At 48.7% G+C, this 71,195-nt stretch overlaps 1 protein-coding gene across 4 annotated transcripts; it reads left to right on the forward strand.

The window, feature by feature from the left end:
- Positions 1-24,712: 24,712 nt before the first annotated feature.
- Positions 24,713-37,106, forward strand: CCNE1 (cyclin E1). Of its 4 annotated transcripts, none has more exons than XM_063657375.1 (12): positions 24,713-24,946; positions 25,326-25,372; positions 25,483-25,570; positions 25,772-25,831; positions 29,930-30,075; positions 30,199-30,334; positions 33,496-33,642; positions 34,528-34,623; positions 34,800-34,934; positions 35,043-35,154; positions 35,249-35,406; positions 36,454-37,106. In XM_063657375.1, the coding sequence occupies exons 2-12, from the start codon at positions 25,350-25,352 to the stop codon at positions 36,574-36,576; spliced, it is 1,224 nt and encodes a 407-aa protein (XP_063513445.1). In that variant the 5' UTR covers positions 24,713-24,946; positions 25,326-25,349; the 3' UTR covers positions 36,577-37,106. The 4 variants fall into 4 exon arrangements, with proteins under 4 accessions (XP_063513445.1, XP_054322015.1, XP_054322017.1 ...); XM_054466040.2 differs by having other exon boundaries at positions 24,714-24,946; positions 25,763-25,831; XM_054466042.2 differs by lacking the exon at positions 34,800-34,934 and having other exon boundaries at positions 24,714-24,946; positions 25,763-25,831.
- The last annotated feature ends 34,089 nt before the right edge of the window (positions 37,107-71,195 follow it).

Genomic DNA, 71,195 nt, shown 5'->3' on the forward strand with positions numbered 1-71,195 from the left:
CCTGCAGCCCCTCTGCTTTGGAGAACTGCACTCCAGCCTGGTTGATAGAGTGAGACCCTGTTTCAAAAAAGAAAAAAGCAAGCAAAGACCTGACAACAACCTGATCAGCTGCACATTACAAAGGGCAGATACAAAGATAAGAAACGAGGGCCAACTTGTCCTACGGTGGCATTTGCATCCTCCTCCATGGTGTGGGGCCAGGGGAGGCACAGACCTGTGGGGGTGAAGCTGCAGAGGGGAGGACCAGCTGGACTCAGGGGTAAGACTCCATTAGGGGAAACTGAAAAGAACTGCAACAGGCCAGGTGCAGTGGCTCACACCTGTAATCCCAGCACTTTGGGAGGCTGAGGCGGGTGGATTACCTGAGGTCAGGAGTTCAAGACCAGCCTGGCCAACGTGGCGAAACCCTGTCTCCACTAAAAATACAAAAATTAGCCAGGCATTGTGGCACATGCCTGTAATCCCAGCTACTCGGGAGGCTAAGGCAAAAGAATCATTTGCACCCGAGGTGGAGGTTGCGGTGAGCCGAGATCACGCCATTGCACTCCAGCCTGGGCAACAAGAGCGAAATCCCGTCTCAAAAAAAAAAGAAGTACCCTGTGACCCAGCAAATCCACTCCTAGGTGTAGACCCAAGACATAAGTCCACACGATCACTTGTACCTAAACATTGACAGCAGCATTCATAAACATTCATAGAAGCCAAAACATGGAAACACCCAAGTGTCCATCAGTGGACAATGGATGAACAAAATGTGGTATATCCAAACCACGGAGCATTACTCAATCATGAAAAGGAATGCAGTACTGGGGCATGCTGCAACACGGATGAACCCTGAAAACATTACACTAAGTGAAAGAAGCCAGTCACAGAAGCCCACATATGACATGATTTCATTCATGTCAAAGTCCAGAATAGGAAAATCTAAAGAGACAGAAAGTAGACTGGTGGTTGCCTAGGGCAGAGGAGGTGGGTATAGATGATACCTAAAGGGTTTCCTCTTGAGGTGGTGAAAATGTTCTGAAATTGATTGTAGCGATGGTTGCACATATCTGTAAATATACTGAAAACTGTTCATATATATAATTGAGATATATATATATACACACACACACACTAATATATCAATAGTAAAAACATTTTAAATGGGTACACTGTATGGTATGTGAATTATAGCTCATAAAGCTGTTTTAAAAGAAAGCCTGCAAACCACTGGATGAATCCAGAATGGGCAATGTCCTACGAGACAACTGGCCTGAAATTGTCAAAAAGCCTCATGTGGGGTGAGTGCGGTGGTCACGCCTGTAATCCCAGCACTTTGGGAGGCTAAGGCGGGCGGATCACTTGAGGTCAGGAGTTCGAGACCAGCCTGGGAAACACAGTGAAATCCCTTCTCTGCTAAATATACAAAAATTAGCCAAGTGTGGTGGTGGATGCCTATAATCCCAGCTACTCGGAAGGCTGAGGCACGAGAATCTCTTGAACCCGGGAGGCGGAGGTTGCAGTGAGCTGAGATCTCGCCACTATACTGCAGCCTGGGTGACACAGCAAGATTCCATTTCAAGAAAAAAAAAAGCCTCATGGGCCTCACAGGAAGGAAAGGAGAGGGGTTGGGTGTGTTCTATATGAAAATAAACTAAAGAATAAACACAGCAACCAAGAGCAATGCAAGGACTATTGGATCCTGGTTTAAAAAAAATTCTGAGGACAATTGGGGAAATTTGGCATGGATTAGATATTAAATGATACTATTGGATAATTGTTAACATTCTTAGGTGCAGAAATGCTACTGTGTTTACTGAGGAGGACATCCTTGTTCTTAGGGGATAACTGTAGAGGTAATTATTTAGACATGAAGCATCATGATGTCAGCAATTGCACAGCAAAAGTGTGTGTGTATAGAGAATGAATGAGAAAAAGCGAGTTTAGCAAAATATTACCAACCAGTGATTCTGGGTAGATGTTAACAGGTACTCATTATACTGTTTTTTGTTTGTTTTTCTTGAAACAGAGTCTCACTCTGTCGCCCAGGCTGGAGTGCAGTAGCACAATCTCGGCTCACTGCAACCTCTGTCTCCTGGGCTCAAGTGATTCTCCTGCCTCAGCCTCCCAAGTAGATGGGATTACAGGCACATGTCACCAAACCTGGCTAATTTTTGTATTTTTAGTAGAGACAAGGTTTCTCCATGTGGGCCAGACTAGTCTCGAACTACTGGACTCAAGCAATCCACCAGTCTCGGCCTCCCAAAGTGCTGGAATTACAGGCATGAGCCACCACGCCTGGCCTCATTATACTGTTCTTTTGATGTTTTGATATATGTAATATATAAAAGTCAGAGAAGAGATGTCATTTTTGCCTTTGTCTTATGTCTCAGGACCTTGAATGTCGCGGATTTGCCAAGTTGATTTCATTCCAAACTGCACTGAATCTAGCCACTTTGCACCATGCCCTGCCACATCCCAGCCCTGGCACCATCCTCCCCCTGATGATTGTGGACGCCTCCATCACTGGGTTCCCCCAAAAGTCTGTTCTTCAATTGGCAGCTCAAGGAGTCTTTCCAAGACACACATAGAATTGTCTCCCTGTGGCCCTGATAATGAAGGAAGAGGCCGGGCACAGTGGCTCACGCCTGTAATCCCAGCACTTTGGGAGGCCGAGATGACAGGATCACTTGAGGCCAGGAGTTGGAGACCAGCCTGGGCAACATAGCCAGACCCCATCTCTACAAAAAATTTAAAAATTAGCCGGGCATGGTGGGGTGCACCTGTGGTCCCAGCTACTCAGGAGGCTGAGGTGGGAAAATCACTTGAGCCCAGGAAGTCGAGGTTGCAATGAGCTATGATTTCACCACTGCACTCCAACCTGAGTGACAGAGTGAGACTCTCTTCTTAAGAGAGAGAGAGAGAGTGAGAGAGAGAGAGCAAAGGAAGTCCTCACAGTGGCCCCCTCGGCCACCTCCTGGCTCCTCCAGTGAGTTTTGGTTATCCACCCTAGGGCCTTGTTCATGCTCTTCCTTCCTTTAACCCCCTGTATTCCCTGTCAACGCCTTCTCATCTCTTATGTCTCAACTCAAGCCTCACTGCTCAGAGGAGCCTCCTCGACCCCCTCTTCCTCCCTCACAGTCCATCAGGTTCTAAAGACCTCTGTTCCTTCTTCCAACCGCGTCCTGGCTGGTGGCCTTGAGGACTGCTGGGGCCTCGCTGCGGCTGTGTCTGGAGCTGAAGCGAGATGGCCTGACATCAGTTTCCGTTGTTGAGGACGGTGTGTGAATTACATCTCGCACTAGAGAATGGTGCGTCTAAGGCTCAGCACACAGCGATAGCTCGGGAAATGTTTGCTGTTATGGGACTCAATACCTGGCCTTTGGCGTGGTCGTTTGTCTGGCATCTCCCTGCCCCACCAGCCTGTGGACTCCACGAGGGCAGGGCAGCCTGGGGTTCCTGCTCATCCTGGCCCTGAGCACGCTGGAGAGACAGGCAGTGCACATTTTTAAGGAAAATGAAAGACATCGAGTTAGATGAACACAGGGCTGTCTCTGAGTTCAGGGGGCTGGCGTGACGGTGGAGGAGCAGTGGTCTTTGTCCCTTTAGCTGTTGCCATGTAAATGGGGTTCCTATGGAGTCTCAGACCTGCTTGGCTATGGCCTGCAACCTTTGGCTGTTCTTGCTTAAGGAACAGGAAGATGTGACTTTAGCATGACCCAAACTGCAGGTTTACACGTTGGTCATGTCTCAGTTAGTGAAGGATGGTAGACACAGATGTGCCCCCCAGGGCCCACCTGCAGGAAGCCCACTGCCGTAGCCTCCAGCTGTAGCCCTTCTGGGCCTGCCTCCACTGCAGAGAGCTGCCCCACCACAGTCACACCCTGCAAGGTGGCCCCATGCTGTGACTGATGGAGGCGGAGGTCTAAAGGCCATACCACTTTGGCCCAACACGGGACAGCGGTGGTGGCTACTCCAGCCCTAGAATGCCCTCCTGCTTCTCACCCCTGCTGATCCCAGGTGTTGAGCCCTAGGACACTCTACCACTCATCCTGCACACTGAACTCTGCTTCTTGGAGACCCCAAACTGCAGCATGGGGTGTGCCTCCATTCCAGGAGGAGGCAAAGAAGCTCTCGCTCCTAAAGCAGAAAGTTCCACAGCTTCTAGGTATGCGTGAATGCATGTCCTTGATGGTGAGGATAGGGCCCAGCCTTCATATGCCACTTACAATATAGAATGGCCAGCTGAGCCCTGGGAAGGATGGCTAGCACCCCAAGTTTTTTTCCTGTCTATGGAAAAGTGTTCCCCCCATGGTGCCCCTTGTCACTGGTGGCCCTAGGTGGTGACTTCCCCTCCCTAGACTTCCACCTGGCAGAATGGTGCCGACATACTCAAGACCGCAGAGGTGGGCTGGGTGCAATGGCTCACTCCTGTAATCCCAGCACTTTGGGAGGCTGAGGCGGGCGTATCACAAGGTCAGGAGTTCGAGACCAGCCTGGCCAGCATGTTGAAACCCTGTCTCTACTAAAAATACAAAAATTGGTTGGGCATGGTGGTGGGCGCCTATAATCCCAGCTACTTGGGAGGCTGAGGCAGGAGAATTGCTTGAACCCGGGAGGCGTAGGTTGCAGTGAGCCGAGATCACACTACTCCACTACAGCCTGTGTGACAGAGCGACAGAGCGAGACTCCATCGCAAAAAAAAAAAAAAAAGACGGCGGAGGTGAGGGAACAGGAAAGAAAACTAGGTCTTCAGTGAGGAGTGACGTAGACAGCGTACTCCATCTGCAGAGGTGGAGTCCTGAGAAGCAGGAAGCTGTATTTTCATGTCACGCTTTGCCCAGCTGTCCCTGCCCAAGTCCTTGTCAGCCTCTACTGGTCCCAAGACCATGGGCCTGCATGCTCATTAGGCCATGGGCAGCCTGCCTTCTTTCTGCTTGCAAACCTATCTGACCCCTGTGTCCATCTATCCCACCTTGCCCCGGCGTTGGCCAAGCCACCATCTTGCCTGGTTTGAACCACTGGTCTCTATGCTTCTGATTTCTGCTGCCTGTGGTCTCCCGCAGCCACAGAGTGATCTTTCAACAAGTAAATCAGATGAGTCACTCTCCCACTTAAAACTCTCCAAGAGCTTCTAGTAACATTAGACTAAGATCCAAACTCCTATGACAGCCCACAGTCCCCCTGCCTGCTCAGCTCTTCCCTCTCACCTCACCCACTCTCCCTCCATCACTGTGCTCCAGCCTTCCTGCGTTCTGTGATCCCACAAAACCTATTCCCACCTTTGTGCCTGTGTTCATGCCGGGGATACTTTCCCCATAGCTCTCCTTGCTGGATTTTTCTCATGCATCAGGTCTTAGCTCAAATGTCTCCTCTTAGATTCCTTAAAGAACTAAAAGTAGAACTGCCATTTGATCCAGCAACCCCACTACTGGGTATCTACCCAGAGGAAAAGAAGTCACTATATGAAAAATATACTTGCACATGCATGTTTATAGCAACACAATTCACAATTGGAAAAATGTGGAACCAGCCCAAATGCCCATCAATCAGCAAGCGGATAAAGAAATTGTGTGTGTATATATATATATGATATATATATATAGTGTGTGTGTATATATATGATATATATCGATATATATCATATATATCATATATTATATATATGATATATATCGATATATATCATATATATCATATATGATATATATGATATATATGTATATATGATATATATCGATATATATCGATATATATCATATATGGTATATATGATATATATATCTATATATCATATATGGTATATATGATATATATATCTATATATCATATATGGTATATATGATATATATCATATATACCATATATATCATATATATCGTATATACCATATATATCTTATATATCATATATCTCATATATATCGTATATATCATATATATCTCATATATATCATATATATCGTATATATCATATATATCAATCATATATATCATATATATCATATATCATATATCATATATATCATATATATCATATATCATATATATCATATATATCATATATCATATATATCATATATATCATATATCATATATATCATATATATCATATATCATATATCATATATATCATATATATCACATATATATCACATATATCATATATATCATATATATCACATATATATCATATATATCATATATATCTCATATATCATATATATCATATATATCTCATATATCACATATATCATATGTATCATATGTATCATCTATATCATCTATATCATATATATCATATATCTCATATATCTCATATATCTCATATATCTCATATATCTCATATATATCTATATATCATATATATCATATATATCATATATATCATATATATCATATATATCACGTATATCATATATCATATATCACGTATATCATATATCATATATCAAATATATCATATATCAATCATATATATGATATATATGATATATATCATATATATCAATCATATATGATATACATATCATATATATCAATCATATACATGATATACATGATATATGTCATATACATGATATACATGATATATGTCATATACATGATATACATGATATATGTCATATACATCATATACATGATATATGTCATATACATCATATACATGATATATGTCATATACATCATATACATGATATATGTCATATATATCATATATATCTGATACATATGATATATATCTGATATATATCTATATGATGGAATATTACTCAGCCACGAAAAGGAATGAGTTAATGGCATTTGCAGCAACCTGGATAAGACTGGAGAGTATTATTCTAAGTGAAGTAATTCAGGAATGGAAAACCTAAGTTGTATGTTCTCACTCATAAGTGGGAGCTAAGCTATGAGGATGCAAAGGCCTAAGAATGACACAGTGGACTTTGGGGACTCAGGGGGACAGGGTGAGAGGAGGGTGAGGATAAAAGACTACAAACTGGTTCAGTGTATATTGATCCAAAATCTCATAAATCACCACTGAAGAACTTACTCATGCAACCAAATACCACCTGTTCCCCAAAAACCTAAGGAAATAAAAAAAAATCAAATGTCTCCTTTTGAGAGAGGCCTTCCTCCAGGCGTGGTGGCTCACACCTGTAATCCTATCACTTTGAGGTGGGCGGGTTGCCTGAGCTCAGGAGACCAGCCTGGCCAACATGGTGAAATCCCATCTCTACTAAAATTAAAAAAAAAAAAAAAATCTGCCGGGCATGGTGGCAGGCACCTGTAATCCTAGCTACTCAGGAGGCTGAGGTATGAGAATTACTTGAACCTAGGAGGCAGAGGTTGCAGTGAGCTGAGATTGTGCCACTGCACTCCAGCCTGGGTGACAAAGTGAAAGTCTGTCTCAAAGAAAAAAAAGAAAAAAACAAAACAAAAAACAGAGAGAGAGAGAGAAAGGCCTTCCTGAACCACCTTATCTGAAGCGACTCACCCAAGATCCACTGTCTATTATATCACTCACTTACTCTCTCAGAAGTTCTCGCTGGGTGCCGTGGCTCACGCCAGTAATCCCAGCACTTTGGGAGGCCGAGGCAGGCAGATCACGAGGTCAGGAGGTGGAGACCGTCCTGGCTAACATGGTGAAACCCCATCTCTACTAAAAACACAAAAAAATTAGCGGGGCGTGGTGGCAGGTGCCTGTAGTCCCAGCTACTCAGGAGGCTGAGGCAGGAGAACGGCGTGAACCCGGGAGGCGGAGCTTGCAGTGAGCCAAGATGGTACCACTGCACTCAAGCCTGGGCAACAGAGCAAAACTCCGTCTCAAAAAAAAAAAAAAAAAGAAGTTCTCATAACTGGCCGGGTGAGGCGGCTCATGCCCTCATGCCTGTAATCCCAGCACTTTGGGAGGCTGAGGAGGGAGGATTGTTGAGCCCAGGAGTTTGAGACCAGCCTGGGCAACATAGTGAGACCTCATCTCTACAAAACATTTAAAAGATTTTTTTAAAAGAGTTCGTATAACTGGGCTGGGCGCAGTGGCTCATGCCTGTTATCCCAGCACTTTGGGAGGCCAAGGCGTGAGGATCACGAGGTCAGGAGTTCGAGATCAGCCTGGCCAACATAGTGAAACCCCGTATCTACTAAGAATACAAAAAATTAGCCAGGCTTGGTGGCAGGCGCCTGTAATCCTAGCTACTTGGGAGGCTGAGGAAGGAAAATTGCGTGAATTTGGGAGGCGGAGGTTGCAGTGAGCCGAGATCATACCACTGCACACCAGTCCAGGCAATAGTGCGAGACTCTATCTCAAGAAAAAAAAAAAAAGAGTTCTTATAACTAAGGGAAACATTTTACCTTTTGAATATATTGTTTTACTTCCTTATGCCCTGACCGTTCTCCCACCTGACGACAGGTCTCTCCTGCCTTGGTTCCCTGTGTCGCTGGTGGGAGAACAGCCCTCGGCATGGGACAGGAGTTAAGTGAATGTTTGATGGATGAATGAATGGATGAAGCTGTCCAGCCTCTGCAAGGATGGGCAGGGCAGGAGGAGCCCGTGGTCTACGCTTTTGAGGGAGTTCTGCAGACGAAGGCGGATGAGGGGCTTCTGTTGTCTTCTGTTTCGCATTCATACCATATGGCTTGTTGCACACTGGGCTGAATTGCAGATGCTCTAACTTGGAGCTTTCTTGCTTTTGTGTGTTAATGACATAAAGATAGAACATAGCTCACCACACATTTTGTGTTTGCTAACTATCTATATGTATATAAAACAGACTTCAGTGTTACTAGCCAACCCACTTGTGAAGTGGAAGGAAAACAGAGCAATTAGAGAGAGAGAGAGAGACAGAGTGAGAGCAAGGCGAATGTGAGCTTACAATGGGGCCAGATCCCGGGGCCTGTGCTGTGCGTGCTTCCTGGGGAGCAGCTCTACTCAGGAGGTCATAGGGCAGGGTAGATGGTGGAAGAGATGGGCCTCTGTGCTTCCCCCAACCTCAGGCTCTGCTCAAACGCACCTGACAGCACCCGCTTCCTCCGGGTCTTCCCCAGGAAAGGTGCTCCCCTGTCACCCCACCTCCGACACTGCCTGCTCCCCCTTCTTCTGCACACATCTTTCACTCAAACTCGTGAAATATGGAGCACCTCCCACGGGCCTCTGTGCGGCTTCCTTCTGCCAGGAAAAGGGCCCCCGACAAGTAAACAATCATCCAATTACAAAATGTCTCAGGTGCTGTGGAGAATAAAAATATGGAGCTTAATTAAAAGGAGGAAGCATTTATTCCAGCATGTGAGCTGTATTTCAAGGCAACCAAATAGCCCTGATTGATACGGAAAATTTCTTTCCGGAGGACTCTAGTGAATCAACAGGGGTATACCAAGGTGGGGAGGGGAAAGTAGGGGCACTTTGTCCCCATATTTCTTTGCTGGCATAGTTTAGAGTCTCAAGGCCATGGTAATGATAAAAAGCAAAGGACTTGGCTGGGTGCAGTGGTTCACGCCTACAACCCCAGCACTTTGAGAGGCCAAGGTGGGAGGACTGCTTGAGCCCCAGAGTTCAAGACCAGCCTGGGGTAGCCAGGCACGGTGGCTCATGCCTGTAATCCCAGCACTTTGGGAGGCTGAGGTGGGTGGATCACCTGAGGTCAGGAGTTTGAGGCCAGCCTGGCCAACATGGTGAAACCTCATTTCTACTAAAATACAAATAATTAGCTGGGGGTGGTGGCGCATGCCTGTAATCCCAGGTACTCAGGAGGCTGAGGCAGGAGAATCACCTGAACCCCAGAGGTGGAGGTTGCAGTGAGCTGGGATCACATCATTGCACTGCAGCCTGGGTGACAGAGTGAGACTCCGTTTAAAAAAAAAAAAAAAAGACCAGGGCCAGGTGCGGTGGCTCACACCTGTAATCCCAGCACTTTGGGAGGCCCAGGCAGGCAGATCACGAGGTCAGGAGATCAAGACCATCCTGGCTAACATGGTAAAACCCTGTCTCTACTAAAAATACAAAAAAAATTAGCCGGGCACGGTGGTGGGCGCCTGTAGTCCCAGCTACTCGGGAGGCTGAGGCAAGAGAATGGGATAAACCTGGAAGGTGGAGCTTGCAGTGAGCCGAGATCATGCCACTGTACTCCAGCCTGGGCAACAGAGCGACACTCTGTCTAAAAAAAAAAAAAGACCAGCCTCCTGGGTAACATGGCAAGACCCTGTTTCTTTTTTCTTTTTAGAAAAAGAGCAAATAACTTTTAGTCCACTTTATGATTGCTGGTTTTTTTGTTTTAGTTTTAGTTTTTTCTTTTGAGATGAGTCTCGCTCTGTTGTCCAGACTGGAGTGCAGTGGCATCATCTCAGCTCACTGCAACCTCCACCTCCCGGGTTCAAGCGATTCTCCTGCCTGAGCCTCCTGAGTAGTTGAGATTACAGGCTCCTGCCACCATGCCCGGCTAATTTTTTTTATTTTTAGTAGAGATGGTGTTTCACCATGCCGGCCAGGCTGGTCTTGAACCTCTGACCTCAAGTGATCTGCCCGACTCAGTCTCCCAAAGTGTTGGGATTACAGATATGAGCCACCACACCCAGCCATGATTGTTTTTAAGTTCTCTACAGACTATGAATTCCTACTCCCATTGCTGCGTCAGGGTAGACTGCTTCCAAACCCTGTCCCTCCCCAGGTATGCCTCTAGTTTGGAAGAAATGAAGGAAATAGAAAAGGCACCCATTTTGCAAACCCTAATCAAATGACTGATTCAGGAAACATTATCGATGCATGAAACTATTGGGTCAGGGGCTGATGAGGAACTTGACCATGGAACAATAAGGCTGTCGTCCACCACCTGACCCCACTGGCCAATCTCAGCATCATGACAGTGGGACAGCCAGACACCACGGGTCCTGGAGCTAAGGACAGGTGAACACGCAGCATCACCTCTAGACACGAATCTAATTGGGCTTCTAGAGCTTGCTTCCATCTCCAAAGAATATGGGGAGAGAGGAACGAGTTAAACAACTCCACGAAAAAGCCAACAGACAAATCCAGGATGTGCAATGATCCCACAGGAGACTGACTCAGTTTCTGCAGCAAACATGGAAAAGAGGGGGCTGTGTTAGGGTAAAAAAGACAGAAAGATACAATAAGCAGATGTGATGCGTGGATCCAGTTGGGATTGTGACTCAGGCCAACAATTAAAAGACATATTTGGGACAACCGGGAAAATTGTTTCATATTCCAGCTAATTTTTAGTAATGACAGGGTTTCACCATGTTGGCCAGGCTGGTCTCGAACCCCTGACCTCAAGTGATCCACCTGCTTCAGCCTCCCAAAGTGCTGCAATTACAGGTGTGAGCCTGTATGAATAGATGTGAATATAAAATGATAACAAGAATTAGTGTTCATTTTGGTAGGTGTGTTACTGGTGTGGTTATATAAGAAAACACTCAGCCGGGCACAGTGGCTCACACCTGTAATCCCAGCACTTTGGGAGGCCGAGGCAGGTGGATGATGAAGTCATGAGATCGAGACCATCCTGGCCAACATGGTGAAATCTGTCTCTACTAAAAATACAAAAATTAGCTGGACATGGTGGCATGTGCCTATAGTCCCAGCTACTGAGAAGGTTGAGGCAGGAGAATCACTTGAACCTGGGAGGCAGAGACAGCAGTGAGCCGAGACTGCCCCACTGCACCCCAGCCTGGTGACAGAGTGAGATTCTGTTTCAAAAAAAAAAAAAAAAGAAACCACTCACCCTTTTTCAAAATGCATACTCAAGTGTGTAACAGTAAAATGACATCATGTTTGGAATCCGTCTTATGATTCTTCAGCCAAGAGAAAAAGCCCTGGCTCAAGGAAGCAGATCTGATGGCATTTTAATTATTCAATCTGTAGGATAAGTCAATGAGGGCTCATTATACTATCATCTCTCTACTTGCGTGTATGTTTGAAAATTTTTACAATGAAAACAACAGAAGCAAAAGAAGATGATGAGAGGAAATTGGTGAGAGGTGAAACATAAAATAACAGCACTGAGCTGGAGACAATGGAGTTTAGAGATCATGGCCAGGAAAGGCCTCCGCCAGGAGGGGACGTTGATGCTAAAGGAGGCTTCGCTAAGAAAGCTGGGGAAATATTGGCAGGGAGTGGGAAGCGTAGGAACAGGTGCAAACGCACCAAAGAAGCAAAAGGCATGGAGTGTCAGAGAAAACGGGAGTGAGCCAACAAGCCAGGAACAGAGGGGCCACAGGTAAGGAGGCCCAGGAGGAGACGGCACTAGCACCAGCCCAGCCAGATGGGGCCTCGTGCTCCCTACAGGAGACATGATGTGATGCCGCAATCAGTGGGTTGCTGTCAGAGGGTTTTAAGAAGGGGCAGATTTGATGGGATGTACTTTTTTTTTTTTTTTTTTTTTTTTCCGAGATGGAATTTCACTCTTGTTGCCCAGGCTGGAGTGCAATGGTGCAATCTCGGCTCACTGCAACCTCCGCCTCCTGGGTTCAAGCGATTCTCCTGCCTTAGCCTCTCGAGTAGCTGGGATTACAGATGTGCCTGGCCCATGCCCAGCTAATTTTGTATTTTTAGTAGAAGCAGGGTTTCACAGTGTTGACCAGGCTGGTCTCGAACTCCTGATCTCAGGTGATCCGCCAGCTTTGGCCTCCCAAAGTGCTGGGATTACAGGCGTGAGCCACTGCGCCTGGCTGACCTCTAAGAGATGATTCTAGCTATTCAGTGACAAAGGCATTTTGGTGGGGAAGAGGCATCGAAGATGAAGAGCCAGTTCAGCAGACAGTGCAGCTTTCCAGCCTGCAGACCGTGGCTTGGTCTAGGATGGTGGCAGAGAAGGAAAGAAGTAAACAGATTGGAAATATCTGGGGATCAGAAAGCCACTGGGGCTGGCTGGTGCATGCCATGTAGAGAGGGTTGGAAAGGGAAATTCAAGGCTAAGTGCCAGGCTTGGGGTTTGAGCAGCCAAGTAAATGGTGGTGCCATTTTTCTGGTATGTGGGAGATGCACATTGGGACAGGGTGGGGAAATTCAGAGCTCACCTTTGGATAGCCTACATCAATTAGCAATGCTTGGGAGACAGGCAAGTGAGCAGAGTTGCCAAGTGGGCAGGGCAGAGGCGTGGGTGGGAGAGAGCAAGGCCTCCTGGGGAGGGAGCCTATGGAGCTTACTGCTCCCAAGTTCCCAGGGATGTTCTGAAGAATCCCATCATTTACACAGAGGAGGAGGAGCCAAGGCACGAAGGGGAGCAGCCAGGGAAGAGGGAAGGGAACCAGGAGACCGTGTCATCCCTTAAACCCAGAGGAGAGATGTTCTCAAAAAAAAGGGAGTGGCTGGGTGTGGTAGCACCCGCCCATAACTCTAACACTTTGGGAGACTAAGGTGGGAGGATCGCTTGAGGCCAGGAGTTTGAGACCAGCCTGGGCAACATAGTGAGACCCTGTCTCTACAAAAAAAAAAAAAAATCCAAAATTGGCCAGGCGCAGTGGCTCATGCCTGTAATCCCAGTACTTTGGGAGGCCGAAGCAGGCGGATCACAAGGTCAGGAGTTCAAGACCAGCCTGGCCAACATGGTGAAACCCTGTCTCTACTAAAAAAATACAAGAATTAGCCAGGGATGATGGCATGTGTCTGTAATCCCAGCTACTCAGGAGGCTGAGGCAGGAGAACTGCTTGAACCCAGGAGGCGGAGGCTGCAGTGAGCTGAGATCGTGCCATTGCACTTCAGCCTAGGTGACAGAGCAAGACTCCATCACAAAAATAATAATAATAATAATAATTAGCCAGGCATGGAGGTGCACAACTGTAGTAGCAGCTACTTGGGAAGCTGAGGTGGGAGAATCACTTGAGCTCAGAAGTTTGAGGCTGCGGTGAGCCATGATCACACCACTGCACTCCAGCTTGGGTGACAGAGTAAGACCCCTGTCTCAAAAAAGAGAAAAAGAAGGGAATAATTTGCTAGGCCCAACACTCCTGAGAGGGCCGTGACATCAAGCCTGGTGTGTGCCCTTCAAAGTTGGAGAAATGGGGGGCACTGTTGAGTACCTTTGTCCATTTGGGCTGCTGTAAAAAAAATCCCATAGACTGGGTGGCTTATAGACAGCAGAAATGTATTTCTCACCGTACTGGAGGCTGAGAAGTTCAAGGTCAAAACACCAGCAGATTCAATGTCTGGTGAAGGCCCGCTTCCTGGCTCATAGAAAGTAGCCTTGTCACTGTACCCTTACAGGCTCACATGGCGGAAAAAAACAAGGGAGTTCTCTTGGGCTTCTTTTTTTTTGAGACGGAGTCTCTCTCTGTAGCCTGGGCTGGAGCGCAATGGCGCAATCTCTGCTCACTGCAACCTCTGCCTCCCTGGTTCAAGCGATTCTCCTGCCTCAGCCTCCCGAGTAGCTGGGATTACAGGCACCCACCACCACGCCCGGCTAATATATATATATATATATATATATTTTGTATTTTTAGTAGAGACAGGGTTTCACTATGTTGGCCAGGCTGGTCTCAAACTCCTGACCTCAAGTGATCCACCTACTTCGGCCTCCCAAAGTGCGGGTATTACAGGCGTGAGCCACTGCGCCCAGCTGGCCTCTTTTACAAAGGCACTAATTCCCTCCCACAGGCCTCCTAACACCATCTCTTTGGGGGTTAGGATTTTAAATGTACAGATGTGGTGGAAGACACAAACGTTGAGACCACAGCGGTGACCTTGACAGAGACAGTTTCAGTGACTTTGCTCTCTGCTTCTCTCCTCTCCCTGAGCTGCTTAGGGACCCCGGCTGCTGGGCGCTTTTTTCCCTGCATTTCTTATGCTGTTCTGTGATGAGCAGGGGCCTCTTTTTCTCCTCCACTGGGATAAGCATCTTGAGGGCAGGTTGCCTGGTTCAGACTTCAAGCCCCAGAACAGAATTCATCCCTGCAGCCATTCCCGCAGGCTAAAAGAGTACCAGCTGTGCGCACAGCACCTCGTGGGCCCAGTATGATGGCACCATAACTGATTTCCCTGTTATCCACCAGCATGAAGGGCATGAACACAGGGAACTTCATTAGCTGTCCCCAAACACAGGACATTAGTTCATTGAGGCCAGGTGCGGTGGCTCACACCTGTAATCCCAGCACTTTGGGAGGCCGAGGCGGGTAGATTATGAGGTCAGAAATTCGAGACCAGCCTGACCAACATGGTGAAATCCCGTCTTTACTAAAAATACAAAAATTAGCCAGGCATGGTGGTGCACACCTATAATCCCAGCTACTCAGGAGGCTGAGGCAGGAGAATCGCCTGAACCCAGGAGGCAGAGGTTGCAGTGAGCCAAGACTGTGCCATTGTACTCCAGCCTAGATGACAGGGTAAGACTCTGACCCCCCCCAAAAAAAAAAAAAAAAAAAAGATAGGAAACTTCATTAGTTGTCCCCAAACACAGGAAATTAGCTCATCAATCACGCACCACCCCACCAAAAATTAATCAGGGTAAACTTAAGAAGGGACTCCTTGTGGGAGCCAAGGAACAGACCCTGAAAATATAGAAAATATAGCTATCTTCTCCCTAAACGCCAGGCATACGGAACCCACCACGGCCCTCACATTAGCCTCCCATTCATCCTCTTCATTATCCTCCTGGCCAGAGGAGAAGTGACTTCCCCAAGGTCACATGAAGAAACACTGGAGTTGGGTTCCATGTACCCCAGGGCACTTCTCTTCAGCAGAGGGGATGGCACCGTGGGCACCTGCCAGCCGCTGCAGCCACTCCAGGGCCTCCTCCTGCAGGATGCTCTCCTGAATGAGCCTCATATCAGGGGCTGCCCATCCTTTGTCCTCCCAATACCCCTGCCCATAATTTGTCTTTCCCTTACACTGACACAATATTTTTATATTTTAATATTTTTTTAGAGACAGGGTCTCACCCTGTGGCCCAAGCTGGAGTGCAGTGGTGCAGTTACAGCTCACCACAGCCTCGAACTCCTGAGCTCAGGCGGCTCTCCTGCCTCAGCCTCTCAAGTAACTGGGATTGTAGGCACTCACCACCATGTCTGGCATTTTTTTTTTTTTTTTTTTTTTTTTTACAGAGGGGGTCTTGCTATGTTGCCCAGGCTGGTCTCGAACTCCTGGGCTCAAGTGATCCTCCCACCTTGGCCTCCCAAAGTGCTGAGCCACTGTGCCCGGCCTGGACACAGTTTTATATATTAATTTTAGATAATATCACACACTGACAATAATGAATACTGGCAAGAATATAGAGAAAAGAGAACCCTCATATACTATTGGCGGGAAAGTAAATTAATACAACCACTATGGAGAACAGTATGGAGGTTGCTCAAAAAAACTAAAAATAGAACTAGCATATAATTCAGCAACCCCAATGCCATGCATTTATAAATAATCTGGTTAGTTATAAATTGTATTTTTATAAATTGTATGTTATAGGTATATTTCTAAAGGAAATCGGTATATCAAAGAGCTAGCTGTACACCCATGTTTATTGCAGCACTATTCACAATTGCTAAGATTTGGAATCAACCTAAGTGTCTATCAATGGATTAATGGATTAAAAATGTATTACATATTAAAAAAAACACACACACACTGAGTTGTTTCTTTTTTTTTTTTGAGACGGAGTCTTGCTCTTTCACCCAGGCTGGAGCTCAGTGGCGCGATCTTGGCTCACTGCAACCTCCGCCTCCTGGGTTCACGCCATTCTCCTGCCTCAGCCTCCTGAGTAGCTGGGACTACAGGCGCCCGCCACCACGCCCGGCTAATTTTTTGTATTTTTAGTAGAGACCGGGTTTCACCGTGTTAGTCAGGATGGTCTTGATCTCCTGACCTTGTGATCCGCCCGCCTCGGCCTCCCAAAGTCCTGGGATTACAGGCGTGAGCCACCACGCCCGGCCGAGTTGTTTCTTTTTTAATTCTCTTTCAAATGATCCATTTAATCAAAGAGAAAGTCTCAGTTTGAAGCTGAGAAGCTTTAACACCTCGCTAATGTTTGCATTTCTCCCTTTTAAAAACACTGTGGGGCGGGACGCAGTGGCTCACGCCTATAATCCCAGCACCTTGGGAGGCCAAGGTGGGTGGATCGCTTGATCTCAGCAGTTTGAGACCAGCCTGGGAAACACAGTGAGACCCCGTCTCTCCCAAAAATACAAAAATTAGCCATGCATGGTGGCGAGTCTGTGGTCCCAACCACTTGATGAGTGGATTGCTGGAGGTGGGAGGGTGGCTAGAGCCCGGGAAGATAAGGCTGCAGTAAGCCGTGATCACGCTGCTGCACTCCAGCCTGGGTGACAGAGCAAGACCCTGTCTCAACAAAAAATAAAATAAAATAAATTGTGGTAAAATATACATAACATAAAATTGACCATTTTAACCATTTTTAGGTGTACAATGCAGTGACATTAAGTACATTCATAGCTTGCAGCCCTCCCCATCATCCATCCACAGAACCCTTTTCATCTTGTAAAACTGAAACTGTACCATTAAACGAAAACTCCTCATGTCCCTCCCCCAGCCCCCAGCAACCACCATTCAACTTTCCGTCTCTGTGAATTTGAATGCTCTAGGGACCTCCCATAAACGGAATCACAGAGTCACCTCCTTCTCTACACGGACGGAGATCAGGGCCTCAGGCTCATGTCTTGAGCAGGCAGCAGCCTCTGCCTCCTGTTGCTGTCCTGAGTTATAAACATTTTCTTACTTCCCTTCTCTTTGTAGCTAGCAAGGCTGCTCTTCCATTTGTGATAATGGATTGAAATCTACTTTTCAAACAAGTGGATCTAAGTGGGAAATAGAATTCATAGTGAAAGGCTGAAGGTGGAGAGGCTCTCACAGCAGAGAAGAAAAGAGGGGAAGAAGTTGGGAGGTGGAGAAACCCTGGCCTTGGGAGTGAAGCCTCCTTTGTGTCCAGAATACCAGGGAAGGAATGCGCCCCTGACTCCGTGCACCCGGCCTCCTTGGCTTCCTATCGCCTTTCGTAGCTTTCACCTTTGCCCCCATCCATTCATCCATGCACTTATTTATTCAGCAAACCTGGCTGTCCAGAGCCTATGGTTGGCCCTGGGGAATACTCCGGCCCCCCGGCCTGGGACGCTCCCAATATAACTCCTCTGCAAAGCCTTCTTCCGTCTCTTGTTCTGTTTGTTTAATCCTAATCCTAACCTCATCTAGGATCCTATTATGCAGACTCTGAGTCAGCTCTTAATTCCCACGTGAGGTCCCAAGGTCAGACAACGACCTTGGCCAGGTTGATATTTAAGGGAGTAAAGACATAGGGTGAGGTGGCTCCACCCAAAGAGGGCAGCCTCCTGCTGTTGCTCTGCACACGTGTGGGCTCAACTGTGCCAAATCATCCTATTGTCCCCTGAGCCAGAGGCCCTCCCGTATCCAGGAATTCACAGCTTTGCTAGCATGCTGGGCTGGCCAGTGGTATTCCAGACGAGTCCTGCTTGGTTAGACCCCAGCTTTCCCACAGAGTGTGTGAGGTGTTCCTGGGAGCTCCTGGAGGGCAGGGCCATGCCGGTCCACTCCAGCCCACTAGAGCTTGCCCTGGGCTGGCACACAGGGGCTTCAGGCCACCAGGCTGAGTCATCAGTGGATTCCCATATGACTGATGTAAGCGTGTGGCCGAGGGATGATGCCAGGAGAAGTCAGGATTCCTGGGGAATTGAGACAATGAGTCTAATGTCCACTCCCATGTGCAGGCCTGGCATCTACACAATCAGGGCCAGTGGATTTCCAGACCTTCCACGTGAGGGGCCAACATGGGTCTGCAGGACTACTAGGAGGCTCACTGGTGGCACAAATGGGCCTGCCCAGGACTAGACAAACTTTGAGGGTTCCTTGTCCTTTGACATCCATGACTGTCTTGGTTGCAAGTTATGAGAAGTCCAAACCCAACTGGCTACATAAAAACATGAAAATAGCGAATTGGCTCCTGTATCCAGGAAGCTTCTAGTAATCCAGTCTTGGGCTTGATTGGATCCAGAACCTCAAGGGATCAGAACTCTGCCTCCCAGAACCTCTGGCTCTGCTTTCCAGGAAGGAATTCCCTCTACGAAAGGTCAATTTATGTGGCAAGATGGCCTCATGGCTGCAGGCCCACTTCTAGTCGGCTTAGCAACTCCTGAGGCTCGTCATTGGCCCAGCCTGGGTCATTGTGCTTATGCCTGAGCCAATCGCACGGCCAGGAATGCGGGATTCTGATTGGCCAAGGCCCCTCCCCCATTAAAGTGCAGAGAGGGTGTTGCTTGGAGGAAAATGCTGGACCCTGACAGGAAGGGAGAGGCCAGGGCCTTTGCTATCCCAGCCCATGCTCTGTCTTGCAGCTGTGCCTGTCTTCAGAAATCCCAAAATGAGATTTAAATGAAAGCTGAGGGTATGGCAGTCAGACACAGAACAGAGCACTCTTGTGTTTTAACTGGTGCTGAGAGGGTAGCTTCCTGCTGCATATCTGCCCAGCTACCCCCACCTCCCCAGCTTCATCACACACTCCCACTCTTTCAAGCATCTTCAAATTAGTCTCTGCTCTTTTTTTTTTTTTTCTTTCAGAGACAGGGGCTTGCTGTGTCACCTGGACTGGAGTGCAGTGGTGAGATCACAGCTCACTGCAGCCTCGACCTGCAGCGATCCTCCTGCCTTCGCCTCCAGAGTAGCTGGGACTACAGGCGTGCACCACCATGCCTGGCTTAGTTTTCTATTTTTTTGCAGAGATGGGGGTCTTGCTTTGTAGCCCAGGCTGGTGTCAAACTCCTGGGCTCAAAAGATACTCCCACTTCGGCCTCCCAAAGTGCTAGGATTACAGGTGTGAGCCACTGTGCCCACTGCCCACCCTGTCTCTACTCCTTGCAACCCTGAACTTAACACAGAATCCAAAAATGTCAGCTGCCATCATTATCCTATCATACACTAAGTTAAAAGGCCAATTTAAATTTTCCCCGGAATTTTTCACTGGTCACAGCCTCCATCCGAAGAAGCGATGGCTGGGCTTGCTCCCCAGTGTTAAGAGGAGGTTAGGCCGGGCCAGAAGCACCCATTCACTGGTTTTCATCCTTCCCACCTTAGTGGCTTTACACAGCAGTGTGCGCTGGTTCTGAGCAGGAACCAAGCCTTGGGGAGCATGGGTTGGGCCCTTGCCTGGCTGGCTGGGGGGCCTGTGCAGGCAGATTGCCCCGCCCAGGAAGGACAGGAGCCAAGCCTCCAGGGCTTTCCCACGCTCACGTTCCCTGGCGCTGGGCCGCAGACACTCTGTGGTTGACAGCCTGGTCCTGTTCATCTTGCCCGGCTCCCACTTCACAGCTCACACTGGTATAGTGTGGCCCCCTCCTCTTCTAGTATTTCCATGTGTAGCCTCACAAGATAACTGGCTCATCCAGGTGGCCACAGATGTCCAGCTTGGCCCCACAGCAAGGCCTTAGCCAGCTCCACTGCCAGCCACAGCCCACACCTTCCCTGATCAACCTTCGCTAGCAGCAGGGCTCTTTAATTGTCCGCTAAGACGCCTTTGAGGACCTGGTAGACGTTAGGGTCCAGCTGCCTGGGGAAATGCACATGGGCCCATCAGTAGGCAGGCTCCTGGGTCTCCAAAGGCTGCCCAGGGATCCCATGTTAAGGAATCCTATCTGGGAAGGACTTTCCCCTTGCGATCCCTTGGTCTTCCTTCTCCTTAACCTTTATGTCCTGGTGCCCGTCCTCCATCATCACAGCCTGAACCATATAGGAAGCTAAGCAAATAACCCCCGAATCTCTTTATGAGTAATAACAACACAAATTGAGCAGTTACCTTGTGCCAGATACTGTTGAAAACACATGAGGGGTATTAATACATTTACCCCTCACAGCAACCCCATGACGTTGGGATAGTTAGAATTATACCCATTTTATAGATGAGAAGATTAAAGCACAGAGAGTTTGGAGAACCTTCCCAAAGTCTCATAGCAAAGAGGAGGTGTTGCCCTCCCTACACAGCAGCTGGTTCACCACCTCTGATGCAATCTACAGTCTCCCTCAAGGCTGGGCCAATGCTCGGGAGCTCTGGACTTGAGGCAAGCACAGAATGGAATGACCCCAAACACCCAAAGGTGAGCTGCCCTAGAAAGGCGGACATTGGGCCGGGCGCGGTGGCTCATGCCTATAATCCCAGTACTTTGGGAGGCCCAGGTGGGCGGATCACCTGAGGTCAGGAGTTTGAGACCAGCCTGGCCAACATGGTGAAACTCCATCTTTACTAAAAATACAAAATTAGCCAAGCATGATGGCACATGCCTGTAATCCCAGCTACTTGGTAGGCTGAGGCAGGAGAATCGCTTGAACCCAGGAGGCGGAAGTTGCAGTGAGCTGAGATTGTGCCATTGCACTCCAGCCTGAGCAACAAGAGCAAAATTCCGTCTCAAAAAAAAATAAAAATAAAAACAAAAGACATCAGTGGTTTCTGAAGACTCCAAGCTGCTGTATAGGCTGTGTCTGCCATCTTGGACACAACTTTTCTATTGTTCCTATTAAATGTGTTCGTCCTTCTGGCTTATTTGCCATTTCCTTCATGCAAACTTCTTGCCATCCAAGGATGGGTTGGATACCCCCTTCTCCACATGAAGTCATAGCCCCAAGACTCTTCCCTTCCCAGCCCTATCATGCTACACTGCAAATGCATGACGGCCTCCCTTCCACACCGGAAGCTCCCAAGACGGCAGGGATTGTGTCTTGCTTTGCTATGTCTTGAATTAAAAAATAATAATTATTATTATTGGCTGGGCGCAGAGGTTCACGCCTGTAAATCCCAGCACTTTGGGAGGCCAAGGAGGGAGAATCACTTGAGGCCAGGAGTTTGAGACCAGCCTGGCCAACATGGTGAAACACTGTCTCTATTAAAAATACAAAAATTAGCCGGGCATGGTGGCGGGCGCCTATAATCTCAGCTACTTGGGAGGCTCAGGCAGCGGAATTGATTGAACCTGGGAGGGGGAGGTTGCAGTGCGCTGAGATAGCGTCATCACACTCCAGCCTGGGGAACAAGAGCTAAACTTCATCTCAAATAATAATAATAATAACAACAATAATAATAAGGCCAGGCACCATGGCTCACGCCTGAAATCCCAGCACTTTGGGAGGCCGAGGTGGGCGGATCACAAGGTCAAGAGATGGAGACCATCCTGGCCAACATGGTGAAACCCCGTCTCTACTAAAAATGCAAAAATTAGCTGGGTGTGGTGGTGCGTACCTATAATCCCAGCCACTCGGGAGGCTGAGGTAGGAGAATCACTTGAACCTGGGAGGCAGAGGTTGCAGTGAGCTGAGATCGCGTCATTGCACTCTAGTCTGGGCGACACTCCGTCTAAAAAATAAATAATAATAATAATAATTCTTTCATTTTTATTGAGTAAAAGAGACATTCAATAAAGTGCACAAATCCTAGGTGTGAACATTGTATGTATCAATCAATGAGCTTTTATGTATGTATACAGCCATGAAACCACCACTCAGATCAAAGCATACATGTCTAGCCCCTGGAAGCTTCCGCTGGTGTCCTCCCAGTCATTACTCCTCACCGTAGGGGTAAATACTGTTACGGTGACTGCTGTCTTTTCTTAAACTTCAAATAAATGGAAACTTCAAATAAGTGTGTCTGGCTTCTTGGGCTCAACATGTTGTCTCTGAAATTCTCATGTTGCTGCATGATTCCGTAGTTTGCCCTTTTTATTGCTGTGTAGTATTCCATTGAATTAATATAACAACATTTATGTATCCATTCTATTCTTGATGAACATGTCAGCTAGGATGTGGAGGATATGGGCTCTATCTTTGCTAGTGGGTGTATACATTGCTGTAATGACTAAGGAAAACTGTCTTGTCTACCATCATTATAATAACTCATTTACTGAGCATTTACTGTGTGCCAGGTACTGTACAGGAGTCAGCTACATTATCTCAATCTTCACAATGATCCTTGGGAGTAGATAGTTGCCATCTGTGAAACAGGATAATTGTGGCATCAACATAAATAGGATTATTGTGACGTTTAATTGAGATGATACTTTGAAGGACTTAGCCCAGTGCTGCCATTTTGGAAACACTGTTTATGATACCTGTTACTGGTGATTCCTAACGGGCACAGGATGGGGGGTTCAGGTGCCTGGTGGGTCCCTGCTGAGCAAGTAGCCCAGCAGCCTTGTCCTCAGAGCACCTGGGGGAATCATGAATTTGTGAGCCTCTTTGATAAGACCCTGGCTCTAACTTCAAGAAAACGGTCACTAGGGGAGGGTGAGGGACAGGACTGAGACTTTAGCTTAAGAAGGGCCCTGGGAGCATTCCACAGCCTTCTTTTACGCACATCTTCCTGAAGCTGAGTACAGAGGGTACTCTGAGGTGATGACTGTTCCCTACCTGTCTCTCTCATTAGCCGGTAGCTTGGCCAGTGCCTGTCTTTCAAATGTTCATTCAGAAACACAATTGAAGTGTCTCCCTTGGTCCAGGCACTATGCCAAGAACTGACAGATACAGCAGTGAGCAACATAGGCAAGGTGAGGAGAGAGACAAGAAACTGAGAGGCACCGAGACTGTGTAGGGGCTGGGCTCCCAGCACTTTGGGAGGCCAAGGCGAGAGGATTGCTTGAGCTCGTGGGTTTGAGACCAGCCTGAGCAACATAGCAAGACCCTATCCCTACCTGCCACCCCCCACCCCCTGCCACAATAAAAAATACAAGTCTTGAGGGAGAAAAGACAGAGGAGCTGTGGAGGGGAGGCCTGAGGTCTGAGGGTGGGGGGTCAGGGTCAGGTCCTGTGGAGCCTGTAGCCTAGGACAGGGAGTGTGGATTTGATCCTTATGGGAAACAACTGGAAGGCTTTTTGTTTCTTTTTCTGTAGAAATGGGGTCTCACTGTTACCCAGGCTGGTCTCGAACACCCCAAGGGATCAGCCATCTTGGCCTCCCACAATGCTGGGATTAAAGGCGTGAGCCACCGCGCCAGGCCTCAACTGGAAGGCTTTAAGTGAGAGATGGGGTGCAAGGGAATCCCAGGGTCAGAAAGGTCTTCAGAGCGCCAGGAAGGGCTTGCGGGGGAGGGGCGCGTATGGAAGGGGCGCATGGAAGGAACTCACAGATTCCTTGAATGAATGAATGAACGACCCAATGCACTGATGGATGAATGGAATAGCAGCCAGGAATAGCGGCCAGGAATAGCAGCCGGCCCCCAGGGAGCCCCAGACCCCGCGGCCTGAAGCCTTGCTTCTAGGCCAAGGCACAGGCGCGGTGACCTTGGGGATGTCCCCGCCCAGGACTCATGGCCCGGAACCCGGCGTCCCGGGGGCGGGGAGGGCGTGCCTGGCGGGACAGCGCGCGCGGTGAAACGGCGGGCGGCGCACCTCGCGTAGGCCCCCCACACATTCCCCCCGGCTCAGCCCTGCCGGGACCCGAACCCGCGCCGCCCGCCGTGTTTACATTCCACCCGCGCCAGCCACGCGGCTTTTTGCCGCTCCAGCGCCGCTCGGTCCCGCCCCCGGCGCCCGCGGCCCGCCCCTCGCCGCCGCGCGCCAGACTTCTCCCGCGTCCCGCCCGCCGCCCCGCCCCGCGTCCCGCGCCCCGCGCCCCGCGCCCGGCCCTCGGCGCGCAGGCCCTGTCACTTGGCCCCGCCCCGCCCGCCGGCCCCGCCCCTGATTCCCCGTCCCTGCGCCTCGCTGGCCGGCGCCGTGGAGGGGCGGGCCCGGGGGCGGGGAGAGGGACGGGGCGGGACGGGCTCTGGGTCCCGCGCGGCCGCTGAGGGGCTGGGAGCCGCGGCGGGGCGGCGCGAGGGCGGGCCGGGGCCGGTTCCGCGCGCAGGGATTTTAAATGTCCCGCTCTGAGCCGGGCGCAGGAGCAGCCGGCGCGGCCGCCAGCGCGGTGTAGGGGGCAGGCGCGGATCCCGCCACCGCCGCGCGCTCGGCCCGCCGACTCCCGCCGCCGCCGCCGCCGCCGCCGCCGCCTGCCGGGACTGGAGCGCACCGCCCGCCGCGGACAAGACCCTGGTGAGGCTACTGCCGCGGGCTGCGGACAGGGACTCCTGGGGCCCAGACCGCGCCGGGGAGCTGGGTGGGGGCGGGGTGCGGCCGGGTCGCGGGTCCCCGGGCGGCGGCGCGGGGCGCCCCGGGAGGGTGCTGGGAGCGCGGCGGAGTGGGGCGGTGGGGACACTGAGGCAGCCCGGGCCCCGGGAGGCGACGGGCCGGTGAGGGCGGCGGGGGCGGCGGGACCCTGGGTCGGGGGTCGGCGGGGGCGCGGGTCGCGGGTGACAGGCCACCCCGCCATCGGCCATCTTCCTGGCCCGCCCGGCTGCCCGCGCGCGAGGGGGGAGGGGTGCTGGGCCCACGGCCTGACCCCGCCGCCGCTTCACCCCGCGCCGCCCCGCAGGCCTCAGGCCGGAGCAGCCCCATCATGCCGAGGGAGCGCAGGGAGCGGTGAGTGCCCGCGCCGCGGGGCCGGACGGGACAGGACGGGACGGGACGGGTGGCGTGGGGGAGGGGCGGCCGCGGGTGCTCACCCGGCCCGGTGCCACCCGGGTCCACAGGGATGCGAAGGAGCGGGACACCATGAAGGAGGACGGCGGCGCGGAGTTCTCGGCTCGCTCCAGGAAGAGGAAGGCAAACGTGGCCGTTGTGAGTACAAAAGAGACAGGTTGGGGAGCATCCCCCCCATCTCACCTGGGTACCCGACTTGGCTCTGCCTACGGGGGCGGGGGTCCCTTGGGCAGGAACGGAGCTCATAACCTGATCAGCTTTCTGTTCTTCTCTCTGTTTTTGTCTTGTTTGGTGTGTTTCCTTGGGGTCATGGGGGTGGCTTCATGTTAGTTTTTGCAGGATCCAGATGAAGAAATGGCCAAAATCGACAGGACGGCGAGGGACCAGTGTGGGAGCCAGGTAGGTCCGCCCGGGATTGGGCCTCTGTGGAGGTCCTTCTCCCTGTGGGTCACATGGGGTTTCATGCTGTCTTGTCTCTCGCTGGAGACACTCCGGTGAGAGTGAACTTCTCTAATGCAGCCACAGCCCATATGGCCCAGCACTGTACCTGTCAGTGGGCACTGGCCTCTGCCAGTCCTGGGATTCCAGGAAGCTTGGTGTTCTGAGATTACAGATATGTGCCTAGCCTAGAAGAACCAGAATGGACATCACATTATTCTAGAAGTCCTCCCCTTCTACCCAGGAGGAAACTGAGACTCAGTTAGAGGAAGAAAGTAACCCAGAGTCCTGTGCCATCCAGGGGCAAAGTTGGGCCCTCGGCCTTGTCTGTAAAAGCTGGTGAACTGGGGGAGGGTTCCTGGGTGTTTATAAGCAACAACTTTCCCCCTATCTACACCTATTTTTCTTGTCATGGTGTTTAAGGACCTCCTCCGTCTTCTGTAGGTCAGGTTTCAAATTCTTCTCCTCTTTCTGGCCCTGGAAATTCTTCTAGCCCCTCCAGCAATTACCTGCATTGATCCCCAGCTCAGCCTGACCTCAGCAAGAGTATCAGTGGAACATTCAGTGTAATGATAGGTAGTGTCTCAATATGTTTTTTTTTTTGACTGCTTTTCTTTTCTCTCCTTAAGGAGTTCCTGCCAAATTTCCTGCATGCAGTGTGATAATCATTATAATATCAGAAGTTTCTTGCAGGAAAAGCTTGTACTATCTCTTTACTTTCAGAAATGGCTGGAGACTGTAGTTATGTCTCCAGTGGGGGAAGCAGCCTATCTCTAAACTAGCTGGTCAGGCCTTCTGACTCTATCACAGATAAATGCTGAACAGAAACAGTGTTCGACCTGAGTGCAGGGATCCCAGTTAGGTTAGCAGAGGAGCCCCTCACTTTGCAGAGCAGCAGCCAGGGTAGTTCGTCTGGAATCGTGAAGGGTTTCAACGCAGTGGGCCGTGTTCTAAATAGCAGTTGTCACTGCATGTAAGGTCCCCCAAAATAAGCATTTCTGAGGAGGGTCCACTGACTATTGAAGAAAGGGTTGCTGATTTCCTTTTTCATTCAAAGAAATCATTTCAGAGAAGGAAATGAGATGGCATATCCCAAGTTTTTTTTTTCTTCCCTTAAAGTACATTCAAATCAAGCAAGTTGATTTTTTAGGTATTATAAAATGAATTCTGACTTTGTGAAATTCAGGATTGTTTATTTTCCCAGCTGTGTTTTGAATAGAAAAGAAACTTCCAGCTGAAGATGAAGCAGGGCCGTCCCTGTTGCATTCTTGGAGTTTTAGAAGCATGTCTGTTCTCAAGGATAGCCTGAGCAGTGAGGAGGGTGGCTCCTGGGACGGATTGTGGCTCTGTCCCCTGGCCACAGCGTGTGGATAGCTGTGCTGCCGGAATAGCCGTACCATTTCCCACTAGAAGGCATTTTCGTGGTTATCCAGAGATTAATGGCAACAGATTTCTATACATTTTGTAGAGTAGATAGCTTAAACATTAGCTGTCTATGTATGGAGCAGTATCTTTGTTATTTCTTTGTGGGGATTCATGAAACTAGAACTTGGGGGTACAACAGAACCTTTTTCCCTGTTCACATACAGAACTTTTCTCTGGAGTTATCATAGTTCCCCCCAGTACAACAGTCTTGAGCTACTTGGAGCCATTGTGCTAAACTCTTGTGTGACTGCTTCATCGAGACCACGTGGAAGCTTTTTAATTTTCATCTTAGGCTGTTCTTAATGAAAAGAATACCCTTTTTTCTAAGATCTACTTAACACGTCCATTTTGTTGTTTAATTTTTTTGCACGAGACTCAGTCTTTCTATTGAAGTGGAATCCTGGACTGTTACTTTTCAGAAAATAATCCTACGTAAGGAAAAAAGTGGTATGAGGAGCTGGAGTGGTTAGGAATCCCATTGGTCTCTTATTGTTATCTCATTCCTTCCTAAATAAAGTCAGACGGATCTTGCTTTGAAACTTGGTGTACACTCAAGTTAAGGACATAGACTTAATTATTCTACCTCATCCACTGGTCCCTAAAAAGGCCAACTTTGGAAACCATTTGTCTGCTAATGGTTCACCTAGTTTGGGAACTGCTGCTGGACTCATCTATGTCCAAAGGCCTGCTCTCAGATGTGCCAGCCATCTGGCTGTAGAGGGTGGCACCCAGCATTATCCCTTCAAGACTAGAATTCATTCTTCCTGAATGAAGAACAACTTACAGCGGTTGTAATGTGACCCTTTTTGAGTTAAGGAAATGCCACCCGCACATGGTACTAGAACTGAAAGGAAGCAGCCTTGCTCGCACAGCTGTTGGCAGGAGCTGTCATGGATAATTTGCATGCCCAATTCTTTGTACATTGGGTGGGGAAGAGCTTTATCTGGCTTTGCTCTTCTAACTGAAAGTGCTTGGGCTTCCTCTGAAGGCGGCCAATGTGCTGTGGTCGCCACTATGTGCTGTGTCTTCGAGGTAGCACTTAGAGCCCGAGTTTCCACGTTCATTTATAGTGACCCCAGTTGTCTATTTTGTTCTTGAGTCAATGTTAATGGTCTCTGCTTTTTTTTTTTTTTTTTTTTTTTGAGGTGGGGACAGAGTCTCGCTCTGTCACCCAGGCTGGAGTGCAATGGCGCGATCTCGGCTCCCTGCAACCTCCGCCTCCCGGGTTCAAGTGATTCTCCTGCTTCAGCCTCCTGAGTAGTTGGGATTACAGGTGCCTACTAACCACACCCGGCTAATTTTTGTATTTTTAGTAGAGACGGGGTTTCACCAGGTTGGCCAGGCTGGTGGTCTCTGCTTTAAAAAAAAAAAATGCCAGGTGCGGTGGCTCAGGCTTGTAATCCCAGCACTTTCGGAAGACAAGGCAGAAGGATGGCTTGAGTCCAGGAGTTCGAGACCAGCCTGGACAACATGGCAAAACCCCATCTCTACAAAAAAATACAAAAATTAGCTGGGCGTGCTCGTGCATGCCTATAGTCCTAGCTGCTCAGGAGGCTGAGGCAGGAGGATCGCTTGACCCCAGGAGGCAGAGGTTGCAGTGAGCTGAGATCGCACCACGGCACTCCAGCCTGGGCAACAGAGGGAGACCTGTCTCAAAAAAAAAAAAAAGCCAAGTCTCAGACTTTCATATGGCTTCCATGCTAGTAGGATTGTTACCTGCCTAATATCTTCAGCAAAGTTACTATTTTATAACTTTAAAAATCAAACAGACTTCTTAGAGTAGGAATAGCTTTAAAAATGAAAATATTCTAAATGGACTTTAGTGTTTTTCAGATATTGAAAATTGAATACATATCTGAAACCTTTAAAAGAAAAGCATAGTGCTTTGGTTTATAATAGTTCCTTACTTTATCAGGTATTTGAATTACCCTGCAAGACTCAGGAGATTCAGAGGTCTAGTGTCTAGGCTAGCTTCCTGTAGACTTCATAGTATGACCTGTGACCTGTGACCATCACTTGATTTGGTTTTAACTAGGTGGATGTTCATTCTGTTTGTTTCGAGTTAAGGAAAAGAAAAAGTCCTTTATTATTTAACATATTTGGCTAGTCCTGCAACAAAAAGAAAATGTCACATTTGATGAGTTTTTGTTTTAAACTGAGGGGACTTTAATACATATGGCAGCCAATTTACATTTTTGATCTTTTTTTGTTTATTATACTTTAAGTTTTAGGGTACATGTGCACAACGTGCAGGTTAGTTACATATGTATATATGTGCCATGTTGGTGTGCTGCACCCATTAACTCATCATTTAACCTTAGGTATATCTCCTAATGCTGTCCCTCCCCCCTCCCCCCCATTTTTGATCTTTTATACTAATGAATGTGAAGTGCTTATGTAAATATTTTTATTGACAATTCTGTTTTACTTTTAAGAAATTGTAGTAGATGCATTGTACTCATTAAAAAAATCTTTGAGTTGTGACAAAAAATATCATAATGTATCTTTTTGGAAGCACTTTCAGAAGTCATGCCTAGTATCTTACTGAGTGGCAAGTGAGTTTGTAATGTTTTTGGGTAACGTAAGAGCTGTTTGCATCTTATCTCACCTCTCCTGTGTATTTTTCATTTACAGCCTTGGGACAATAATGCAGTCTGTGCAGACCCCTGCTCCCTGATCCCCACACCTGACAAAGAAGATGATGAGCGGGTTTACCCAAACTCAACGTGCAAGTCTCGGATTATTGCACCATCCAGAGGCTCCCCACTGCCTGTACTGAGGTCAGTGCCGACTCTGCCACGTGGCTTCCAGGTCTCTTACTCCATGCTCCCCTTTATCCCTCATAGCATGGACGCATTCTTACCCCTTTGTGGGCCTCATTTTTGTTGTGTGTTTTGTTGTAGCTGGGCAAATAGAGAGGAAGTCTGGAAAATCATGTTAAACAAGGAAAAGACATACTTAAGGGATCAGCACTTTCTTGAGCAACACCCTCTTCTGCAGCCAAAAATGCGAGCAATTCTTCTGGATTGGTTAATGGAGGTGAGCTTGAGTCTTCCTGTTCGCTTCATGAAAGCACTGAGCATTTCCAGCATTTTTGTGTATTAGGACCTCTGTGTGGTTTATTCCCATGACACGTTCTCCATCTCTGAAGCTATATGGTATATTTACTGCGGTGGTCTTTCTGTTTTGCTTGTATTCTTAGCAAGAATTTCTGAAATCTTTTTATCCTTCAGATGTTTTAAAATTGGCATCTAATTTTTTCCATCCAAGTTTAAATAATTGTTAAGGTTGTATTTTCCAGTAAATTGTAACTGTTAACATTTGAGCTTTGTTCATTATGTTCATTAAATTGCTTTTTATTTATTTATTTTTTTTTGAGATGGGAGTCTTGCTTTGTCACCCAGGCTGGAGTGCAGTGGCACAATCTCGGCTTACTGCAAGCTCTGCCTCACGGGTTCAAGTGACTCTCCTGGCCTCAGCCTCCTGAGTAGCTGGGATTACAGGCGCACGCCATCACGCCCAGTATTGTTTTTTCTTTTTTAGACGGAGTCTTGCTCTGTCACCCAGGCTAGAGTGCAGTGGCGCGATCTCGGCTTACTGCAAGCTCCTCCTCCTGGGTTCATGCCATTCTCCTGCCTCAGCCTCCCGAGTAGCTGGGACTACAGGTGCCCGCCACCACGTCTGGCTAATTTTTTGTATTTTTAGTAGAGATGGGATTTCACTGTGTTAGCCAGGATGGTCTCGATCTCCTGACCTTGTGGTTTGCCCGCCTCGGCCTCCCAAAGTGCTGGGATTACAGGCATGAGCCACCGCACCTAGCCTAATTTTTGTATTTTTAGAAGAAACGGGGTTTCACCATGTTGGCCAGGCTGGTCTTGAACTCCTGACCTCGTGATCCACCCACCTCGGCCTCCCAGAGTGCTGGGATTACAGGTGTGAGCCACCATGCCCAGCTAAATTGCTTTTAAATGTATCCGCTGGGATGCATATATCACCTCTTTGATAGCTACTGTCATAAATTGTAAACATATATGGATAAGCTTATCTTAAACAGGTCTGACATTGCTCCTTTTTAACTTCTTAGAATCTATTCCCTTTTCCACCATTCCCATTTATTCTAATAAAATATATTGTTCAAATCCTGGCTGGGCACAGTGGCTCATGTCTGTAATCCCACACTTTGGAAGGCCAAGGCAGAAGAATCCCTTGAGCCCAGGAGTTAGAGACTAGCCTGGGCAACACAGTGAGACCCCATGTCTTTTTTTTTTTTTGAGATGGAGTTTCGCTCTTGTTGCCCAGGCTGGCGTGCAATGGTGTGATCTTGGCTCACCACAACCTCTGCCTCCCGGGTTCAAGCGATTTTCTTGCCTCAGGCTCCCGAGTAGCTGGGATTACAGGCATACGCCACCACGCGTGGCTAATTTTGTATTTTTAGTAGAGACGGGGTTTCTCCATGTTGGTCAGGCTGGTCTTGAACTCCCGACCTCAGGTGATCTGCCCGCCTTGGCCTCCCAAAGTGCTGGGATTACAGGCGTGAGCCACTGCGCTTGGCCCTTGAGACCCCATTTCAACAAAAAATAAAAAATTGTCAGGGTATAGTGGCTCAGGCTTGTAGTCACAACTACTGAGGAGGCTGAAGTGGGAGGATTGCTTGAGCCTGGGAGTTGGAGCTTGCAGTGAGCTGCGATATCACCACTGCACTCCAGCCTAGGTGACCATGAGACTCTGTCTCAATTTTTTTTTTAAGCATATTTTTAAAGCTATTTGGACCATTGGAGTGGCTTCTGTGTTTTGAGACAGAGTTGCTCTGTCACCCAAGCTGGAGTGTAGTGGTGCAGTCACGGCTCACTGCAGGCTCCAATTCCTGGGCTCAAGCAGTCCTCCCACCTCAGCCTCCCCAGTCGTTGGGACTACAGGCATGAGCCACTATGCCCTGCCAATTTTTTATTTTTTGTTGAGATGGGGTCTTGCTACGTTGCCCCGGCTGGTCTCCAACTCCTGGGATCAAGAGATCCCCGTGCCTTGGCCTCCCAAAGTGCTGGGATTGCAGGTGTGAGCTACAGCATCCAACTCAAATCTTTTCTTGGTCCACACTATTTTATTTCTCTTTAACAGTTAATCAAAAGAACAAGTATAACAACATTTGATAGATAATGGTTAAACATAAAAGATGAGATTTTATTGGTAGTATATCTCTTACTGGGATGAACTGCGGTAGCTTATAGTTTCTTGATTAAGGGAAGCTTCCTAGACAACCTTGTAAGACTTGAATGGATGAGAAGTGGCTTTTCTTCTGAAGTGGAAGAACATCTCAGGCAGACCTGCTTCATGAAAACATGTAGAAGTTGAGTGTGTAACTACAGAAGTACCCTTCATCCTCGGGGGTACATCCCAAGACCCGCAGGAGATGCCTGAAGCCACAGATAGTACTGAGCTCTAGATATGCCATGCTTTTAATCCTCTACTTTCATGTTTTCACTTAAAGAAAGCACTTCACGGCTTCTCTTTGGCATTTCCAAATAGCCAGCATCACTACTCTTGCCCTGTGGGGCCATTATTCAGTAAAATAAGGGCTGCTTGCTTGAACACCAGCACTGCTGTGCTGTGACAGTCCATCTGATAACCTGTGTGCTAGTGAGTGACTAACAGGCAGGTGGCCTACTCCACGGGGTTGTGCGGGCAAGGGGATGATTCACATCCTAGGCAGGTGAGGGTGGGACAGGCCAGAAGGGCCCCTCATTTAAAACCTATCAGTTGTTAGGCTGGGCACAGTGGCTCATCCCTATAATCCCAGCACTTTGGGAGGCCAAAGCAGGCAGATCACTTGAGGCCAGGAGTTCAAGACCAGCCTGGCCAACGTGGTGAAACACCATTTCTACTAAAAATACAAAAATTAGCTGGGCATGGTGGCGGGTGCTGGTAATTCCAGCTACTCGGGAGGCTGAAGCAAGAGAATCGCTTGAGCCTGGGAGGTGGAGGTTGCAGTGAACCAAGATCACAACACTACATTCCAGCCTGGGTGACAGAATAAGACACCTCAAAAAAAAAAAAAAAGAAAAAAAGAAAACAAAATCTATCAATTGTTGAGTTCAGGAACTTTGCATTTTATATTGTCCTTCACCAAAGTCATTACAAGTTTTTTTTTTCCCCTCCCTCAAGTAAAACTTACTTGTTCTAAAACTTACTAAATATGTTTTCAGGTGTGTGAGGTCTATAAACTTCACAGGGAGACCTTTTACTTGGCACAAGATTTCTTTGACCGGTATATGGCGACACAAGAAAATGTTGTAAAAACTCTTCTACAGCTTATTGGTATTTCATCTTTATTTATTGCAGCCAAACTTGAGGTAAATAATTTTCAAATATTTGTTCTATAATGTGTGTTATTTCTCGAGCTCCACTGGGATTGGGGGAAGAGGTTGGCGCTTTGCCTATAGCACTCATCCTAAATTTTTCTAATTTGCTACCCTGTAAAGTTAAGACACATGCCAAACAGAAAAAAAGGCTGGAAAGTGACCAGGAAGAGAAAAGTAGTGAGGGTATGGAAGACCTAGGTTCATGTAGTTACACTGAGCAAAAAAAAAAAAATGAACTTTGAACTAAGATAATAATTTTGGGCCCGGGGTGGTGGCTCAAGCCTTTAATCCCAGCACTTTGGGAGGCCAAGGCAGCTGGGTCACTTGAGGCCAGTAGTTTGAGACATGGTGAAACACCATTTGTACTAAAAATACAAAGATTAGCCAGGCATGGTGGCGTGTGCCTGTAATCCCAGCTATTCGGGAGGCTGAGGCAAGAGAATTGCTGGAGCCCAGGAGGCAAAGATTGCAGTGAGTCGAGATCCCACCGCTGTACTCCACCCTGGGCAACAGAGGGAAATTCTGTCTAAAAAAAAAAAGAAAAAAGAAAAGATTAAAAATTTGTGTATGATTATCAAAGGGTGTATGGGCCCAACTTTCAAATGTGTTAAAGGTACTGAAAAGGGGATATTTCAAGAGTACCCACAATGAGTCAAAGTTCCATCCATTTATTTAAGGGTGGGTGGGAGTTGTGTGTGTGTGTTTTTTTTTTTTTTTTTTTTTTTTACAACCATTGGAGTGGCTTCTGTGTTAATCCCATCAGTGTGCCCTCTCTCTTTCCATGCCAGGGTGCTGAGAAGTCATTTTGGATGCATTATAAATTGAGACTGTTAGAGATTGGCTTTGGTGCTAGTGCCATCTTTTATTTCCTTTCAGGAAATCTATCCTCCAAAGTTGCACCAGTTTGCGTATGTGACAGATGGAGCTTGTTCAGGAGATGAAATTCTCACCATGGAATTAATGATTATGAAGGTGGGTTCCAGTGAATTTTCCAGCCATTTTTTAAATGCGTACGGCAGATCTTTTCCACCTGAAGTGTGAGGTGCTTCTGGGAGGTGTTCTCCAGCTGGACACATTGTGGCATGGAATATGGCTGCATTTTGAACTTTTCTCAATCATCGGTCTCTTTTCTCTCTGTTTTCCTTTAGGCCCTTAAGTGGCGTTTAAGTCCCCTGACTATTGTGTCCTGGCTGAATGTATACATGCAGGTTGCATATCTAAATGACTTACATGAAGTGCTACTGCCGCAGTATCCCCAGCAAATCTTTATACAGATTGCAGAGGTAAGTGGCTCCATCACGTCCGTGGGGCCACCTTCCCTGCAGCTGGAGTGAGGAACTCTAGAAGAGGCGTTGGTGGCATCCATCTCAGCGTTCTTTTCTTCTCCATAGCTGTTGGATCTCTGTGTCCTGGATGTTGACTGCCTTGAATTTCCTTATGGTATACTTGCTGCTTCGGCTTTGTATCATTTCTCGTCATCTGAATTGATGCAAAAGGTTTCAGGTAAGTTGGCTTTCCAGTGCATGCACAAACAAGGTGTACTAAACTTACATCCAGTTGTCAGCCTCAGATTAAGCCCACGACGTCTTCACCGCAGGGTATCAGTGGTGCGACATAGAGAACTGTGTCAAGTGGATGGTTCCATTTGCCATGGTTATAAGGGAGATGGGGAGCTCAAAACTGAAGCACTTCAGGGGCGTCGCTGATGAAGATGCACACAACATACAGACCCACAGAGACAGCTTGGATTTGCTGGTCAGTGCTGCTCCTTCTTTCAGTCCTTCTTGGCCAAATTCTTAAAACTGCCTAAATAGGCCAGCCCCAGTGGTTCAGGCCTGTAAACCCAGCACTTTGGGAGACCGAGGTGGGCCGATCACTTGAGGCCAGGAGTTCAAGACCAGCCTGGCCAACATGGTGAAACCTTGTCTCTACTAAAAATAAAAAAATGAGCTGGGTATGGTGGTGGGTGCCTGTAGTCCCAGCTACTCGAGAGGCTGAGGCAGGAGAATCGTTTGAACCTGGGAGGCGGAGGTTGCAGTGCATTGAGATCACGCCACTGCACTCCAGCCTGGGCGACAGAGTGAAACTATGTCTCAAAAAAAAAAAAACTGCCTAAATAACCTGTTCACTTTTCTTCAGGCAGGCCCCAGATATCCTTGAAAAACTCCATTTTAATTAATTGAACAAGAAAAATCCTGGCAAATTGATGCTGTATCTCACTATCATATAGACTACAGAGTTTTAAAGTGCTCTTTGATATTTTTTTTTCTTTCACTCATCTCCATAGAAAAAGACATAGTGGCCAGACACAGTGGCTTTTGGAGGCCAAGGCAGAAGGACTGCTTGAGCCCAAAAGTTTGAGACTAGCCTGGGCAACACAGGGAGACCCCGTCCCTAAAAAATTTAAAAACTAGCCAGGCCGGGTGGCACATGTCTGTAGTCCCAGCACTTTGGGAGGCCGAGGCGGGCAGATCGCCTGAGGTCAGGAGTTCAAGACCAGCCAGGCCAAAATGGCGAAACCCTGTCTCTATGAAAAATACAAAAATTAGCTAGGCATGGTGGCGGGTGCCTATAATCTCAGCTATTCTACTCGGGAGGCTGAGGCAGGAGAATCGGTTGAACCCTGGGAGTGGAAGTTGCAATAAGCCGAGATCCCACCACTGTACTACAGTCTAGATGACAAAGCAAGACTCCATCTTGAGAAAAAAAAATTTTTTAATTAAAAAAGAAAAATCCTATGGCAATTGAAGCCCAAGGATATGTTCTACTCTAACGTGTTGTCCCTTTTATTCTTACCAACAGGACAAAGCCCGAGCAAAGAAAGTCATGTTGTCTGAACAAAATAGGGCTTCTCCTCTCCCCAGTGGGCTCCTCACCCCGCCACAGAGCGGTAAGAAGCAGAGCAGCGGGCCGGAAATGGCGTGACCACCCCATCTTTCTCCACCAAAGACAGTTGCGCGCCTGCTCCACGTTCTCTTCTGTCTGTTGCAGCGGAGGCGTGCGTTTGCTTTTACAGATATCTGAATGGAAGAGTGTTTCTTCCACAACAGAAGTATTTCTGTGGATGGCATCAAACAGGGCAAAGTGTTTTTTATTGAATGCTTATAGGTTTTTTTAAATAAGTGGGTCAAGTACACCAGCCACCTCCAGACACCAGTGTGTGCTCCCGATGCTGCTATGGAAGGTGCTACTTGACCTGAGGGACTCACACAACAACAAAAGCTTGAAGCTGTGGAGGGCCACGGTGGCGTGGCTCTCCCCACAGGTGTTCCGGGCTGCGTTGTACCAAGTGGAGCAGGTGGTTGCGGGCAAGCAATGCGCAGAGCCCACAGCCAGCTGGGCAGGGGGCTGCCCTCTCCACATTATCAGTTGACAGTGTACAATGCCTTTGATGAACTGTTTTGTAAGTGCTGCTATATCTATCCGTTTTTTAATAAAGATAATACTGTCTTTGAGACAGCTGGTTTTATGAGCTGTGTCTGGTAACTTAAGGTAGCAGTCAGCCTTAATTGTGGCTATATCAAGTTCTGTTTTTTGACTTCATACTTCTCATACTTCTTGACGCTCAAGTCTTTCTTTTTTTTTTTTTTGAGACAGGGACAGGGTCTCGCTCTGTCACCAAGGCTGGAGTGCAGGGGCACAATCTTGGCTCACTGCAGCCTCTGCCTCCCGGGTTTAAGCGGTTCTCCTGCCTCAGCCTCCTAAGTAGCTGGGACTACAGGTGTGTGCCACCACACCCAGCTAATTTTTGTATTTTTAGTGGAGATGGGGTTTCGCCATGTTGGCCAGGCTGGTCTCAAACTCCTGACCTCAGGTGATCCGCCCATCTCAGCCTTCCAAAGCTGGGATTACAGGTGTGAGCCACCGCACCCAGCCTTGAGGCTTAACTCTTTTGGTCAAATAAGTTTTTCAATGTATTTGATGGAAAGAAAACTTTAGAAGTGGGCTTCAGGTGCAGCCTGTCTGCCTCCTGGTGCCCCCTGAGCTGGAAGTGAGGAGTCCACCTGGTATTTGTCTCACCATGCCCTGCACTGGTGGCTGCTCACACCAGGTTTATTGGCCAACAGTGGCAGTAGTGGTGAGGTAATGTCCACACCGAAGAGAATTCCTAGGTGTAACTTCCTTCCTAGAGCTGGTTAAAGGCCATAAGGAATCTGTAATTAGCATGATTTAATGCTTTTTTTTTTTTTGCCCTTACCGAAATCTTAGCCTAAAGAATAAGTGAATTTTTATTTGGAGAACTTTTAACATAGTAGCCTAAAACTGCTTTTAAGAAGAAAATGCGGCCGGGCGCGGTGGCTCACACCTGTAATCCTAGCACTTTGGGAGGTCAAGGCGGGCAGATCACAAGGTCAGGAGGTCGAAACCATCCTGGCTAACACGGTGAAACTCCGTCTCTACTAAAAATAGAAAAATTAGCCAGGCATGGTGGCGGGTGCCTGTAGTCCCGGCTACTCAGGAGGCTGAGGCAGGAGAATGGTGTGAACCTGGGAGGCGGAGCTTGCAGTGAGCCGAGATCGCATCACCACTCCAGCCTGGGCAACAGAGTGAGACTCCGTCTCAAAAAAAAGGAAAGGAAGAAAATGCGGCTGGGCGTGTGGCTCACGCCTGTAATCCTAGCACTTTGGGAGGCTGAGTTGGGCAGATCACTTGAGGTCAGGAGTTGGAGACCAGCCTGCCCAACATGGTGAAACCCCATCTGTAGTAAAAATACAAAAATTAAGGCTGAGCATGGTGGTTCACGCCTGTAATCCCAGCACTTTGGGAGGCCGAGGTGGGCGGATCACCTGAGGTTGGGAGTACAAAACAAGCCTGACCAACATGGAGAAACCCCATTTCTACTAAAAATACAAAAAAAATTAGCCAGGTGTGGTGGCACATGCCTATAATCCTAGCTACTCGTGAGGCTGAGGCAGGAGAATCGCTTGAATCCAGGAGGCAGAGGTTGCAGTGAGCTGAGATCGCATCATTGCACTCCAGTCTGGGCAACAAGAGCAAAACTCCATCTCAAAAAAAAAAAAAATGCGAAGTAGAGTTATATGTCAGCTGCGTGCATGATGCAGCCTGTTGGCTGAGCACTGATGGAGTCACCAAGTGCCTTGCTAATCATTGCTGCCCACTTACAGGCCTCGTGTACAGCTCACGTGACTTTTTTTTTTTTTTGTACTTTTAGTAGAGATGGCGGTTCACCATGTTGGCTAGACTGGTCTTGAACTCCTGACCTTGTGATCCGCCCACCTCAGCCTCCCAAAGTGTTGGGATTACAGGCGTGATCCACCACGTCTGGCCGCTCACGTGACTTTTTTTTTTTTTTTTTTTTTTTGAGAGGGAGTCTTGCTCTGTCACCCAGGCTGGAGTGCAGTGGTACAATCTTGGCTCACTGCAACCTCCACCTCCCCCCCGTTCAAAATTCTCCCACCTCAGTCTCCCAAGTAGCTGAGATTACAGGTGCCCGCCACCACACCCGGCTGATTTTTGTATTTTTAGTAGAGATGGGGTTTCATCATGTTGGCCAGCCTGGTCTTGAACTCCCGAACTCAGGTGATCTGCCTGCCTCGGCCTCCCAAAATGCTGGGATTGCAGGCATGAGCCACCACATCCGGCCACTCACATGACTTTTTACTGAATATTCTTCAAGTGGTGGTCTTTCGGAGTCTTGTCTAACAGTGCTTCATCATGTGTGCCAGTACATACAAGGAAGGGTGAATGAACAAATAAATACTGCTTATTTTCAACTTGGTATTTTATCTCATTTGGCAAAAATCTAAAGAAAAAAGCAGCCATTTGAAATTCGTAACCATATGCAGTGAGCCAAGATGGCACCATGGCAGTACAGTCTGGGCGACGGAGCAAGATTCCGTCTTAAAAAGAATAAAATAAAATCTGTAACCATATTTGTGTGAAGTTGGAGAGACCTTACTTTTGACATTGATGTAGTTCTGGCAAATTTTTTTTTTTTTTTTTTTTGAGACGGAGTCTCCTCTGTTGCCAGGCTGGAGTGCAGTGGCACAATCTCGGCTCACTGCGACCTCCATCTCCCAGGTTCAAGGCATTCTCCAGCCTCAGCCTCCCGAGTAGCTGGGACTACAGGCACGCGCCACCACACCCAGCTAATTTTGTATTTTTAGTAGAGACGGGGTTTCTCCATGTTGGCCAGGCTGGTCTCAAACTCCTGACCTCAGGTGATCCACCCTCCTCGGCCTCCCAAAGTGATGGGATTACAGGCATTAGCCATTGTGCCGGCTTTTCTGGCAAGTTTTATTTATTTAATTTAATTTAATTTAATTTAATTTAATTTTTTTGAGATGGAGTCTCACTTTGTCACCCAGGTTGGAGGGCAATGGCGTGATCTCGACTCACTGTAACTTCTGCCTTCTGGGTTCAAGCGATTCTCCTGCCTCAGCCTCCTCAGTAGCTGGGACTACAGGCGCGTACCACCACACCTGGCTAATTTTTGTATTTTTAGTAAAGATGCGGTTTCACCATGTTGGCCAGGCTGGTCTCAAACTCCTGACCTCGTGATCCGCCTGCCTCAGCCTCCCAAAGTGCTGGGATTACAGGCATGAGCCACCGCACCCGGCCCTCTGGCAAGTTTTAATACTACAGTTATCCTAATAAATGCATTGTAAATCTACATGTAAGGTAATGGTATTTAGTCAAATGATAGGACTAGCAAGTTATTTCTTCACTTAGGCAGAGATGTTCTAGTCTTAAAAAGCAGTGAGTTTTTGGCTGGGCATGGTGGCTCACACCTGTAATCCCCGCACTTTGGGAGGCTGAGTTGGGCAGATCACTTAAAGCCAGGAGCTTGAGACAAGCCTTATCTGCAACCTTTGCCTCCCAGGTTCAAATGATTATCCTGCCTCAGCCTCCTGAGAAGCTGGGATTACAGACACCTGCCCATGCCCGGCTAATTTTTTTTGTATTTTTAGTAGAGACGGGGTTTCGCCATGTTAGCCAGGCTGGTCTCGAACTCCAGACCTCGGGTAATCCACCTGCCTCAGCCTCCCACAGTGCTGGGATTACAGGCGTAAGCCACCTTGCCCGGCCTACATTTGGCATTTTCTTTTTTTCTTTCTTTTTTTTTTTTTTGGAGATGGAGTCTCACTCTGTCACCCAGGCTGGAGTGCAGTGGCATGATCTCGGCTCACTGCAACCTCCGCCTCCCAGGTTCAAGCGATTCTCCTGCCTTAGCCTCCCGAGTAGCTGAGACTACAGGCACCCACCACCACGCCCTGCTGATTTTTGTAGTTTTAGTAGAGATGGAGTTTCACCATGTTGGCCAGGCTGGTCTCGAACTCCTGACCTCAGGTGATCCGCCTGCCTTAGCCTCCCAAAGTGCTGGGATTACAGGTGTGAGCCAGTGTGTCTGGCCTACATTTGGCATTTTGTAAGCAAAAAGATGGCACTAAAAAATTTCTATTTCCAAAGTTTCATAAATTTGAGAGCTTGACACATTGAGGTAACAGCAAATTTGAAAGTACGTTTGAGGCTAGGCATGATGGCTCACGCCTGTAATCCCAGCATTTAGGGAGGTTCGAGGTGGGTGGATCACTTGAAGTCAGGAGATCAAGACCAGCCTGGCCAACATGGTGAAACCTCATTTCTACTAAAGTACAAAAAATTAGCCAGGTGTCGTGGTGGGCGCCTGCAGTCCCAGCTACTCAGGAGGCTGAGGCAGGAGAATCGCTTGAACCCGGTAGGCGGATGTTGCAGTGAGCTGAGATCATGCCACTGCACTCCAGCCTGGGTGACATCTTAAAAAAAACACACACACATTTGAGGTAAATATTAATTCATAGGTCATTTAGCAACCCACCGTATTACAGAGGGTGCTAGAATATGCTGAAATAAGAATGCCTTATATGTAACTTGTTGGAATGCTGCATTTCTGGAAGTCAAAGCTTTTTAAGTGGCAGTGTTGTCACAGGCAGCTCTTAATCGTTGGTGCTAATAAAGGCTAAGTCCTGAATGGGTAAATGACATCCAAATTAATCAATCATGTCTATACTTAGGAACCCTAAGAGTTGCTAGTAAGTAGAAATCAAAGTTCCCCTGTAAGAGGAGCTTTTTCCACTTGCTAGTAATCTGTGCTTTGGCCTCTCTCTCATTGGCTGCAAATACCCCTTGACCAAGTCGCTTATGTTCTGCTATTCAGCTAAAGCCAGATGAGGCCACAAGAGACACTGGGGTGAAAATGGCAGCTCAGTCAACTTGGGTGAACAGATGTCCTGAGGAGATGTGTTAGCAAGAAGGACCAGAGAAAGGAGGTGATGTGGCCCCTGATCTAACTCTCGGGTTAGAGATGGAGAAAGAGCGAGTGATTCACCAACCCTGGAGACACTGAATTGTGGTTGAGCAGACCATATCTTCATATCCTGCCTCAGCTCACAGAATTCACTTGCGGCCAGGCACAGTGGCTCATGACTCTAGTCCCAGCACTTTGGGAGGCCAAGGTGGGCAGATCGTCTGAGCCCAGGAGTTCGAGACCAGCCTGGGCAATATGGCAAAACTCCATCTCTACAAAAAATTTAAAAATTAGCTGGTTGTGGTGGCACATGCCTGTAGTACCAGCTACCCAGGAGGCCGAGATGGGAGAATCACCCGAGCCTGGGAGGTTGAGGCTGCAGTGAGCCATGACTGTGCCACTGCACTCCAGCCTAAGCGTCAGAGTGAGACCCTGTCTCCCAAAAAAGAATTCACTTGCTAGAGTCCGCCAGAGTTGTTGTCATTTCTCTGCCCACTGTGCCTGACAACAACAACAACAACAACAACAACAACAACAACAAACCCTGGTCCTCAGGTGGTGGGAGTCAAGGGTTCTCCAATGCCATCTTCCCTGTGTGGAACACGGACAGCTTGCCCTTTCGTGATGGTTATTTGGTACCATGTGATAAATACATGATGCAGACGTTCACACTGACTTTCAGTTTCTAAGGCAGGTAGCGCCATGGAGCCCTTTAAGATTCAGAGCGTGGCACCCAATACGTGTCCATCCTCTAACCCAGACACAAACGAGATTGGAGTTTATTCGGGCAAAATTAGGCTCTAGCTCTGAGCAGGGCTAGAAAGAGAAATCAAATCTGATAATGTCTAGTCATATTTACCCAACCGTGCATTTTCCTACCACATGTTCCACATTTTGAAATTCAAATCACATTTATACCTTGGACATTGTTAGAAGACTATTTTTATCCCTGCTGTAATCATCTAATTTGCTGATTACAGGTCTCAAATTGCCACAGAGAACTCAATTTTTGAAAGAATTGTCCTGTTTGATCAAATATGTTATTCAAGCAATGCAGTCATTTGTTCCACAAGGTTACCTGCCAGGCAGAGTTAACCAGGAGTAATAGCATTAGAAGCCTATACTTAAAATCAAGCATTAGCTAATCCGCCTGCGACAATAGAGTCTTAAATATAATTTGCTGCAGATACTTCAGTTCCTGCACCGACAGACAATTGCATTCTGTATCCAATGAGCATAGATTTTTTTCCTACCTCGTCCCAATTCCAAATTTAACTTCAGAAGACTCTAATGTACTCAGTTGCATAGGCTTACCAGGTACTCTTTCCTGGGAGCCTCACATGGGAGGGCAACGCTATCCTTTATTCAATAAAAAGCATCCCCCACCTTTTAAATCATTTTCCTGATCAATGCCAATTCCAAAAGTTGTGTGGCATCTGATTGTGCAGTGCGGTTCAAGTCAAATGCTGGCTTCCCTGGGGTTGGTGTGTGAGGTGCCCTCGATGGTGCCCCTGCTGAGTGTACACTGCCAGTTCTGGAGACATGAGCTCAAGGGAGCCTGGGAGACTGGTGAAGCCCTGGAGTCCCCGGAGGGCACTGGTATGAAATGAAAAGGTGGCACTCTAGGAGCAGAGCAGCAGCAGGACTCAAGCTCTGGAGCTGGGGCTGTGGAATGCTCTCCAGCAGTCACAAAAGCCCTCACAAATAGGGTAGAGGAAGGCGAAGAGCTGACAAGACCACATCACAAGGGGCTTTTGCCTTCAACTAAGATGGGTGTGGTCTCCCCCGCAGCAGGAAGCCGGTATTTGTAAGACAGGAGTGACTTGCTCAGAGCCGGTTTGGAGGAAGAGGTTGATGAACAAGTGCAGAGTTATGTGTCTTTGTGCCGTAAGAAAATGACTGTGCAAGTCGGGCGTGGTGGTGTGCACCTGTAATCCCAGCTATTGGGAGGCCGAGGTGGGAAGTATCACTTGAGCCCAGGGGGTTGAGGCTGCAGTGAGATATGATCACACCACTGTACTTCAGCCCGTGCAACAGAACGAGACCCTATCTCAAAACAAACAAACAAAAAATCAAAAAAGAAAATGAAAATGAGTGTGTAGTGTGTGGGGGACAAGCAGGCAGGCAATGAGGACATTCATAAAATCAGCTGTATCACCATCATTTCTAAATGGCGCTGCCTGCATATCTCCTCAGGCCCCGTGATTCTGCCCCGTGCCCCTGCCCAGGCCTCTGCCTACAGTGGCTGGACCCCACCTCCTGCAGGAGTGCACCCCTGACGTTGGCCCACACTGATGTCGTTTCTTCACTGGGTTCTGGAGGCAGTCGCCTCACGTGGGAACCCAGCTCTGCCACTTCCCAGAGTGGTCTTGGGCTCTGTGCTTCACTTCTCCCAGCTTCATGTTTCCCAGCTGTGACCTGAGGATGACAACATAGTGCTTCCCCCATGGAACCAAAGGGAGATGAAATGAGGTCATGCATAGATATGTTGAGCACAGCGCTTGGCACATTAAAGAGAAACAGCAAATGACAGCTGATCTCTCTTATTGCCACAACTGGGTTCACTGTCACTGAGCTAGGCTGTTCTGTGAAGGACTGAGCATTCTCTTTTCTTTTTTTTTTGAGACGGAGTCTCGCTCTGTCTCCCAGGCTGGAGTGCAGCGGCATGATCTCAGCTTACTGCAACCTCTGCCTCACGGGTTCAAGCGATTCTCCTGCCTCAGCCTCCCAAGTAGCTGGGACTACAGGCACCCGCCACCACACCCAGCTAATTTTTTTGTATTTTTAGTAGAGACAGGGTTTCACTGCGTTAGCCAGGATGGTCTCGATCTCCTGACCTCATGATGCACCCACCTTGGCCTCCCAAAGTGCTGGGATTACAGGCGTGAGCCACCGCGCCCGGCAATTTTTGTATTTTTAATAGAGACAGGGTTTCGCCATGTTTGCCAGGCTGGTCTCGAACTCCTGACCTTGTGTGATCCACCCACCTCAGCCTCCCAAAGTGATGGGATTACAGGCATAAGCCACCATGCCTGGCCAAGCATTTTCTGTTTTAAGAGACAGGGTCTTGCTCTGTCATCAGGCTGGAGTGCCATGGCACAATCATAGCTCACTGCAGCCTCGACCTCATAGACCCAAGAGATCCTCCCGCCTCAGCTTCCAGAGTAGCTGGGACTACAGGTGCACACCACCATGCCCGACTAGTTTTACGTTCTTTTTGTAGAGATGGGGGAATCTCACTATGTTGCCTGGGCTGGCTTTGAACTCCTGGCCTCAAGTGGTCCTCCCGCCTTGACCTCCCAAAGTGCTGTGGCTACAGGCGTGAGCCACTGCGCCCGGCTGAGTTTAGCATTGAGGACATGTTCTAGCCCTTACAGACAGCCCTGGTAGAGAGGGCGCTGAGGTGGGGACTTACCGGCTGCCCTGTGTTCCTTGCACAGCCCAGCGCACAGCAGTGAGGACTCCAGGAATGCCTGGGAGCTTGTGCAAGCGAGCCCTTAGCCTCCTTAGCCTCTCCCCTTGGGCCCGCCCCTGTGTCTTCTCCAGGCTTCCACTCCCCTCCCTCTCCCAACTTCTCTTCCTTCTTTTTTTTTTTTTTTTGAGATGGAGTTTCACTCTGTCACCCAGGCTGGAGTGCAGTGGCATGATCTCAGCTCACTCCAACCTCCACCTCCCAGGTTGAAGCCATTCTCCCCCACGTAGCTGGGACTATAGGCACACTCCACCGCGCCCAGCTAATTTTTGTATTTTTAGTAGAGACGGAGTTTCATCATGTTGGTCAGGCTGGTCTCGAACTCCTGACGTCAAGTGATCTGCCCGCCTCAGCCTCCCAAAGTGTTGGGATTATGGTGTGAGCCACCGCACCCAGCTGCCACTTCTTTTCCTGGTCAGCCCCTTTGAAAGTATCATCTACACTCACTGTCACTCCCTCTTGGACCCTCTCCAGTTGGCGTCCCCACACCACACAGTGCCCTCAACAAGGCCAACTAAGACCTCTGTGAGACAAATCTCACAGTATGCGTCCGCCTTCCTCTCCCAAGGCACCTCTGCCACACTTCGCTCTGCTGACCCCTCCTTTCCTCTGGAAACTTCAGTGCCAGCCCCCCCGACCCCCATGCACCAAGCATCATCCCTCCCAGGCAGCTCCTTTCTGCTCCAGCATAAGATGGAGGAGCCGCAAATTCATCCCGGCCACCGCCACCCCCTTGACATTTGTCCCTGGGCAACCACACCACCTGGAAGACTTTGCCACTGCCTCTGTGCCAGCCTCACCCAAGCAGGGGGTCTCTACCCCAATGAGGCCTGCCCTGGCTGCACACCTGAACGCCCACCTGCCTGCAGGGCACCTCCACCTGCGCCCTTCACCACCTTCTAGAAAAACTCCTTATTTGACCTTCCATTGTTCATGCTATTACGAAAAATGGGAACTGGCAATACACAATCAACATGAAAGTGACTCAATCCACAAGTCATTGGGGAAATGCAAAATAAAACAATGAGATCATTTCACAGCCACCAGGTTGGCAAAAATTTTAAAGTACAAAGAATAATACAAATGAATAGCTGTGGATCCATCATCCATATTTGCCTACTTGGCTTCATATCATGTTTTAAAGAAGAAATGCAACATTTGAGTATGCAGCAGTTTGTCAAAAGAAAAAAACTAAAAAGGAAATACAATATTGTAGACATAGATGAAGGTCCCCTCATGTTCCTCCTCAGCTGTAACAACTCCCCAAGGTGGATGTATATGATGCCCACACATATTTTTAGACTTTTACCATTTATTTTTGGATCCAGAAGCAATAAATAGACTTATAGCAAACACTGCTTTGGGTATTTAAAAAATTACCTACATTTGGTGGAAGGAAAAAAAAGAAATAGTAAAAAACAACAACAACAAAAAAAGAAAGAAAATAAATACTTAAGTGGAATCAAACTTTACATATCGCAATATCACTTGCTATTTTCTTTCAATGTTATTTTCTTTTCTTTCTTTCTTTCTTTTTTTTTTTTTTTTTTTGACATGGAGTCTCGCCCTGTTGCCTAGGCTGGAGTGCAGTGGTGCAATCTCAGCTCATTGCAACCTCCACCTCCCAGGTTCAAGTGATTCTCCTGCCTCAGCCTCCTGAGTAGCTGGGATTACAGGCGCCCACCACCATGCCCAGCTAATATTTGTATTTTTAGTAGAGACGGGGTTTCGCTATATTGGCCAGGCTAGTCTCGAACTCTTTACCTCAGGTGATCTGCTTGCCTCAGTCTCCCAAAATGCTGGGATTACAGGCGTAAGCCACCGTGCCTGGCCTCAGTGTTATTTTCAAGATTTACCTATGTTGATCCACGTAGGGTTGAGTTTATTCTTTTGAAATGATGGTAGAATTTTCCCCTGTGTGAATGTTCCACAATAGATATGCTCCCTGCCACCCTGGTCCACAAGTAGGTTTCTGATTTTTTCACCATCACAAACAGTGTTGCAATTGGCATCTTGTGCACATTGGTGCCACTTACCTGGATTCCCTTAGGGCACATTCCTAGATGTAGGATTGCCACGTCACAGGGCGTGTGCCTGTGCACCTTAACTAGATGTGGTCAGTGACTTCCTCAAACTGCACCAATCTCTGCTTCCCGCCAGGGAGTGTGAGAGCTCCTGCCTCTCCACCCTTGCTCCAGTACTCGGTATTGTCAACTTCTCTTCCCATTAAAATTGCTAGTATTTAACTTTATTGGTTTTTCTCTGGCTATGAAAGTAAAGCTTGTTTGTTATAATAAATCAGAATACTACAAACACGTACAACATAGAAACTGACGATTCCCCAGAGATGCCGTTCTTAAGAGTTTGAGTGTTAAAACAGCGTACATTGCTCCAGAATTCTTTTCAATGCACACGCTAATGAGTGAATGAAAATATTTGCTGTTTTTCTACAGGGCGGTTTCATTCAGTTATATCATCACTAAGTAGTTTAAAATGCATATGCACATACAAACTCATTCCTTTTCTGTTGTTATTTCTCAGTGATGACTTGCCAATTGATTCCATTGCCTTCCTGGCACAAAATAGCTGCTCAGTAAATATCTGCTCCATGGATGGATGGATGGATGGATGGACGCATGGATGGACGGACAGACAGATGGGTGGATTGATAGACGAACGGACGGATGGATGGATTCTTACATTTATAGCCACTTTCTTACATTTTCATGCCCAGGAGACTATAGACTATTTTCTACTTGCAAAAGACCAAAAGATTGCATAAGATTAGAAAGCAAGACATTAACAGAAATTAATCAAGCCCCTGTCCAGGTTCTAGTCCTTTTTTGAGCAAAGGTGCCATACACCATGGAATCCCAGTTCCTGGCGGGGTTACCGGGGGCATGGCATCCAATAGCCCAGTCTCCAATGCACCGTCAGACACACAGACAAATCCATCCCCTCTACTTTGGGGCAGGACTGTGATGAACCATCCTTGGGATACTGCCCCTTTTTTAAAAGAAAAAAAAATCCAAAGTTAGTATGTTCCAGCAGTCACAGCCTGAGTCATCCAGAAAGCTCTCTGTGCTCCTCTTGCTAAGCCCCTGAGTTATCTCTTGTTATAGACAAGTAATGAACATCCAAGCTCTGTAAGATAGTTACTTGGTCTGAAGCATTCCCTCCTTCTTAAAAAAAAAAAAAGTTTATTTATTTTATTTTTTACATATCTCTTATTTATTTATTTATTTATTTATTTGGTAGAGATGGGCTCTCACTATGTTGCCCAGGCTGGTCTCGAACTCCTGGCCTCAAATGATCCTCCTGCCTCAGCCTCCCAAAGTGCTGGGATTACAGGTATGAGCCACCACACCCAGTCAGAAGTGTTGCCTTTGAAGTTCTGCATCCTCCATCCCTCTTCTAAGCTATGGGGGATTCGCCCCGGCATTCAGGGCTAACGTAGAGGCTGCACGTTGGGGCCTGCAGGTCAGTTGTGGTTGTGCTGAGGCTGCCGAGTCATTTCAAAACACTTGAGGCAATATTGAAAACCTGGAAAGTTCACATTCAGACACAGCTCCCCAGCTCTGGGCAGCCCTGCAGGCAGGGCATGTGGTCTGCAATATACCAGAATCCTCACCACCTCTACCACACCCTACGCTAAGGTCTCAGGCTCCATTGCTGTTTATCTTCACAAATGCGCTGCACATCTTCTTGGAGTAGACAAATATTTCTCCTAACTGTGACTATCAAAAGTGAGAAAACAGCTTTGAGTGCAGTGGCCCACATCTGTAATCCAAGCACTTTTGGGAGGCTGATGCAGGAGGATCACTTAAGGACAGGGGTTCAAGACCAGCCTGGACAACATAGTGAGACCCTGTCTCTACAAAAAAATTAAAAATTAGCCGGGCATGATGACTCATATCTGTAATCCCAGCACTTTGGTAGGCCGAGGAGGGCAGATCATTAGAGCCCAGGAGTTCGAGACCAGCCTAGGTGACATAGCAAGACCCTGTCTCTTTAAAAAAAAAAAAAAAAAAAAAAAGTGAGAAAACTGTGTAGATCAAGAAGGTGGAGTGTTTCAAGAAGAATGTCAGAGAGGGAACATTTCTTCTAGAAGTGCAGACTACTTGAGCATGTTTAATATTCAATACAAAGACGTCTTGGTGTCCAAAGACATCTTCTTTTATGGGCCTGGCTCCCATAGGCACTTGAGTTTGAGATTCCTGGATTTATAGGAGTCTTGGCTCTGACCCCAAGGTCCTGTGGGGCTTTCAGCTTGTCACTTACCTACTATGGGCCTCAGTTTCCTCATCTGCCCAATGGGGCTGCAACCCTCTGGCCAGCAACCCTGGGAGCAAGGCCAGCCTCTTGGGGGTTAAAAGTTGCTTTCTGGCCAAGGCGCCGAGGCTCACGCCTGTAATCCCAGCACTTTGGGAGGCCAAGGCGGGCGGATCACGAGGTCAGGAGATGGAGACCATCCTGGCCAACATGGTGAAACCCTGTCTCTACTAAAAATACAAAAATTATCTGGGCATAGTGATGCGTGCCTATAATCCAGCAACTCGGGAGCTGAGGCAGGAGAATCACTTGAACCCAGGAAGTCAGAGATTGCAGTGAGCTGAGATCTCACCACTGCACTCTAGCCTGGCAACAGAGTGAGACTCTGTCTCAAAAAAAAAAGTTGCTTTCTGTTTCTCTTCCAACTCTTGTCTTCCAGGTGGTGATGGAAGACTAGTTTGGGGATGTTTTCAGGTTTGCAATCATACTTCAGGGAACTCCCCTGCTTCCTGTCATGCAAAGGAGCTTTCATTTCTCTAGATGTCAGGGTGGATGGGTGTGAGAGAGACAGTGGGCAGGACCGAAGTCAAACTAGCAAGCAGGTGGGCAAGAAGGTGCCGGGGCAGAGAGAAGCCCGCAGCCTCCACCCCACACCTTACTTCTATCCCCTAGGCCTCCTGGTGATCCCTGACGTGACCTTTGGCCTTCAGTCCCTCTAAGGCACATCAAGGCTGGAGGTGAGGCAGGTGTGATTCCAGGGCCGCTGCTGAGAAATAGTACCCCCACACCCATCAAAGCCTGGCGCCTGAAAGGTAACTGGTTGTCTGGTGGCCCTGGAGAGAGAGATCCAAGGTGGGAAGGCGCTCAGGCCTCCCGAAAAAGCTTCCAGCACTGGGGCGGACTTTGCTCTTCCTTGCGGGGAACCCTGAACTGTGCTCCCGGGAAACCCCCTCTCTGATTCCACCACTGTGATGGAGAAAACTGAGGCCGCAGAAGAAAAATTGCAGCTGCAGAAGATGAGTGTACAGATCCCAAGAGTGATTTTTCCACACTGTTCATCTCCGCGCTATCCAGGGCAGCTGAAAAGGATGGCTCATCTGCAGCTTGAGATAGATGCAGACGTCAATAAGGAATTCGCGGAAGCACAAAAGGCGGGCTGGGTGGCTTTTATTAATTATATTTCTTCTATCTTCAAAACAATAACACGTCAGTAATCTATATTGAATGAGCCCAATTGATGCCAATGATTTCTTTTTTTCTTTCTCCTTTTTTTTTTTTGGGTCTTGGTCTGTCGTCAAGGCTGGAGTGCAGTGGCATGATCTCAGCTCACTGCAACCTCCGCCTCCCAGGTTCAAGTGATTCTCATGTCTCAGCCTCCTGAGTAGCTGGGATTACAGGCACCCGCCCCCACACCCAGCTAATTTTTGTATTGTTAGTAGAGACAGGGTTTCACCATGTTGGCCAGGCTGGTCTCGAACTCCTGACCTCAGGTGATTCACCTGCCTCAGCCTCCCAAAGTGCAGGGATTATAGGCATGAGCCACCATGCCCAGCAGTGATGCCAATGATTTTATCCTTTTGTTTCTGTTGGGGGGAAAAAAGAAAAAAGGTTCTGTCTGCCCAAGCTAGTCAGTCCTCGCATGAGCCTGGAGATCAGCAAAGCCCTTGAAGCCCTTGCCAGGGCCCCCTCACTATCATTTTTGCATCCTGGCTCTCCCTGGCAATGCCCACAGCAGTCCTGCCTGGCAGTGCCCATCTGCTGTGTCCCCAGCCACCGTCCCCTCTCCTGCGTTCTTCTTTGCTATAATCCCACATAGAGGAGCTCTGACCTCAGTATTGAGTCCTCTCTTTGGGTGGAGGTAGAGGCAGGGTATGTGTGTATTGGGGGTCTGGGGGGCAGTGATTAGAAACTGAGGACCCCTCTTGGTGCACCTCAAATCACATTCCTCACTTAAGGGTTATTTCTGAAGAAAGAAAAGAAATAATCGGTTCTGGATTGCTTTCTTCCTACAATCCTTATCTATTATCATTAGATTTCATTGTTGGCATACGTTAGAAAAGGCTATGTGTCTGGTGGGGCACACAGCAATGGCTGAAAGACTCACAGATTATTTGCCCGCTTCTGTCATCACCCTCCACCCCCAGATCCTAGGGTGAACTGTCAGGGATGACATCGAACAGTTTCCAAACTTAAATGTGCTAAACCTCAGTATCCTTTCCTCCTCCTCCTCCGTGCCACCCCAGAACAGGCGGCAGCTGCACATCTGGCCCAGGAAAGAGGCACTGAGAAAAGCATTTAGGCAATATACAAATGAGAGAGACAGGTGCATACACCTGACATTTGTTATTATTTGGATACAAACATCATTAGCATGTGAGCTTCAAACAGCCGCTAAAGTCTGGGCTCTGTGCAGCCTCCGCACCTAGATTTCACCAAAAGGCGCTTTCAGAATGGGGTTGGGATGACCTTTCCTGGACCCACTTCACCAGGTAGCCCTGGTTTGTGAAAATGACCTAGATAAGGCCGGGTGCAGTGGCTCATGCCTGTAATCCCAGAATTTTGGGAGGCCAACGTGGGTGGATCACTTGAGGCCAGGAGTTCGAGACTAGGCTGGCCAACATGGTGAAACCCCGTGTCTACTAAAAATACAAAAATTAGCTGGGCATGATGGCACACGCCTGTAGTCCCAGCTACTTGGGAGGCTGAGGCAGGAAAATCACTTGAATCTGGGAGATGGAGGTTGCAGTAAGCTGAGATCGCGCCACTGCACTCCAGCTTGGGTGACAGAGTGAGACTCTATCTCAAAGAAAAAAAATGTCCTAATGGGGTCCCAACTCAGCCACCTCCACCTGCAACTCAGGCAGTTCTGGAATTTCCATGCAGGGGGCTTGACGGTGACCTGCAATTAAAAGTGGGGGTCACAGGCAGATACCCAGGATGAGTCTGCAACTGTGTGTTGACTGAGATAGTTTGGAAGGAACTGATGGCGACAACAGAGGGTGTCAGAGTCCCCCCACCCCCATCTTCCGCACTGCCAACCTTCTTCTCTTCCTTCTTCTCCTCAACCCCCACTGGGCTTTCTGCCCTCCAGACCACCTCCTCCCAGACACTAGGGGCCGATTTGCACAGCTGGTGGTCGAGGCCCCTCCTGGCATCCTTGGTGGATCCAACACTGACTAGAGTTGCCGAGGCAAGTAGCGATGCTCTGGTGGAAGGCTCCACATGCACATTCACCCCGAACAGCTGCTGGAAACTGGCACACTCTGCCGCTATAAAAATTATTAGCACTGCCACCCCAGCTCCTGGAGAAAGTCTCGGCGTGACAGCCTGCAAAGTAATCCTGCATTTGAATTTCATTGACAAATCCTGGCTTCCTCCAGACAAGCTCCAACCTGCACAGATGGCCCCTCGCATCAAAAAGTAAAAATAACAAAGCTTGCAATTCTGGGCCTCCCTTTTTCTCTGGGCAGATGTGCTGGCTGCACATTTCGGGAGGCGCGCAGTCTGAGTTCCAGCAGCAACCTCTCTCCTCCTGTACGCTCACACTCGCCCCTTCTGGCGTGCTGCTGCGGAGCGGCCGTGGCCCCTCCGAGTGTGTTCTGGGAAGTGTCTGGGATGCCTGAGCCTTTTGAGTGGGAGAGAAAGATCCAGAGGGGAAAGAGTGTGAAAATTCATCCCCCACTCAAGATCGGCCATGTTGTCATCCATAAGACAGCTGGCCCAGGGAAGGGGGTGCAGTGTTGGAGGAAGGTCTCAGGTAAGGTGGTCAGCAGAGGTGGGAGATGAGGGGCTGCTGCGCTAAGGGCCAGCCAGTGCACGCCAAGTGCAGGTGGCAGAGTGGGAGATGAAGCTCTAGGAGTTTCTGATTTTTTGCTTTTTTTTTCCCCAATCAGATGCATCAGAAGGACTGATTTTCTATGTTGCCCAGGCTGATCCTGAACTCCTGGCTCAAGCAATTCTGCCATCTCGGCCTCCCAAAATGCTGGGGTTACAGGCGTGTGCTCCTGGTTTTTTTTGAATCCCCCAAACCTTGACCAGCCACAGAATTCTCTCTACTCATATTTGCTGAGAACCTCTGGGGATATCCAGGCCCTGGGGATATGGTTATGGATGAGACAGACCCAGAGAGCACAGTCTCAGGGAACACACAGCCAAGGCCATCTGTGAGCTGGGTGGCCACAGACTCACTGCTCAGGAATGCCAGAGCAGGAGGCCAAGGGAGAGGCCAGAGACAGGGACCTGCAGCTGGCGACATTGCGGGAGCCACTTACCCGCAGGTAGGTTTCACCTTTGATGCGCCATCTGACCTGCAGCCACCAAGGCTCATCCAGAAATGGTGGCTAAAGTCTTTGCTCTACTAGAGGGTCAGATGAGATAAGATGTGCAGCTGCAAGGAAAAGACAACTCAAAGTGCCAGGAGAAAACAAGGAATTCATGGATTCATATGAATGTATGGATTCAAACGAAATGGCCCAGGGGCCTATCTAGCCTCAGGCATGGCTGGATCAGGGTGTTTACATTGCTGTCCTCAGGAATCCTTGCCTCAGCTCTGAAAGCTGACTGTGCCGACTTTGTTCTCCACGTGGCATTTGCCAGTGGAGAACAGTGTCTCCAGGCAGATATTCCTCCCAGCAAGTACCTCCTACCCAGAATCTCCAGCAAAAGTCCTGGGGATGCTTCTCATTGGTCCAGCTTGGGTCACATGCCCATCCCTTCTCTAATCACTGTGGCCAGAGGAATGCAGTGCTGTGATTAGCCAGGCATGTGTCAGGTGTCAGTCTCTGGGGCAGAGTTGGAATTGGTCCATCTGAACTACCTGGCTCTGCAGAAAAGGGGAAGGGATGCTGGGTTGGCAAAAGCAGCAAGTACAGAAACAATAAAGACCCTCCCAAAGCATGGGTGACTGCAGAGATGGGAGCGTGCTCTGGAACAGCTGCAAAAATCCTGCTTCCAACAGCAGGATTCTTCTTGCTGCAGTTGTGTGGCCACTGTCATTCATCCCCTCAGCGTCTCTAATTCCAGCGTCCTGGCCTCTGTGCCAGGCCCGGGATATGGGGAAGGTTCCGCATGACCCTGTGGGGAAGCCTGCCTGCCACCTGGCCTCAGGGGTGGGAGCAGCCCCCTGGGGACTGTTCGCAGTTGAGGTCTGCCTCACCCCTAAGGCCCCTAGTTTCCCTCTCTGGTGTCTCTTAGATCTCTCTGTGTTTGGATTTCCATTTTCCTCTTCCTTAAACCAACACCGTAAGGTCCAACCTTCACCCTGACCCTGGAGAGAAAAAAACAGAGACCAGGAAGGTCTTCACTAGCCAAAGCCCCAGGTCTGGGCTTCTCATGCACAAAGCCTCTGTCTGCCACCCACAAACCCATTCAGGGTAGAGTTGCCCTCTTGCAGTGCAATAAAGGACAAGTGTGGCCAAACTTGTTTGGCTCTTGGTCCTGGGCCAGGGGTGGAGGGGAGAAAACGGGCATTATCAGAGAAGGGCATGCTGAGGCTGGCCAGGGGGTACGTGAACTGGGAGGGGGCCAGCTGGGGAGCTCAGCTTCCAGGCCCCCACCCAGGCCTATGTCGCTGCTCTGATGTGTCTCAGTGAGTGCACCGGGCAAGACGCTGTTTGAAGGAGCCTGCGTGGAAACATCCATGAAACTAACCTTGAGGGAGGAACTGGGGTCGGGTGGGGCTTGGATGCAGACAGCAGGAAAGTGTGCCCTTCAGACCACACGGGGCTGTTCTCCAGCAGTGAGTGCTCATCCACACCGCAGGGCACTGCCGCCCTGGCTTTACTCCTGTTTAGTCATTTCATTTTCTCACAATCCTATGGGGTGGGAAAGATCACTGGCCCCATTTTAGAGAAGAGGAAACTGAGAAACAGGGAGGTCCTGAAACTTGCCCAAGGTCCCGCAACTTGCGCAAGGTCCCACATGGGGCCTGGCTTCAGGGCCTGTGACAAGACACTGCATGAGAAGCCCGGGGCTGGTTGATACGACTTCTCATTAACCAGCTCATAGGACCCCTAAAATCCAACTGAGGGTTGGGGCCCAGTCATCAGCTTTTGGGGTTTCTGGCCCTGGCCACATAGGCCTGCATAGGGCATGCGTTGCCCCCCTGAAGCTCGGCAGCTTAGCTCTTCTGCCGGGACAAGCGCTTCCTAGGAATTCTGAGCACTTCTGCCCCCTCCCAGGGGCCCCTCCCAGGCCTCCTCCGCCGCCAGTCCGCGCTGACAGCTTGGCTGGCCCCAGGCTGGGGCCGACTCTGAATGCGGCGCCTCCCGGTCACGCGGCATGGGCAGAGGAGGAGGAGGAAAAGGGAGAGGAAGAGGAGGAGGGGAGAGGAGGGAGGCCGGCCTGGGTAGAAGTCAGCTCCAGCTCCTGGAAGGAGCCCACGCGTGCTCTAGAGGCCTTCCCTGCACGAGGCTCTGCCCATCCCCCTGCTCTGGGAGGAGACAGGGGGGCCCCGGAGGAGGGGGCGACAGTCCGGTGTGCAGCGACTTGGGGCCCGAGGCCCCGGCCAGTTCCATTCTCACCACGCCCGGCGGAAGCTATCGCCACGATTTGGGGAGGGCCGCCTCTGAGCCTCCTCTGGAGGCGGCACCTCTGCTACTCCATTGCACAAACGGGGAAACCAGCCCCGCCGAGCGTACCAGGCCAGGCCGGCCCTGAGTGGCAGGGGCAGGACGCCAGGAGCTGACCCCCAGCGTCCACCGACGGCCAAATGCCCCTGTCATGCAGGCCAAGGCCGAAGCACGAAGGGGCCCCGCTGCAAAAGGTCGGACCTGCGTTGCACCGGTTTCCAGCCAACTGCTTTGGGCAAGTTTCTTAACCGCCTTGGCCTCCACTTTCCCCTTCTGTGAAATGGGATGGTGCCCACGTGACAGGGTTATCATGTACCCTTGGGCAGGGCCTGGCAGGCTGAGCCAACGCCAGTGTTTGCATGGCTAGTTTGGTTTTATTTTTTATGTATTGTTTTGGAGACAAGGTCTCTGTCACCCAGGCTGCAGTGCAGTGGTGCGATCAGCGCTCACTGCAGCTTCGAACTCCCAAGCTCAAGCGATCCTCCCACCTCGGCCTCCCAAGTAGCTGGGATTACAGGCGGGCACCACCACACCCAGCAAAATTTTTTATTTTTTATACCAATGAGATCTCCTGTGTTGCTCAGGCTGGTCTCGAACCCCTGGCCGCCAGCGATCCTCCTGCCTTGGCCTCCCACAGCGCTGGCCTATTAACGTTTTAACAGAATGAACTGAGGCTCAGCTGGGCCAACGCGGACCCCGGCCTGCGCCCACGCCTCACCGGCTCCCCAAGGCCTGGGACCCGCACAGCCCGGGCTCAACCGCTGGGACTGCCCCGCCGCCCTAGAGCTCAGGCTGCACTCCACGTGCGCCGTGTTTACCCACGTGATGCGCTGCCCCGCCCCCTCCCCGCCCCGCCCCACCCCGCGTCTCCCCGCCCCGCGTCTACCGGGCCGCGCGTCTGCAGCCTGGCCAAGGCGGACGCTGGGGGTTGGGGGCCCGAGCGCGGCCTCACGTCGCCCCGACGCCCCTCCCGGGAGACTGGAGCGGGCTAGGGCCTCCCTGGGCTGGCTTGGCCCAGCCACTCCGCTGTGTCCGCGCTGCCAGTGCGTGGTAGCTGGCTCCGGCGGGCGCGGAAGCACTTCCGGGCGCGCGCCGCGGGAGGGGCGGGGCCGGAGAGGTAGGGGCGGGGCCGGAGAGGTAGGGGCGGGGCCGGAGAGGTAGGGGCGGGGCCGGAGGGGTAGAGGCGGGGCCGGAGGGGTAGGGGCGGGGCCGGAGGGGTAGAGGCGGGGTCGGAGAGGTAGGGGCGAGTCCGGAGCGATAGGGGCGGGGCCGGGCCTTGCGCGGGGCTCTGAGCGGCCCGCACCGCAAAAGGCGGTGTCAGGGCGGTGAGGGGCAGGGCCTGGCAATGCACAGGGGCTCTTAGGGGCCCGCACCGCGGGAGGGGCAGGGCCAGGGCGGTGGTGGACTGGGCCTGGCTGTACGAAGGGGCTCTGAGGGGCCCCTGGCCAGTGGGGCGGGGCCGGAGCAACAGTGGGCGGGGTCAGGCTGTGCGTCGGAGCTCCGCGGGGCCTGCGGCGGGGTGGGTGGGGCCAGGGCGGCGGTGGGCAGGCCGTGCTGTGCGTAGGGGCGCTGAGAGGCCCGCACTGTGAGAGGGGCGGGGCCGGAACAGCGGTGGACGGGGTCTGGAGTTCAACTGTGCCTTGGCGTCTTCTCCGCGGAGAGATCTGAGTGCCTAGCAGCAGCCGAAGGCGGGTTTGCAGGTTGCGTTGCGCTGGCCCTGCCCTCGGCAGGCAGAACCGGATAGAGCTCGGACAGGCGCCGTCACTCCCAGATTCCTCTGCGTCCTTGGCAGAGCCACTCCTCCTTGGTACTCGTTCCTTGACCCACCGGGGGCCCCCTTTCTGCTGTCTCTGCCCCTCTAGCTGCTGCCTCCAGGGGCTCAGGTCTTGGCCCCTTTGGCTTCTTCTGGGCTGCCCCTGGCAGATCTCGTCCATCCTAGGTTTGAACGCCTACCTGCGTGCGGATGATCCTGATAGTTCTAACAGTAGCTAAACTATTTTCCACGTGCTTTCTGAACATTGATGCCGTTTGGACACCTGACAGCCACATTTTTACCCTCCCACGCAGCCCGCTGCTCTGAGCGCCGCATTCCCCGCCGGCCGGGTGTTCCACGGCCCTTCTGAGTCAACGTGTGTGCAGTGAAGTCCTTCTTCCTTCCCGTTTCACCCTGGGTCTCCTCCTCAGGGAGTGGCATCACGGTCTGCTCAGTGGCAGGCAAGCCCCAGATAGGCCTTCTGTCTTGACTCCTCACTCTCCTCCCTCTGATCTGTCCCAGAATCCCATCAGTTCTTCCTCCACCCCACCCAACCCACAATTCTCTGCTACACTTGTCTCCACGGCCCTGGTCTGAAACACATCATGCTTCACCTAGACTCGTAGGAGACCGATCTTTCTGCCTCTTGGCTTACTACCCTTAAGTCTCGCCTTCACGGGCAGTCGCAGGGATCTTTCTCAAGATGTGATTTCTAATGATTGCATTTTTCTTCTTTAAGCAGTAGGCTGAAAGCCAAAGCTCTTCATCTTTTTACAACTCAGAAAAAAAGACAAGGGTGACCTCTGTCTGGCCTTGCCACTGTTCAACCTGGTACTTGCAAGTCTTGTCCAGTGCAATGAGATGAGAAAAGTGAGTGATAGAAGGATTGGAAGCAAAATGACAGCACTGTTATTGTCAAGTGATGATCATCGACATAGAAAACAAGAATCAACAGAAAAATTAACCTAATGAGAGAATTGCACAAAGGTAGTTTAAGGTCAGAATAGGGCCAGGTGTGGAGGCTCACGCCTGTAATCCCAACACTTTGGGAGGCTGAGGCAGGAGGATTGCATGAGGCCAGGAGTTCAAGACCAGCCTGGGCAACATAGTGAGACCCTCTTTTTTTTTTTTTTTTTTTTGAGACGGAGTCTTTCACTGTCACCCAGGCTGGAGTGCAGTGGCACAATCTTAGCTCACTGCAAGCTCTGCCTCCCGGGCTCACGCCATTCTCCTGCCTCAGCCTCCCGAGTTGCTGGGACTACAGGTACCCGCCACCATGCCCGGCTAATTTTTTGTATTTTTAATAGAGGCGGGGTTTCACCATGTTAGCCAGGATGGTCTCGATCTCCTGACCTCGTGATCCGCCTGCCTCGGCCTCCTATAGTGCTGAGATTACACACGTGAGCCACCGCGCCCCGCCAACCCTCTTCTGTTAAAGATCAGAGGCTGGGTGCGGTGGCTCACACCTGTAATCCTAGCACTTTGGGAGGCCAAGGAGGGCAGACCACTTGAGGTCAGGAGTTCAAAACCAGCCTGGCCAACGTGGTGAAACCCTGTCTCTACTAAAAATACAAAAATTATTTGGGCATGGTGGCGTGTGCCTGTAATCCTGGCTACTGGGGAGGCTGAGGCAAGAGAATCGCTTGAACATGGGATGCAGAGTTGCAGTGAGCCGAGATCACACCACTGCACTCCAGCCTGGGCAACAGAGTGAGACTCTGTCTCAATAATAATAATAATAAAGGTCAGAATATAAAGTCAGTAATGGGTTCCTCCGCAAAAATAATACATGTATTGTGAATGTAATAAAAATAAGGTATTCTGCATGATACTAAAATATTTATGCATTAACCTAATAAAAAATGCACAGACTCTTTAAGGAGAAAAACCTGAAATTCTAATATATAGATTTTGTTTAAAAAGGTTTGAATACATAAATAGTGAGATAATGTCTTAACCTTGAAAGAATGTAAATTTTCTGTTACATGATCTAACTATGCATTGCAATTTCAGTAAAAATTCCAGCCCAATTATTTTGGAACTTGAGAAACTTGATTCTTAACGTTTATGGAAGAATAAAAATCCGTGATCTGCTAAGACAATCTTGAAAAAGGTCAAAGGGAACTCTTATTCAACAGGCATTAAAACGGATTACAAAGGCATAGTAATTAAAATGATATTGGTACAGAAAAACAGGTAAGTGGAATAGTTTGGAGAGTCCAGCATAAACTCAATTATATATGGTAACTTGTAATATTTCTGTGATAGGAAGGGATTTCTCATGACCTCCAAAGCATAAGCTGAAAGGTGAGACCTGATGGATTTTGACTACACCAAAATGAAAAATGTTGCTTTGCTACAGACAAAATAAACATATGAGTGATAAGCTAGAAGATATTATCCATGTTTTAAATGAACAAAAGGCTATAACCAGAATATACAAGGAGCTTCTGAAAATCAGCACAAAAGAGAAAGAGATAGGAAACCAAATTTAAAAAATAATGGGCAGCCAGGCATGGTGGCTCATGCCTGTAATCCCAGCATTTTGGGAGGCCGAGGCAGGCAGATCATTTGAGGTCAGGAGTTCGAGACCAGCCTGGTCAACATGATGAAAGCCTGTCTCTAGTAAAAATACAAAAAAAAAAAAAAAAAAAATGAACCGGGGGTGTGGTGGTGTGCACCTGTAATCCCAGCTACTCTGGAGGCTGAGGCACAAGAATCGCTTGAACCCAGGAGGCGGAGGTTGCAGTAAGCTGAGATGGCGCCAATGCACTCCAGCCTGGGTGACACGGTGAGACCCTGTCTCAAAATAATAATAATAATAATAATAATACTAGTAATGATAATGGGCCAGATATATATATGCCGTTCACAGAAAGAAAAATCAGAATGACTGAGGTATCCAGAGAGGCTCATTGTCACTGGCAGTCAGAAGAAGGCAAGGGGAAGGAATGAGATGTCACATTGCCCCACAAAGCTGACACAACTCAGCAAGCCAGATGATGTGAAGTGCTGGCGTGGATGGATGAGAGAGGAGTCCCATGCAGTTGTGAGTGAGTGTGTGGCCAGTTACAGTGAAATTAAATACATGTATACTTTTGCAGGGCTAGGACCAGGGAGAGGAAGGGAGGTGCTTGGGCACACACGTAAGGAAGCACTTACTGTCAGGGTTGACCCCACCCCTTGTAAATCCCTGAAAGTGAGGGCTTTCTTAGTTTTTTTGTTTGTTTGTTTTTGAGACAGAGTCTTGCTCTGTCGCCCAGCCTGGATTGCAGTGGTATGATCTTGGCTCACTGCAACCTCTGCCTCCAGGGTTGAAGTGATTCTCATGCTTTAGCCTCCGGAGTAGCTGGGATTATAGGCGTGCATCACACTGAGCTAATTTTTGTATTTTTAGTAGAGACGGGGTTTCACCATGTTGGCCAGGCTGGTCTAGAACTCCTGACCTCAGGTGATTCTCCCGCCTCAGCCTCCCAAAGTGCTGGGATAGCAGGCTTGAGCCACCGCACCGGGTCTGTTCTTAAATTTTATACCTTAGGTGCCTCATTGCCTTGCCCTAGGCCCAGCCCTGTACCTTCCGCACATCAGTTTCACTCTTGGTTATGTACCTAAAGAAACTTCCTCAGAGGTCCACAGTGTTGCTTATGACATAGGTATCCCCCAGAGGGACCTGGACAGGTAGAACTTGGTACATGAAGACAATGACAAGTATTTTTACAGAGGGCAGGGATTCCCTAGTGCTTGGCCTCTGGGAAGGAGTTTGGGGAACTTGGTGAAAGACAGCTGAGAGCAAAATACAAAATGACTTTGTTCCACCTTCTCAGAAGTGAGACCAGAGATGACATTTACATCTGCCTTGCAGCGTTTTGTAGATTTCTGAGCCTTTGTCACTGATCCTCCTGCCTTGCCCCCAATAAATGCCTTTGAATTTAGGTAGAAAGAAAGTTGGAAGACGCCCTAAGGGTATCTAAGAAGGGTTAGGCATATTTTCACTATGCCTATAAGGAAGCAGAGGTCAGATAAGGAGGCAGAAACTGGAGAATTCCAGATCCTGCTCCTCTGTCAAGGCAGAAAGGATTTAGAGGGCACAGCTTGGACTTTGGAGTTTACATATATTCCATTCCCTTTTCTACTCTCTAGAGATGAGAACTTGGGCAGGAAACCCAGCCACAGTGAACTTTGGTGTTCTTCCCAGTGAGATGGGAATAAAAATAAGGCCTAACTCAGAATTGGTGTTAGGAGTCAAAGGAGAAAGGATATATGAAACCACTTATCTTCCTCCCTCCTCTTCTGTCAAACAGCATAGACAAATGGAGATTCCCTGACTTTTAAAAACAAAACAAAACATTTTTCAGTCATGGGACAGCAGTCTAGGGGCCTTTCAGAAGAAACTGAGGACCAAAGGATGCAACTGAGTGCTGTCAGCTCAAGTGGCAAATGAAGTCATCAGCTCCAGGTAGTTCAAGTCCCAGCCCCACCTGGTTTTGAGGTGAGGTTGTGCTTTGAGCCGGTACCATTTTGGATGTTGCTCAGCTCTGGAATAAGAGGTGGGGTAGAAAGGGTGTGATGGTTAATTTTAGGTGTCAACCTCACTGGGTAGGAGAAGCCCAGAAAGCTGGGGAAACACTGTTTCTGTGTATGCCTGTGAGATTGTTTCTGGAAGAGACTAGCATTAGAATCAAGAGACTGAGTAAAGGAAGTGTGCCCTCACCAATGTGGGCAAGCATCATCCAATCTATTGAGGACCCAGATAGAACAAAAATGCAGAGGAAGGGTGAATTCTGTCTCCTTGAGCTGGGACATCCATCTTCAGTTCCCAGACATCAGACATTGGAGTTCCTGGTTCACAGGCCTTCACACTCTTTGTTGAAAGAATTTTTTTTTTTTTTTTGAGATGGAGCCTCACTCTGTCACCCAAGCTGGAGTGCAGTGGCATGATCTCAGTTCACTGCAACCTCTGCCTCCTGGGTTCAAGCGATTCTTCTGCCTCAGCCTCCCCAGTAGCTGGGATTACAGGCACCTGCCACTGCACCCAACTAATTTTTTTATTTTTAGTAGAGACGGGGTTTCACCATATTGGCCAGGCTAGTCTTGAACTCCTGACCTCAGATGATCTGCCTGTCACCGCCTCCCAAAGTGCTGGGATTACAGGCTTGAGCCACCACACCCAGCCTGTTGAAAGAAATTAAGGAAGACCTAAATAAATGGAGATATACATCTGTACCATGTTCATGAATTGGAAGACTTGGTATTGTTAAAATGTCAGTTCTTCCCAAATTGATCTATAGCTTCAGTGCAATGGTGAGAGTTACACCATTGGCTTCCTGGGTTCTCAGGACTTTGGACATAGACTGAATTACCCCATTGTCTTTCCTGGATCTCCAACTCACAGATAGCAGGTCATGGGAATTCTGATCCTCCATAATTGCATGAGCCAATTCCCATAATAAATCTCTTTTTTTTTTTTTTATTTTGAGATGGAGTTTCTCTCTGTCGTCCAGGCTGGAGTGCAGTGGCGCAGTCTTGGCTCACTGCAACCTCTGCCTCCCAGGTTCAAGCAGTTCTCCTGCCTCAGCCTCCCGAGTAGCTGGGACTACAGGCGTGCGCCACCACGGCCAGCTAATTTTGTATTTTTAGTAGCGATGGGGTTTCACCATGTTGGTCAGGCTGGTCTCAAACTCCTGACCTCAGATGTTCCTCCCGCCTCAGCCTCCCAAAGTGTTGGTATTACAGGCGGGAGCCACCATGCCTGGCTCCGTACTACTTTGATTAGTATAGCTTTATAATAAATCTTGAAATCAAGTAGTGAAAGTTCTCCAAATTTGTCTATCTTTTTAAAAAATAGCTTTAGCCATTTTAAATCTTTTGCATGTTCTCTCTCTCTGTCTTTTTTTTTTTTTGACAGAACTAAGCTGTAATGCGTTCTCATTTAAATTTTAACATCAGCTTGTCATATGCTACCAACAAAGCCTGCTGGGATATAGATAGGGATTGCACTGAAGCTATATATCAATTTGGGAAGAGCTATATTTTAAAAATATTGAGTCTTCCAATTCATGAATATGGTATAGATGTATATCTCCACTTATTTAGGTCTTCCTTAATTAATTAATTAATTTACCTTGTTTGTTTTTATGAGATGGAGTATCACTCTGTTGCCCAGGCTAGAGTGCAGTGGCATGATTTCTGCTCACTGCAACCTTCTCCTCCTGGGTTCACACAATTCTCCTGCCTTGGCCTCCTGAGTAGCTGGGATTATAGGCGTGTGCCACCACACCTGGCTAATTTTTGTATTTGTAGTAGAGACGAGACGAGGTTTTGCCATATTGACCAGGCTGGTCTCGAACTCCTGACCTCTGGTGATCCGCCCGCCTCAGTCTCCCAAAGTGCTGGGATTACAGGTGTGAACCACTACACCTGGCCCTTCATTTCTTTAAATGATGTTTTGTATGTTTTGACATACCAATCATAAACATATTTTGTTAGATTCATCCCTAAGAATTTCACTATTGATTTATTTACTTGTTTATTTTTAGAGTTGCTGTGTCACCCTGGGTGGAGTGCAGTGGCGTGACCATGGCTCCCTGCAGCGTGGAGCTCCTGGGATTCAGTGATCCTCCCACCTCAGCCTCCCCAGTAGCTGAGACTACAGGCACACTCCATCATGCCTGGCTGATATTTCATTTTTAAAGTGTCATTTTAAATGGTATTGATTTTAAAATTTCAGTTTCTGGTCACTTCTATTTATTTTATTTTTGATACATTCTTTCAGATTTTCCACACAGATTTGACCCTAGGGTTTGGGTATCAGTCATATTTTCCTGTGCCCAAGAGATGGGGAGGATGTTTCTCAAGGGAGGACTTGCACACTTGATGGGGCCTCTTACTCTGCAAGAGCAGGATGAACAGGGGCTAGTGTGGTCTGGTAACTGTGACTCAGGTGGAAGCATGGCTTTCTCAGCTGATGCCTGCAAGTGTAGATGTCTCAACTGTAACCAGTGGATTTCCACATCAGAGAGCAACAAGTCTTATTTCTCATAGTGTCTAGTTCTCTGCTGAGAATAGTTGTCTTTTTATACATATTGATCAGAGTTTCCTTTGTATTCATCTGTGTAGTTATGAGAGCTGCCGTAAAGTTACCATCTGCTAGTTTCATCACCACAGGTCACTTTTTGTGTCGTATCCATTGGTTTTCTTTTCTCGGGAGTTTGAGACATGTTTTCCTGTTTTCACATGTCTGGTAATTTTGGATTTTATCCTGGATGTTGCCATGACGTGTTGCAGAGACTCTGAACTCTTTATACTTTAAAGAGTATTGGTTCTCCCCCCACCCCAGATTTATTAAGGTATAGTTGATACATAAAAATCATAGATATTTACAACACGATGGGCTTTTAAAAAAATTTTTATTTTTGGTTTGGGGGTACATGTGAAGGTTTGTTACATAGATAAACAGGGCTTATTGTACAACAAATGGGGGTTTATTATACATATTATTACATCACCCAGGTATTAAGCCCAGTACCCAATAGTTATCTTTTTTCGCTCCTCTCCCACCTCCCATTCTCCCTTTCAAATAGGCCCCAGTGTCTGTTGTTTCCTTCTTTGTGTTCATAAGTTCTCATCATTTAGCTCCCAACATGATGTTTCAATATCTGTATACATTGTAAAATGATTCCACCAAGTTAATCAACATATCTACCACCTCATATGCTTATCGTTTTTGTTTGTTTGTTTGTTTTTGAGACGGAGTCTCGCTGTCGCCCAGGCTGGAGTGCAGTGGTGCGATCTCGGCTCACTGCAGGCTCCACCCCCTGGGGTTCACGCCATTCTCTTGCCTCAGCCTCCCGAGTAGCTGGGACTACAGGCGACTTCCACCTCGCCCGGCTAATTTTTTGTATTTTTAGTAGAGACGGGGTTTCACCATGTTAGCCAGGATGGTCTCGATCTCCTGACCTCGTGATCCACCCACCTCGGCCTCCCAAAGTGCTGGGATTACAGGCGTGAGCCATCACGCCTGGCCCGTTTTTTTTTTTTTTTTTTTTTTTTTTTTTTTTTTTTTGTGGTGAGAACGTTTAAGATCTACTGTCATAGCAATTTTTAAATATGAAGAGTATTGATTTTTTTGTTTAAGTAAGCAATTAACTTGGCTAAACTTAACATGTAAACTCTCTCTCCCCTATAGAGGATGGCAGTTGAAATCTCAAGTTCATTTAGCCTTAACTGCTGCTTGATGACTTCCTCACTCATACCTGATTCTGGAGTTGGCAAGAGATTTGTGCATTTTATACACGGATTTGGGGACTCCCCTTCTGTGGCTTTTTTTTTTTTTTTTTGAGATGGAGTCTAGCTCTGTTGCCCAGGCTGGAGTGCAGTGGCACGATCTCAGCTCACTGCAACCTTTCCTCCTGGGTTCAAGTGATTCTCCTGCCTTGACCTCCTGAGTAGCTGGGATTACAGGTGCCCTCCACCAGGTCCAGCTAATGTTCGTAATTTTAGTAGAGACAGAGTTTCACCATGTTGGCCAGGCTGGTCTTGAACTCCTGACCTCGTGATACACCCGCCTCGGCCTCCCAAAGTGCTGGGATTAAAAGCGTAAGCCACTGCGCCTGGCCTTTCTCTCTCTTTTTGTTTTTTTTTTTAGAAATTTCGCCAGTCGTTTTTGTTTTTTGTTTTTAATTTCTGTAATTACAGTGACCTTTAGTTTTTCAAGCCAGTACTTTTTTTGTTTCTTTGTTTTTTCTTTTTTGAGAGGGAGTCTCACTCTGTCACCCAGGCTGGAGTGCAGTGGCGCGATTTCAGCTCACTGTAACCTCCACCTCCCAGGTTCAAGAGATTCTCCTGCCTAAGCCTCCCTGGTAGCTGGGATTGCAAGCACGCGCCATCACGTCCGGCTAATTTTTGTATTTTTAGTAGAGGTGGGGTTTCACCATGTTGGCCAGGCTGGTCTCAAACTCCTGAGCTCAAGTGATCCCCCCGCCTCAGCCTCCCAAAGTGTTGGGATTACAGGCGTGAGCCACCTCGCCCAGCGCAATAAGACTTTTCTACCCAAGGATTTCTGAGTCCTGCATGGAGTAGTCCCGAATGGCTCAGATCCATCAGAAGGGAAACTTGCCCAGTGCTGTTCTCTTCTACTAAGTATTGATTCTCCTGCAGTATCTGCCTTTTTGTTGCTGTTTGGGGCCTTCAGTTACTGTTCAGGTTTGTGGCTGTTAGTTCCGGAAGGGTTGATCAGATATTAGGTAGTTGACCATGACAAGAGCAGGACCTCCGAGCAATGACGCTGTCAACAGTGCCATGACTCTGTTAGTCCTTGAAACTCAGAAGGAGGAAGGGGGTGGGGAGGAAAATCTAAACTGGCTGAATTTAAATCTGAAATGACTGAACAAAGCTCAAAGTTTCTGGGAAAACCACCATCTGACTAGATTGACTTTTCGGCCATCGTGTAAAATTTTCGGTTATAGAATGGTAAAGAAAAGTGCATTTTCCCATCTACATCTTGTGGCCTGAAAATATCTTCCCTCCTACATACAGGAAGGAAAAACCTTGAAGATGGTGGATGTGGGATCGGGGAGAGGCTGGGTGAAAAGTAGTTATATCTTCCAGGTACTGAGTTTTTTCATGCATAGAATGGTGGGGTTGGGGGAGATCTAGAAGATTTCAAAGTCTGTCCTTGCTCTCACACTTACACTAGGTGCTTTTTACGAACTTCTGAGGCCACAAACTTCTGCCCTGACAAGAGTCTCTCCCTGTGAAAAAGGGGTGGAAGTCCAGGGCTGGAGATGCCTTCCAAGGCTGTAGGCGCTCCTCCGCCGCTTCTGAGGCCCAGCCTCTCTCAGGTCCCAGGTCTCTGTCAGAGGAGTTTTGGGGCAGAGCCTGAGCTGTTGAAAGGTGGGGCGGCCAGACATTCCCCAGAGCTCTTTCCTGTCCAGATTCGATCAGACCTGTGGCTTTTTCAGGAGAGGACAGTCAGGCCCTTGGGCAGCTGAACCTGATCAGCTTCCCTTACTCTACCTTATTTCTTCCTTTAATATTTTTATTTCTTAGAACTTCAGTTCCTGGCCCTGCTTAGGAGAGGGGAGTTGTCCATTAGACAGAATCTACATCTACCCTAGATTCTTCTGTCACTAGGTTTTTTTTTTCCCCCAAGGCTAGCTTAGCAGTAAGCTTTAAGGTCCCAGCCTAGCAAGGCTGCTGGGAGAAAGAGAGCCTCTTTTCCAGGAATTCCAACAAAAGTCTCAGGGCTGAGCCTCATTGGTCTGTTTTCGGTCATGTGACCATCCCTGAGCCAGTCCCGGAGGCTGGGGAGATGAAGGGTCCTGATTGGCCAGCCCTGGTCATGGCCACCCGTAAAGTCAGGGCCAGAGGTAACTCCATCCCAATCACCTGGACAGAAGGGGGCTTCCCCAAGGATGAGGGCGGGACTGTTACCAAGATAAGGGAGATGCATGCTGGGAGGATGGAATCAACAGACTTCCACAACATAAGTTTTTCTCAAAGTTCCGGATCCAGGATTCACGAGTGTTGCTTGCCCTGTGCCAGGCACTTCCTTTACCTTTTGTATTAGTTTTTATTTTATCCCAAGAGATCATGTTGTTCCAGACAGGGAACCGAGCTTAGAGAGAGGAAGGGCCTTTCCCAAGCCGATGGCACAGGGTCTGCACTTCCTGCCTGGGAAGCAGGCCTGGGGCTTCCCACGTGGCCTGACCCCTCTCATCTGACACCTGCCCCCCACTCCCTCCCGTCTGCCTGCAAAACTGACATGAGGAGACTGCTTGTGTTTCCAGAAAGAGGGGAATTGGCAATAGCCACGAGTTGAGACGACTTGATAAAATATTTCTTGTTTTCTCGAGTTTACATAGACCAAGTTTTCACTGTTGCTATGGGGTGGGTTGGCAGAGAGATGAAAATAAATCTGTGTAATTTATTTTTTCTCTGAGTGGAGTATATTTCTGCTGGCTTCACACACATGCACACACACACGCGCGCGCGCGCGCACACACACACATGCCTGCACATACAGGCTTTCATAAAATACTTAAACCCCTCTAATGCTCTCTGTGGAAGGAATAATATGTACTGTACTTTCAACTTCTGTTCTTTGAAATACCATATGGTCTGCACTGTGAGCTTAAAATACTCTAGTGAGCGGATGCTTTCATGCAGCAGATAGCCAGGTGGAGTTCTCCCCGCCAATCTTACAAGGTTAATTAATCCTTTAAAATAGAGCGTGGAGGGGTCCCTGCGTCAGAAACGGGTGCTGTGTGAGGGAAGTAGCCCGGTGGCCTGCACCGGGGCTGAGCAGAGAGTATAAAGGCGGTGGGAAGGTGGGCTAGGCCGGGAGCACCCTGCTGTCCGACGGCGCCTTTGATGAGCCCGCTCAGTCACTCAGATACTCACAGTTTGCATTCTGCATAATCAGTGTAACAGGCTGATGGTTTGCATGAATATCTAAGTTTGTCATTGTGGTTAATTTTTCCTCAAAAAGAGGCCCCCTATTTCTCTGGCCCAATGCATATTTATAAAGGGCAGGGAAGTCAGGCAGAGGATGCTGGATGAAGGGGTGGCTCAGGGAGGGGGGCCCGTGGCCGGTCCTTGAAGCCTGGGAGGCCAGGCTCCTGCCAGAGCTGGCAGCTCAGAGAAGGGTGCAGAGCTCCTCAGAGCCTGGAGGGAAGGAACTGCAGGGAGAGGGGACAGCCTGGTTTGCAAGGCCCCATTTGGGCTAGCCTCTTTCCTGCTCCAGGCCTTAGTTTCCTCATCCATACAAGGAGCATGTGGGCCACTTGATCCAGGCCTCAGGGTCCCAAAGGAACTATCCTCTCCAAATGAGGTTACACAGAGTCAGAGAGGGGAGGGAGAGAAGCTCACATCCATTCAACAACTTTATTATTTATTTATTTATCTATTTACTTTTCTTTGAGATGGAGTTTTGCTCTTGTCGCCCAGGCTGGAGTGCAATGGCTCGATCTCGGCTCACTGCAACCTCTGCCTCCCAGGTTCAAGTGATTCCTGCCTCAGCCTCCCGAATAGCTGGTATTACAGGCGTCCGCCACCACGCCCAGCTAATTTTTTGTATTTTTAGTAGAGACAGGGTTTCACTGTGTTGGCCAGGCTGGTCCTGAACTCCTGACCTCAAGTGATCCACTCACCTCAGCCTCCCAAAATGCTGAGATTACAGGCATGAGCCACCGTGCCCAGCTTACTTAACAACTTTAGTGGTGTGACTCCTTCCCAGAGCACCTGTGGTGCTCCACGACCAAGTATTTTTGTAGGTTAAAAACTCCAGTTATCTTGTAAAAAACATAATTGCATTATGTTGTATATATTTTGGTGTAAAAAGCGTTAAATTGCTCGTTTTAAATAGGCTGCGGTTATTTTTGTTTTCTTTTGTATTTTGTTTTTGTGTTTGACACAGGGTCTTGTTCTGTCACCCAGGTTAGGGTGCAGTGGTGCAATCGTAGCTCACTGCAGCCTCAACCTCCTGAGCCCAAGCGATCTCCCACCTCTGCCTCCTGGATGGTCATGACCACAGGTGTGCACCACAACGCCAGGCTGATTTTTTTTTTTTTTTTTTTTTTTGAGACAGAGTGTTGCTCTGTTGCTCAGGCTAGAGTGCAGTGGCATGATCTCGGCTCACTGCAACCTACGACTCCCTGGTTCAAGCAATTATCGTGCCTCAGTCTCCCGAGTAGCTGGGATTATAGGCGTGCACCACACCCAGCTAATTTTTGTATTTTTAGTAGAGACAGGGTTTCGCCATGTTGGCCAGGCTGGTGTCAAACTCCTGGCCTCAAGTGATCTGCCTGCCTCGGCCTCCCAAAGTGCTGGGATTACAGGTGTGAGCCACTGTCCCGGCCTAAGCCACTGTGCCCAGCCCTGGCTAATTTTTAAATTATTTGTAGAGACAGGGATCTCTCTCTGTTGCTCAGGATGGTTTTGAATTCCAGTGCTCAAGTGATTCTCCTGCCTCGACCTCCCAAAGTGCCGGAATTACAGGTGTGAGCTACCGCGCCCAGCCAGCTATGGTTTTTGTAACCTTGTTTTGGCATTTTTTTTCTGACTCTTCAAAGAATATTTCGGCAACTTCAGAGTGGCCAGGCTTCCCTTTCCCATGCGCGGCAGGAAGTCCAGGTGGGAATGGGGAGAGGCTGGGAGATCCCTTAGGTCGGCGGCTTCCAGAGCTCTCCAGGCCATGCCTCTCAGTGGCCAGCAGGTGGCAGTTCTGAGCCT

Source organism: Pongo pygmaeus, chromosome 20 (genome assembly GCF_028885625.2).
Source record: "Pongo pygmaeus isolate AG05252 chromosome 20, NHGRI_mPonPyg2-v2.0_pri, whole genome shotgun sequence".
Taxonomy (NCBI): Eukaryota; Metazoa; Chordata; class Mammalia; order Primates; family Hominidae; genus Pongo; species Pongo pygmaeus.

Bases quoted from the DNA above. Each gene is read 5' to 3' on its own strand.
- CCNE1 (XM_054466040.2), top strand. From the start codon at position 25,350: ATGCCGAGGGAGCGCAGGGAGCG. The intron at 25,373-25,482 runs GTGAGTGCCCGC...CCGGGTCCACAG, and splicing joins CCGAGGGAGCGCAGGGAGCG to GGATGCGAAGGAGCGGGACA. The intron at 35,155-35,248 runs GTAAGTTGGCTT...TCTTCACCGCAG, and splicing joins ATTGATGCAAAAGGTTTCAG to GGTATCAGTGGTGCGACATA.